Source organism: Ixodes scapularis, unplaced genomic scaffold (assembly GCF_016920785.2).
Source record: "Ixodes scapularis isolate PalLabHiFi unplaced genomic scaffold, ASM1692078v2 PGA_scaffold9__187_contigs__length_104089568, whole genome shotgun sequence".
NCBI classification, from domain to species: Eukaryota; Metazoa; Arthropoda; class Arachnida; order Ixodida; family Ixodidae; genus Ixodes; species Ixodes scapularis.
Window position 1 is genome coordinate 1,240,598 of NW_024609884.1, and position 67,617 is coordinate 1,308,214.

Consider the following 67,617-nt stretch of genomic DNA (forward strand, 5'->3'; position numbering starts at 1 on the left):
TAATCCAAGAGCATCGGCGTACATACACACTGCGTCACCACATCTCAATCAATCCGTGGCCCACCACGGACCGCCAGTAAACTATCCCTTTTTCTGCCAACTTACTCGACAGAGCACTAACTTTGAACTGACCTAATCCAAGAGCATCGGCGTACATACACACTGCGTCACCACATCTCAATCAATCCGTGGCCCACCACGGACCGCCAGTAAACTATCCCTTTTTCTGCCAACTTACTCGACAGAGCACTAACTTTGAACTGACCTAATCCAAGAGCATCGGCGTACATACACACTGCGTCACCACATCTCAATCAATCCGTGGCCCACCACGGACCGCCAGTACACTATCCCTTTTTCTGCCAACTTACTCGACAGAGCACTAACTTTGAACTGACCTAATCCAAGAGCATCGGCGTACATACACACTGCGTCACCACGTCTCAATCAATCCGTGGCCCACCACGGACCGCCAGTAAACTATCCCTTTTTCTGCCAACTTACTCGACAGAGCACTAACTTTGAACTGACCTAATCCAAGAGCATCGGCGTACATACACACTGCGTCACCACATCTCAATCAATCCGTGGCCCACCACGGACCGCCAGTAAACTATCCCTTTTTCTGCCAACTTACTCGACAGAGCACTAACTTTGAACTGACCTAATCCAAGAGCATCGGCGTACATACACACTGCGTCACCACATCTCAATCAATCCGTGGCCCACCACGGACCGCCAGTACACTATCCCTTTTTCTGCCAACTTACTCGACAGAGCACTAACTTTGAACTGACCTAATCCAAGAGCATCGGCGTACATACACACTGCGTCACCACATCTCAATCAATCCGTGGCCCACCACGGACCGCCAGTAAACTATCCCTTTTTCTGCCAACTTACTCGACAGAGCACTAACTTTGAACTGACCTAATCCAAGAGCATCGGCGTACATACACACTGCGTCACCACATCTCAATCAATCCGTGGCCCACCACGGACCGCCAGTACACTATCCCTTTTTCTGCCAACTTACTCGACAGAGCACTAACTTTGAACTGACCTAATCCAAGAGCATCGGCGTACATACACACTGCGTCACCACATCTCAATCAATCCGTGGCCCACCACGGACCGCCAGTACACTATCCCTTTTTCTGCCAACTTACTCGACAGAGCACTAACTTTGAACTGACCTAATCCAAGAGCATCGGCGTACATACACACTGCGTCACCACATCTCAATCAATCCGTGGCCCACCACGGACCGCCAGTACACTATCCCTTTTTCTGCCAACTTACTCGACAGAGCACTAACTTTGAACTGACCTAATCCAAGAGCATCGGCGTACATACACACTGCGTCACCACATCTCAATCAATCCGTGGCCCACCACGGACCGCCAGTACACTATCCCTTTTTCTGCCAACTTACTCGAAGCCACGCTGATACAACACGTGCCGGAACTATCGATGGCGTCCGCCTCAATAACCTCTCGAACAGTCTTATTTTTGTGCCTAGCGAGAACAGTGGAAGAAGCCAATAATGGTTTGCACCCGCAGTCCTGACAGTGACACGAAAGATGGCCATCCCGAACCCCGTTCACTTTCTGGTAGTGTTCTCTTAGCCGTACATTGAAACATCTGCCTATCAGGCCGACCTGTTTCTTGACACATGAAAGTGGAATCTGATATACACTACACCTTCCATGCACTCGACAAACGGACTCCTGTGCTTGATTGGGCAGCCCGCCGGTGCCTTGCGGAATGGATCTGTCAGCTTGCACATTTTAGCGAGGTTTTCGGGTGCAGAGTAAGCAACGTTTACGTTCACAAGTTTTGCTATTTTTCCCAGGCTGCGCGCTGTTCTGTGCACGTAAGGCACGACCGCAACGTTTTGTCTCGCCTGACCTGCCTCTGGGTGCGGGGTAACGTAACGCGATGAAAGTGGTCGTACTTGCCATGCCAGTAAGAAATCGCCACCTGTGCCTATCGCAGCAGCAAGGTTTCATCCACCATGAACAAGCGCCATATCGAAGCGAGCACATACGGCGTGATTCTCGCGAGACACACGGCGCGCTATAATCTTCTTTTGGCGTGTGAAGGACATCTATTGGTTCGCAGTGTTTAGACTCGGGGCCATAAAATTTTCAATAGGCGGGTAAAGAAAATGTATTGGTTCCCAGCCTTTAGACACAGGGCCATAGATTTCTTTTTTACAGCTGGCTGTAGCTGTATTTAATGATTTCTATGGCCGACCACAGAGGGGCCATACGGGGTGATAGCCCGCCGTAGAGGTTTCCATAGACGACCATAGACCGTTTTTGTATGGGCAAATTGGTGCAAGAAGAACGTTCCCAGCACGACCTCCAACTAAAAACCGCGGAGACCCTGTGCAACCTCTGTACATTGAGGCTTGACATAGATGACACTGGTAAAATGTACCAGACTTTAGCGATCAAAAATCAATTGCAGATCCTTGCACGCCGAAACATGGATAAATCCCCTCCCCCTTTAATCCTCCGCTTTTGCCCTCGCCAGGTCCGCTTCGGCACTCCACATTTGTCTAGTGCCTCGGTAGTGCTCGAGTGGCACACCGAGATACTTGGCCCGGCAGGGTTGTCCATTGGACTTTCAGAGAACCACCGGACGTGGCGAACCCGTTTCCGAGCCAAAGGCCTGTACATTTACCCCAATGTATTACCCGCTTGACAAGGAAGCCGCGACTCTGATCACTTTATGCAAGCTCTTCTGGTCAGTATACATAACAGAGCGACGCCATCCGCATAGGAAAGCACTTTAACCCCTAACGAATTGAACCTGAAATTGCGTGTGCATTCATTATAAATAGAGCCATAAATAAAAGGGTTATAAATACATCACTAACAATAACGGGGCAACCTTGACTCACAGAAAAATAAACATTGACACTTTCGCCGACATACTTACGATAACAGCTGTCGAACAATTTGCGTATGCCATTAATAACCCGTTCAAAATAACGGAGCCAACGTTTCCGTGTTGTAAAATACGAAAAAGCACATCGCGACACACCCGATCGAACGTCTTCTCGCGGTCTAGTTGCAACATTGTAACACGACCCGCGAAGGCGTCGCAGCACTCCCAAATGTTGCGAGTAACATGGATGTTTGTGCAGATTGACCGACACTTTATGATGCAGGTTTGATGCGGCCCAACAAGACAGGTTATAACACTTTGCCGACGAGTGGCTAAAACTTTCATATAACTTTTGTACCCGACATTCGTGAGGCTTATTGGTCCATATGATGAAACGAATTGAGGTTTCATTGGGTCGTCGGATTTGGGGATTAGAATGGTGTGCGACTTAAGGAAGGATGGCGGCAGCACACATATTTTATACGCCTCGGACATTAGCTCATAAGGAACCGCAGCGGCTTCTGTCTTAAAGGCTGCATAAAATTCGGCACAGACCCCGTCAAGCCCGAGCGTTTTACCCGTGGCTAACTCTTCGATGGCCGCTTCCAGCTCACTGACGTTTCCAATCTTTCCTGTACGCGCTCGTCGAGCGAAGGAAATAAGCGGCAAGAAATTCCTTACGAAACCAGTATCTTTCTGCGCAGTCAAGCGCCTCCAGCTGATTTTTAATGGGAAAGAATTAACTGGTCCCATGGAGCGAAGCCGGCGTTTTCTGTAGCAGCGAAAAACGGTACCCGAATTCCGACTTTAGCAGCGAAAAACGGCACGTAAATTCCCATTGGCTGAGCGAAACGACACCTTAAAGAGTAACTGCCAAGAAAAAAAAAAAGTGTTTTTTTTTTTAATCAAAATCACAAAATAAATCTTCCTCAAAAAGAAAATATTTTACAGCAATATTTATTGCGCGAGACTGATTTTAGTTTGCGGCTATTTCGTTCGTTTTCAATCGCGCGCCACAAAGTTGGTATTATACGTCACGGAGTGGCTGCTATTCTTCTCATTGGCTAAGAGATTGATTAAGAGCTTAGATCTCAATCCAATTTCCAGAACCCCCATCGACTTACGCAAAAGCAAAGCCCCACCTCACCCCCACCCGCCGATGTCCCCACGCACTTGCTGCTCACTGGCATGAAGAGCCTGAGAAGCGAATGAGAAGGCAATGTGAACGGGGCCCGATAAAGCAATCGCGTTCCACTCTTAAAGGCTAAACTTAAGCGTCCTCCAAGTTTTACTGCCGAATTCAGAAACCTCACTCAAACTACACTCAAACTGAAGGGCCACTCCACTTCCTCGAGGAAGGCGCGAGGGCCGGCGCTGGCCAATCGCGAGGACGGATCCGCCGTCGCGAATGGCCAGCGCCGGCCCTCGCGCCTTCCTCGAGGAAGTGGAGGGGCCCTTCAGTTTGAGTGTAGTTTGAGTGAGATTTCTGAATTCGCCGGTTACTAACCATTTGCAGTCATCTCTCACGCTTAACTGAGGTGGACTGCCAAAGCGGTACACAGTTATTGCACTCAATAACATGCATTGACGATTCTGAGTAGGGCTCATTGATCTTAGCGCAGCGTATATATATTCGTTTAATCGGTCCTTGAGGCAACGCTTGGTTTTCCCTAAGTTGCATGAGCCGCGATCAAAAGGAATTCTGTTCACTACATCCGGCACACAATTGACATCCTTTTGTTTCGGCTATTTTGTACAAGTTATAATTATTTACGAATTATGATAGACTAAATCGATTGACCCAGTTTGTTTCCAAGAAGGCTACTTGTACAAAACAGCACACAGAAAAGAATGACGTGATGATTTTTGCTCGAGACTGGTGCCGAAGGAGGACAATCGCCGGAGAACCACCGAACATCCATGTTTTTCGTGTACCAGAATCGCTTGACGCCGTTTCGTTTATCGAATCGCTTGACGCCGTTTCATCGAATTTCACTTCACCGAATTTTGGAGCATTATAGTGCGATTTAGATTGTTTACTCTCTCTTCTGAGTTGTTTCCAGGCTGCTGTCGCATCACCAGTAATAAAATTACTACCTTGGTCCAGGGTGTCGAAGCGAAACGTTTATTGGTTCGGTTCGGGTTCGGGTTCACGGCTTTCGGTTCAGTTCCGATTCAGTTCCGGGGAGCAGAAATGACGGTTCAAAATTGACAACGTATTCCCGCGTTGTTTTGGCAATAGGCGCTCTTTCCGCAGTGAAACTAGTGACTCTATAGTTTTTTTATCGTTCGTACAATGCATCTTTATTTTCCAATGCCAAAAATAAGAATTTTTTTTTTTTTTTTATTTTCGGCGAATCAGTGAAATAAAATATAGATTAACCTACAAAACGTCGTGTTTATACGACTCAACATCCATTTGTTTACCTCAGTCACACATATTTTACACGAATCGAATGGTTGTCACAATGTGGTAGGTCGCTAAGATATCCGTGATTGGTATAACTTTGCATCGCAGTATTAAAAGCTGAATCGTATTTGTGCTCTTGAAGTAAGGAATTACTTAGGGTGTATAAAATAATGGAATGGGCACCTCGTCGCCATGTACCGTGAAATATAGATTACGATAAAAGTTTCACAATATATATATGATGACGACGCAACTGAGAAAAAAGCAACAATATTTTCAAAATGTCACGGAAGTTTAAGGACAATCCCGTTTAGTCTACATTTTACAGAGAGCGTGAGCGACAATCAACTCTTGTTTCCCTAAGCAACATTGGTTACACTCAGCACCGTGGTGCAGGCGAAGAATCATGCAGTAAGGAGTAATCAAAATTGTTCGCCCTAATTTGCATGAGCCTTCGAACTCAGGTCGAATCTGGCCTAAAATAACGCGTATACAAGTGAACGTGAACATTTTTCTTACACAGTATAAACTGTACTGATGGAAGTGGCATCTGACCTTTTGTAGGCAGGCTCTTGTAGCAGGCAAAATATTGGTTTGGAGCAGCCACTGATGTTTTCGTAGCAGATGCCAACATCTGGTAGCACTTAACTTGAGAATGAAAAAAAGTGATCGCATCTCAATGAGTTCATTTATGATAGTGATCAAAGGTCCCTCTTTGATACTGGAGCATAATATTATGGAGTCGCCAGTGGCGGATCCAGAACTCCGTTTTGGGGGGGGGGGGGGGGGGGGGGGCGGAAAATTTGTAAGGATACTATTCTCCCATTCTTTCTTGTCCACCGGCGGGTCCACCCATGTCAAATTGCCCTCCGAGAAGGGGGGAGGGGGGGGGGGGTCGACTTCGTTTGGGAAGGGGGCGGCCGTCCCCGTGGCCCCCCCCCCTTCCCCCCCCCCTTCCCCCCCCCCCCCCCCCCCCCCCCCCCTTGGATCCGCCACTGGGAGTCGCCGACGCTCGCGAGCTCCCAAGTCCCTGAGAGCGACCGACAAGCGCCGTTCGCGCGGAGCCCTGACACCCGTTCCCCGCTTCGCGCCTAACCTGAACGCCTTGTTCCCGAGGCGCCTTGCTTTCATTTCTGTTCTATCTTTAAGAAACGAGACCTCAGTCTTCAGCCAGACTCCGGCACAAAATGTTGTTTCTGTGTTTCTTTTTTGCCAAAAGAACATAAAACGAAACACATATTACTTATTACCATTTGCGATAAGAATGGATAGGGAATAGAAGGAACATAGTCTCCTTAAATAAGGCTGTAGTCAGAGTAGCTTTCAATTGCAACGGGCATTCAAAAAATGGTCGAAAAGCGAATCATAGCGCAACGCTTCATTGGGAGACATCCTCTCTGCCCTTTCAATTTTAAACTCGGTAGTTTGTTTAGCCCGTAAATATAATTTCCGTAAAATGCCAGGAAAGAACCAGCATATATCCGCTACCGTGCCTAACAACAAAATGCGTCCCGCACGTTTAATGAACCTAAAACACTCGAGACTCTGATATCATACACTGCAAAAGCAACCACGCAAAAATATCGTAAAAGCCTACCCTCGCGCTTTAAAGGTGACACTGCTCTTTAGCGGCGTAGAAACCAGAGTTACGTCAAAGTTGGCCCCTCTTTCGATCGACAGTTGCGCGGGAACTCCCCTGACCACCGTATTTATTCAAATATATGTCGTTTCCTTCTCTCTCTTTCTCTACTGTTATAGAGATTAATTTGCAATTAGGATTAGAAAGGTCGACCCGTACTAATCCTGAGCCTAATTTGCGTCCCTGTCGCGCTAAGCCAGGCCCATGGCAGCCGCTGCTCCTAGCAATCCGGTGAGAAGCGGGGAAGCTCGACGCACTTGTTGAGGCGGTTGACGCGAGCTGCGCAAGTGCCACGGCACTCTGCAGCCACGAAACGAAGGCATGACATGAGAATCACCCGATCTTATCAGAAGTACAAGACCTCGCAGTAGCCGCAATCGGCACTCCTAGTATTCCGCAAAGTTTTCTTGGAACTCTTACTTCCCGACGTGGACGACATGGTCTGAAAATTTGGACCATGTGGGCGATCAAGCAGCCAGCGCATGAACCGGACAGAGAGGTTGACGGGCAGCATCAACGGCTCTGGTTGATGGGCAGCGTCAAAGCGTGTAATCGCGGTATTCGTCCGCTCCTTGTACGAGTTCTTTGATCGGCTCAACCTATAGAGTGCAGCGAATGACCTGCGCTTTTAGTACGGGTGGTCGGGGTTGTATGTGCCTTCGACTGTACTCTGACCTAACAAACTACATGGCGAGTAGAGACGCCGTGAAAGTCATATCTATACCATTTTTCTATCCTTTTATTTTACCGAATATTCGGGTTCAACAATATTAAAACTTTCTTGTTGCTTTCTTTAAGACCATCTCGGGGCAGGTGTGGCGCACCTCTTCGCAGAAATGGCATCTTGGCGCAAGATGCGGCAGAATTTCGTTCATTGCGCAATTTGACGCTAGTGGCGCGGCACTTGCATCACTGGCATAGCCCGTTGAAGTTTGTTCTTGACAAGATGCCGGTCACTTCTATTTAACATGACCCTCGAGGATTTTTTTCTTTATGATAGAGTCGATGCTTTCCTCGAGATGGCAGCTACTTAAGTGGTCCCTTTCTGACGGTCTGCGCGCCTGGTAATCATGTTTACGTCACGTGCCCCTGTGCAAGGCTTTCCGAAGTTACTTCTGCCTACCTTGGATAAAAACGCCGGAAAAGATTTGCGGAGCATCTCTTAGGGGGGGGATATATTTACGGTGATCGGCAATTTATTTCGGTTTGTATTGAGTTAATAATTAAAGATATATTTATTATCACCAATAAATTCGACCGTATGAAGTTCCCATAACCGCTTGATACCGACACGAGAGGACGGTACTCAAAATTGCGCCATCTGTTGAGCCTCCGGAAACGTGCCTTCCTTGTTCGCAGTTTAACAGTGCGAAACACGCGGGGTCGCAAGTTTGCCAAAAAGGACTTTGCGCTCACACATCTGAAGGCAAATACACGAAATGTGCACAAAGAGAAAGAGAGGAAAAAAAATGAATTCTTCGGAGGACTCCCATCATACGGTGCCGCAAAAATGAAATACGCAGAGATGTAATGATATTCCTCATCACACATAAATAGCGCAGAGGACAGACGAAGCTTTTTCCATAGATAACATTCGGGCATCGGTTCGCATGAGCTGCAAACGTCGCGAAATACTTTCTCGGGAGGCTAATGTTCTATTCGGTTTTACGTGCACTTGTTTTGAAGCCTCATCTTATTTCTCACTTATGCGCTCTTACATTTTATTAGGCTGCCGCATATCGTCGCCAGACCGCTATGAACATGGTGTTTATTTTTTTCTTTTTTTTTTTAATTAAAAACAGATTCTTTTAAACAAAGCGGCGAAAGTTGCACAAATGCGGTCTGCGTAATTGAGCTCATACGGCCAGGCGGACATTATGTTCGAGAGAAAATGCAACTGATAGATGACTAACAAACTAACATTCACTAATTACTTTTTAATTTGAAATCTTAGGGCGCATGTTTATATCGAAGAAATGGAGGCGATCAATGTTGAAGGCCAGGTGTTTAAAAAAAAAGATAATCCTGGTTCGAGCAGGCAGTTGGAGTCATTCGTCGCTAAATTGGGTTCTTGAAAACTGTCGATACCGAAACCAAACGCGCAATGCCCGCCGGAGCAAGGACGAACCCTCCTTTGTCCCCGGAGGGTCACGTGGTAATCGCAAAATTTGTCTCATTTCCGCGTCACAGGGAGTGGAAGCACTCACTTTTTTTGGAGTGGTTTATGTTCCGGTTGTTTTTCTCACCTGAGTCGCAGCCACGATTAAAACGTTCTTCAGATGCATGGTCCAGCAATGCGAGGCAACTCGTCGCGGCCAATAACGTGGCTAATCGCTACTTCGTCATCCACAGAACACCGACTGCAACCGGCTCCGGCGGTCTGTGACGCAAACTAAGGACGCGAATTTCGTCATTAACGACCCTCCAGCGTCAAAAGAGGGTTGTCTTTCCGGCGGGCATCGCGCGTTTGTTTGTCGGAATCCACAGATTTCCAAAACCGCTCGATTCAGGATTTAAACTGGCCTTTAGTATTGATTGCCTCCATTTCTTCGATATAAATATGTACGTAAAACGTTGAATTGAAAAAGTAATTAGTCAATTAGCGTTAATTATTTATCCATTAGTTGCATCCTATCTTAAAAGCAATGTCCGCCTGGTCGTGTAACTAACTTGCGCAGACCGCATTTGTGTAGCTTACACTACTTTTTTTTTAAATCTGTATTCGATAAAAAAAAAAAAAAACTGCATGTATATTGCAGAATTTTACAATTTGGACATTTAATATTGCTAGTCGGTTCCGAACATTGCATTTCACCAGGAGCTGAACTGTTTAAAATGTTTTTGCTCGTGACGGTCACCGTACTATGTGCAGGTGGTCATTGCGATTCGTTCTTGGCTGAGAAAATCAAAATCGGTGATGCAAAATGATGCACGCTGCAGAAGGTTCGTGCTCAGTGTGCAAAGCACGTATTTGACAGACAGCAATTCTTCTCGCTTGGTGCAGCGTCCTGAGAAACGACTCGAGCGTCTGGTACCAAGAAGGGCGCTTTCTGGCAAGAGTGTTTTTCCAAACCGAGGGTCAGGTTTTCCTTCTCTGTGCCGAAGATGCGGGGCAGTATTCACACGGGGAAGAAATCTGCGATGTGCGTGACGTCGACAGCGGGCGCCATTTCCTCCTTCGTCATTCAGCTCCGACTCCGGAGAGAGGGACGGCAGCGTTTCAAGTCCAATTGAGCCGTTTCCGCGCTTCACAGGCACTACCGCAGACGAATTTAGCCAGCTCTTCATTGGACAAAAAAAAAAAAAAAAAAGCTTAAACGACAAAGTATTATTGAAAACAAACTGCCGCCAAACCAGCATTGTTTGTGCGTCCCGAGCGTCCCTCTCTCCCTCCGTCCCGTAGCTGACGTCACTGCGCCGCATCGCCTCCCGTTTTCGACGCCTCATTCGCGTGCCCCCAGATTTCTCCCTCATGTGAAGAACGCTTTACAACACAGTGTTTTTAAAGCTACCCCCCCCCCCCCCCCCCCACACACACACACACACACACACACACTTTTTTTTCGTTATTTCTTTAGAGAATATTTCTTATTCCGGAGAAACTTTCTCCTCTGTTTGGGGAAGTTTATTCGGCAATTATGTTTGTGCCACTTGTTAACAGTAATCCTCCATTGGTTTTATTTCGCAGCCGAGAACTTTGAAGTTTAAACGAAATAAGGAGTTCATCGAAGCTTGGGGAATCATTTAAAAACGACGCTCTTGTGAGACTTAGAGCGGCTTCCAACGCCCGGCTGTCCCTCTGAGGCCACTGGGATCTTTCTGTTCAGGTATTCCTCCCGTACACACTTCATTCTCGGGGACAACTTTCTGAGGCAGTTCAACAACAACGAAAACATGTGTGGGTGCCTCAATCTACATGTAACATGGGTCGTGCAACAATTTTTGTACTTTCAGTAAATACCGCTAAGATCTAGTCCCTGGTATTGATAACTTGAAAAAATACCCCGTAGGTTTTCTCTCCGCTCAATGGCAAATTGAGAAAAAATAAAGAAACAGCGTTCCCCTCCCCAACTTGCAATTCGACCAAGCGGCCACGTGATCTGACGGAGAACAGTGTACCCGGTACACTGTTTACGTGGCCACGTGATCACGTGGCCGCTTGAACACTCACGGTACACTATACCGTCAGTGTTCATCATAGTCATCCGCATTCGCGAGGTTTACCACAAGGTTCATGTAACCAGCGACGAATTTGACGAATCTGCAAATCTGCCGAATATTCGTTGCGGGAAGTTCGGAAATTTCCGAACCTGTCCGAATCCGAACCTCCGGTGATTCGTCCCATCACTATTAAAAATTGTGCAAAAAACGGCGGCCGTGCATTTTATATGTTATATACCGGATGTTTGTCGTCTGCACATTGGTGTGCGAGCTTCCTCCCAGGCGGCCATCGTTCATATATTTCGCAAAAAAAATATTACTTATCGCGATTATCCTGCTCGTCGGCAGCCTCTACAAAGCGTTCTCAGCTTTTTATTTTTTTTATTTTTTTTGCGTTTAGCGCGTTATTCGGGAGCGAGCTCGAAAACCAGTGAGCATCCGACAAACAGGGCGGTACAGGACACCTTGTTTGCTTTATTTTTAATATTTCAACCCCTCTGAGTTAAGCTCTAAAAATTGGACATAAAACTGATCGCGAAACGACATTCGCGTGCTCAATCTTCGATATGATACGTTTGGAATGGAAAATATGCGAGACCTGTCAAATGTGCTGGTCCTGGTAGCCTCACCCTGCATCTTCCACCGTGACCGGGGCCGATACACCGAGCAAACTTGCTGCATTTCCCAGCGCGCATTGCTGCCTCGAAACTTGGCATCATCTTGCGTCCTTGGCTTTCCCCGACAGAGCAGAAGACACCGTTCGAGTCGGGGTCGCTCTCCGATGGCTATCGAAAGAGAAGCGCCGATCTGGGAACTGCGCACGGCGAAACAATGCGCCCCACTTGGAGGGCAGCGTCCGAGCCGGGCACAGCGCTTCTTGTTCACGCTCCATCGAGCGAGGCAACAAACCACGGGAACATCCAAAAGGAGACACTTTTTCTTGCTTCACTGGAGGGACGCGACCGAAACGGCGCGCTCGTTGTTCCCCGCCACCTAGCGGTAGTCGGCGCACAATTGCCGGGACGCAGAGCCGACGAGCTACGCTGCGGCCAACGGCTGTGGCCAACGGCTGCCGCCAATGTGACGTTGTTATTATGACCGATTTTAATGCTGTTCATTTCCTGGAGAGCTTATGTCCTGTCACGGATTTGGCGTCCAATTACGCGTAAGCATAAGAAGACCAATATGTTTTATAGCCTTCGAATAGGCAATGTTGACAGTGACATTTTTTGTGCACTGAATAATTTAACAGCAAGAGGACGATTGTTTTGGCCAGTAGTAGTAGTACTATAGTTGTAACGCACGTTTATTAGCCATATTGCTTTCGCCAGATCTGTAGCTAAATCAAAATGCAGGCGAGGAGATACACGTCGGCTGTCGGCTGATGAACAAAAAGTTCGGGCGCAAACGAGCCGGTGAACGTCAAACGTAATTTTAGACAGACCGCCGAGGAAAAGACGAAGGACGTAGGAAGACACAGGACGAAGGTCGGCTATGTTCGCATCGTTGCACTGTGCCACTTTGCACCCAGTGGCGCATCCAGAGGTGAGGCGAAGCGTCCTCCTGGAATTTCTAATGTCCTTAACTGTCCCATGGAGCGAAGCCGACGTTGTCTGTAGCAGCGAAAAACGGCACCTAAAATCCCCTTGGCTGAGTGAAACGGCACCTGAATTCCCATTCCCGATAAAACACAAAGAAAAGCTCAGAAACGCAGAATGCATCGTCACGGAAGCCGGCGGGTGCCCTCAGGGTCAAAGCGGACGTGCCTCAGAAATAAAACGCAAAGAAAAGCAGAGCAACGCAATGCTTCGTCACGGAAGCTGTCGTGAGGCCGGCGGGGTTCGCCGCGCCTGCGCAGTGGGGGAGCGTCATGTCACCACCGGAGCGCCGTGTGCGAAAAGAAGACGTGGCGCGCTGCTTGTAGGAATGCGCTGCGTGTACGAATGCTTTCGTATTCCTACACGTAAACACTCTTAACTGCCACGGCCTGATTTTTTACTGCGTGTTCTGGAAATTCGTCTAGGGAGATCGGCTTCATTTGAAACTAAATCACCGAGGATTGTAATTTAAGCGTGAGGGAGAAATTTGAGGCTTGCAAAACTTTATTACTAACTTACTACTCTGTGTGTATGATGAGAAGGCCGTTTTACGTGGGGTGCAATTTCGTATGCAGAGCATTACATTTTAGGATGAATTCCAAACTCGTCGGAATGTCGAGCGTCTGTAGCCGGCTCTAGCTGGCTGTGTATCCCGATTTCCTGTCCAGCAGGATCTTATGATGTGCGCAGTTTTCTGTTCCATTTCGTACACTTGAAATGGCCAATTTTCTATGGTCTTGCTCAGGACGTTTTATTAATCTATCAAAATGTATCAATACGGTACTTATTTTTCTAGCAGGAACACGGGGAAAGTGAGTCATGCTCGCTTCGGAACGCACTGCAATCTCTCGCACCGCAGGGAAATGATGAAAGAACCCCGAACATGATGAGATTCCGGAGGGATTTCATGTGCGCTGACCAGGAGGCCCAGTTTGGGCCCCGCGAGGGGAGCCCAGTGAGCTGCCCAAGATAGGCCCCGGCCTATCGCCCGGTTTCGCATACTTCTCTATGGAAGATAGGCCCTCTGTGGGGCCAAGTCGGGCCCCACTTGGGTCTGATTTGTGAAAACTACGTTGGACGGACATCGGCCCCCTTTCAGAGCCCACTCTGAACAAGTCCAAAGAGTCAAAGAAAAACCTATCGTGGGCGGGGTTTTTAATTTATTCGAAAATGGATTGATTGCATACAGCGCAAGCAACACCTGGACGTATACGCTCGTTGGCCATTGAGATCATGACGCAAGTCTTTGCTATCAGTGGAGTGCCGCAACTGAACGTGACCATTCCCCAGAAAATTATTTCTGAAGCGTTTAAAATATAGCGTGGGTGTCCAGGTAGAAAAAATCTATTTCTAGCATACCGTACGCCTCCGGCAGTTTAAAGCCGACAAAGTGCAAACGCGACGCTACGCGCAGGTGCACTGTCTCGTAAGGTTTCGCTGCAAAGCCACTTCGCATTGGCTGAGTTGTTATTCGTACTACGGCCTCGAACCACGTATTTCGCTTTTTCTGGAAGTCGTAAAAATCGCGATACAATAATAAGAACGTTTTATTTTTCCATCAACTGATGGAAGTGGACCGAAAAAATAAAGCTGTCAGTAGATATATTTACGCAAAGTTGGTTTAGAGCGCAGCTCTTAGGCGCTCGCTTCCGCATTTCGCGGCGTCGCCGTCGGCGTAACCACCCCGCTAAATTTAGCGGGAAATTGAATTGGTGTTGAGGTTACGTGACGTCAATTTTCCGGCTAAATCTAGCGGGGATACCTAACCCGCTAAATTTAGCGGGAAAATTGATATCACGTGACCTCAAAACCAATTTAGTTTCCCCACTAAATTTAGCGGAGAAAATTTCTCCGCTAACCTTAGCGGGAAAATTTTCCCGCCAAATTTAGAGAGGAAATTTTCCCACTAAATTTAGCGGGGAAAATAACGTCACGTGACCCCGACACCAATTCAGTTTCCCCACTAAATTTAGCGGGGAAAGTGACGTCACATGACTTCGTGTCAGGTCACCCATGACCAAATTCAGCGGGAGGAGGAGAGGAGGAGGAAATAAGGAGGGGAGGGTACGGAGGAGGGGCATACCCTCCTCTCCGTACCCTCCTCCTTATCAAGAGCTGCGCTCTAATTCGGCATAACAGGGAGTTGTAAACGTCTCATTGTTTTACAGCGCAGCTCTTAGGCGCCCGTTTCCAGCTTGAGCAGCGTCGGCGTCGGCGTCGGCGTAACCGCGCGGTGCATAATGGCAAATGTCCCATAATGCACCGCGCGAGCCCCCCCCCCCCCCCCCCGGGGTCACGTGACCTCGGGGGGGGGGGGGGGGGGGGGCACGTGACCCCCCGAGGTCACGTGACCCCCCGAAGGCACGTGACTCCCTTGAGGTCACGTGACCCCCTCCCCAAGGTCACGTGACCCCCGAGGTCACGTGACCCCCGATGACGTCATCGTCACTGATGACGTCACCGGCATCCGCATCGTCATCATCACTGATGACGTCATCGGTGACGTCACTGATGATGGCACCGGCATCCGCATCTTCATCGTCATCATCACTGATGACGTCACCGGCATCCGCATCGTCATCGTCATCATCACTGATGACGTCATGAGTGACGTCACTGATGACGTTACCGACATCCGCATCGTCATCATCACTGATGACGTCATCAGTGACGTCACTGAGGTCGTCACCGGCATCCGCATCGTCATCATCACTGATGACGTCATCAGTGACGTCACTGATGAGGTCACCGACATCCGCATCGTCATCGTCATCATCACTGGTGACGTCATCAGTGACGTCACTAATGACGTCATCGGTATCCGCATCGTCATCGTCACTGATGACGTCATCAGTGACGTCAGTGATGACATAATCGGCATTGTCCCTCGGGGGGGGGGGGGGGGGTCACGTGACCCCCAGGTCACGTGACCCCCCCCCCCAGTACCCTTCCCTCCTCCTCCTCAAGAGCTGCGCTCTAATTCGGCGTTACAGGGAGTTGTAAACTGCTTTCACTTTTTTACATATAAAATTTAGGAATTGTTTTTCTAATGGTGAGTGAATCCAGATGCAAATCGCGGCCATCCAAGTTGTTCAGTAAGTGCGGTAACGCATATTTTAGCGTTTGAAGAAAGTAATTAGTTCTATGAGTGAGTGTACTTCTCTCAGCATTGCACCACGTCGGGTGCAATAGGCTGTAACATAGTAAGTCAGGGGGCCAAGACTTGCCGAAAATTGAAAGTCCTGTTTTGTTCTTTCTTAAAACCAGCCGCAAACCTGTAATAGACCATTTGCTATATTACCCAAGCATCAAGGAGAATGCAGGGATTGGTGATCCACGCGCCACACGCGCACACCTTCCTTGCGTATAAAAGATTCGAAGTAAATAACCAAAATAGAGCGTTGACGAACGCGCGTGCAAGATACATTTTGTATAGGCATTTGCTTTAGAAAATTTACTACTGCTGAGGCCAGCACGTGCGGCGCGTGGAACACCAAATCTGCATTCTCTTTGATGCTCAGGTAATATAGCAATAGGTCTCAGTTATGGATAGCATATTCATTAAAGAAACCAGCAGTATGGGAGTCGTATGGAGCGTCGCAGATAATTCTTATAATTTTTGAAGATCTTTTCAAAGTTTCCAGCCGCTGTCGTATTCAAATTGAGGTGGCGATAACATAAGTAGAGAAATAAAAAAAAAAGTGAAAGCCGTTTACAAATCCCTGTAACGCCGAATTGGAGCGCAGCTCTTGAGGAGGAGGAGTGAAGGGTACTGAGGGGAGGGTAGACCCCTCCCCCTTCTCCTCCTCCTCCCCTCATTCTTTAATATGCTCCGGGGGGGGGTGTCACGTGACTTCGGGGAGGGGGTCACGTGACCTCGGGGAGGCGTGACCTGGGGGTGACCTCAAGGCCACGTGACCCCAAAGGTGACCCCCACGTGACCTTGGGGGTCACGTGACCTGGAGGGGTCACGTGACCTCGGGGGGTCACGTGACCTCAGAGGGGTCACGTGACCTCAGAGGGGTCACGTGACCTTGAGATGACCTTGGAAGGGGTCACGTGACCTTGGGGGTCACGTGACCTCGGGGGTCACGTGACCTTGGGGAGGCGACCACGTGACCTCGGGGGTCACGTGACCTCAGAGGGGTCACGTGACTTGGGGGTCACGTGACCTTCAAAGGGTCACGTGGGGTCATCTTGGGGTCACGTGACCTTGAGATGACCTTGGAAGGGGTCGCGTGACCTCGAGGGGTCACGTGACCTTCAGGGGGTGACGTGGGGTCACGTGACCTTGAGATGACCTTGGGAGGGGTCACGTGACCTTGGGGGTCACGTGACCTTGGGATGACCTTGGTTACGCCGACGCCGACGGCGACGCCAACGGCGACGCCGACGGCGACGCCGCTCAAGCCGGGAACGGGCCCCTAAGAGCTGCGCTCTAAAAAGTCAAATTTGGGGGTTTTACGTGCCAAACCAACGACGGGCATCTGGCACGACCCAGCGGAGGACTGAGGATTAATTTCGACCACCTAGGGATCTTTTGACGTGCAACCCAAATCTCGGTTACACGGTGCCTTCTCCGCAATAAGCCTCCGTCAGATTATGGTGCACCTCGGCAGGGATTCGAACCCGCCACATGGGGATCCGTAGGCCAGCGCTCTCGCCTAGGAGCCACCGAGGCGGCTTCATAAGTATAAAATAAAAATGAAAGCCGTTCACAACTTCCTGTAACGCCGAATTCGAGTGCAGCTCTTAAGGACGAGGGTGGGGGGGTATGCCCCTCCTCCTCATCCGTACCCTCTCCTCCTCCCCTCGTCTTCTTTCACGTGCGAAACGCGCGTCGTCACGCGGCGTTTCGGCACCGTGCCGAAACGTCACTCGCAACGTTTCGGCGCGGTTCATTATGGGACGTTTCCCATAATGCACCACGCGGTTACGCCGACGTCGACGCCGACGATGACGCCGCTCAAGCCGGAAACGGGCGCCTAAGAGCTGCGGTCTAAAAAGAGGGAATTGTAAATAACTTATTCGGCAGAGGTTCGAAGAATAGAGCTGTTTCGGTTTCCTAATCCGATGGCGCCGGACAATTTCGAGATTACGGATTCAACATAATAATCCCAGGACATGTTTTCAGAAGAAAAAAAAATGATTCCTGATTTTTTGAAGGTATTAACAATTTTGATAGGTGTGATGCTTAAGAGAGGGCTGTTTGTAATTATCGCACGTTTTTTTTTTTTTTTTTGACGAAATAGAACAGCCTGGATTTTGTTTGTGTTCATTTTTAAAGAGTTTGCCTGTGCTAAGCTTTCTAGTTTAGATAGGGTTTGATTTGCAACCGCTATTTGTAAGTTTGGCTCGTCAGCAGAAAAAAAAATATACTGGTGTAGTCGGCACAAATAACTAGTTTTGTGTTTTTATTTATGTTTACTGTATCATTGACATACATAGTAAATAGGAAAGTGGCCAGTACGCTTCCTTGCTGGACACCAGACGTAAAACTGAAGAAGAACAGTCGTTTAGTTGTCGGTGTTTTAAGCAAGACTTAAGAAGCGTTAATACGCCGCCGAGAAAACCATAACATAGAAGTTTTTGCAAGAGAGTGTTGTGATTTAAGCTATCAAATGCCTCGCTAAAATCCACAGAAACACCAAGTACTAGTTTTTCATTTTTTATTTTAAAATGGATGCAAGATATATTATTTATTATTTTTTGGGCTAAGAGTGCCGATTCTGTCGAAAGATTTTTTCTGAACCCGAATCGAGCGGCATTGAATAAGCTATGTTTTTTTGTTTTTTTCAGAAAAATGGGTCAAACGGCGAAGTAGACGGCGAAGTAGTACTTTCTCAAGAACGTTTAAAACAACCGTAAGTATCAAAATAGAACGGTAGTTTCTTATATCATCTTTGTCTCAATTTTTATGCAGTAGTTAACACTTTGGCTTTTTGCATTTGTTTAGGAAACACACTGGTCTCAATAGCAACATTCAAAATGTGCTTTAGCGCAGGTGCCAGAAGGTCTATGACATACTTCACCGGGAGGATTTGGATTTTATCTGCTTCAGTGGAACGACGGTTCGTTAATAATGTAATTGTAGAAATCAGTTCCGAAGGAACAGCTGCGACTACATTATTTTTATAAATGTATTTGCATTGTTTAAGACTGCTTTGAATATTTAATAGCTTAACGAAAAAATAATCGAATGAATTGGCCGTTTATATTTAACTCGCCTACGGGCGTTTGACGAGCGGTTTCGATTTAGTATCAACTTTCGGTTTTTCCATATAACATCCGAACGCTCCTCAGATGAGTTGAATATTCCATTGGAATAGCGCGTCCTCGTAATTCTTTCGTCAAATATTTTTGTCAGGTTGTTGCGGTACGCTTTAAACATCTCGAGCATCTGGCTTTTTTAAGAAGAGTTTATTTAATATTTTGTTTCGTGAATTTTGCGTAAGAAATCTATCTCGTTGGGACGCATACGGAATGCGGTGGCTCCTCCCCGAGTCCCGACAAAAGGGATATGTTTGCCACAGGCACACACGAGCTGCAGGGAACTGTGCCGCCCTTGAACACTTTGAGCCAACGGACCATCCGTTGGAGCCATCGAACCAGTGGGGTTCGATGGCTCCATTTTCGACCGAGCTTCGAACAACCTCACGCAGCGAATTCTAACTTGGCAAACAAAATTCTTACTTGGGTCCGAGAAACTCCCCAACACGATACTTAATACATACACTTATGTTTTCTACATCTGACGAAACAAAGATTACTACTTCGTCGTGCGTTTTCTACTTTAGGGTTTCTCTACGCTTGGGCAGCTAGTTGGCAGAAAGAGGCTTTTCCCCAACTCCAATGTGTAGGCAGGTGAGCGTTTCCCCAGGCAGCATCGCACGCTCGGAGCAACCGGAGTTGCCCCTTTGCTACGACAAACGAGTCCACGGAAAGAATGCACCCGCCTTCACCTCAGTTAGGCATGCAGCCGTCTTTGACTTGGACTAGAGGCGTCGACGCGGTTCCCGCCGTGCTCTCCGTTCGTTGCACCCAGAGCTCTGTTTGTACCCACTTTCCCTCTCAGGTAGAAGGGAAAGAGTCTTCTCGCACGCTTCCAATGGGCGCGTTAAGTCCGCGCTCCTCTCCTCCTACTCAGAGTTCCACACTCCGAGCGCAGCAACTAAACGGAGCACAGCCTCTACAGGAGCGCGACACACGGAAACTATCGACGAGCCACACAAGCCACTTCCGACAACACGGTTATGACGAGGATGGCCAGAGGCCGAAATTATTTCCAAGATAACATTAACCTCTGTAAAGCGGCACTGTAAAAAAAAAAAAAAAAAAAAAAAACAAAAACGGTGGCGTTTGAAAATTTCTACGAATGTTTTAATATTCCTGAAAGGTTTCAAGATTCGCTTCGAGCACATATGCGAAAGTTACCTTGCATGCTGTTCAGATACAAATGAAAGACATTCTTGAACTCGCTCGTCGACGCAGAAAGTTGTTCCTCAGATGTTCCGCAGTTCCGTCTAGTAGCGCGAGACGGAACCCGTCCCTGTGCTACGCCGATACCGGCACACCATGCACCGTGTTCAGTTGAGATGCATGAACAAACCTTTCTGCGACGCTAACTGATGTTTCGGCTCTCTAATCCAAGTATCTTTACTCCTTGGGCTGAGCATTCTAAACAGGGCAGCGGTCCGACTGTCTCCTCATCTCGACAAGTTTTCTGTCGCTGTGCCACGTGCTGTGCCTCACGTGATCGTCCTCGCAATTTGTTTAGATACAATAAAAACGAGGCACCTTTGAGTTATTCCAATTTTTCAGGGCGTTTTATTTTGGCGCCCCCCCCCCCCAGCGTGGCCCAGAAAGACACAAAGCCGAATCGTCAACTTGTCCGAAAAGGCTCGGCATGGAAACCAAGGGCAAAAGAATTGGTATAACGGCCGAAAGCCCGAGACCTTTGCAAACCTCATTTTATACCTGATGGTTACCAAAGTGGAAAAACATTGGACTTGCAAGTCATGGTGAAGGGTTGGAAGTTGACCGATCCTTGGACGTCACTTCCAAGCATTGGTGAGCTAGGGGTTGCAAGATCATTGCACTTGAGATCCTTGGACGTTCAGGGGACTTGCAATCATTGGACATCGGCCACTGTCTGCTTGGGTCTGTGCTCCCCGTGGTTATCAGAATGGCACAGGCAAGTTTTACATTTTTTTTATTCAACGAACCCCCTGGATTTTTCACGGATGCTTCAAAATCGGTGAAATACCCACTCAGCAAAATGGAAACACCGAAAATTGCCGAATTTATGAATGAAAATAAATGCTCAAAACCTGCAGCCAATTTGAAAACATAAACGTAGAAAAGTTGGAATTTTCTAAATTGCCCACCCCTTTTTGTTCACTCGCGTTAGCTTTGGCCGCAGGAGTGGGGCCTTCTCCTTGATGGTCAGATGGATTGATAGGCGTCCGACGCCCAAGCTGCCAGTGAGTCTACGAAGCCCGCCGGAAAGCCAGGACAAAAGGGCGGTTCACACGAAACGACTGAACGCTTCAGTGGCCACTGGCCTTGGACTCGAGAGCCTGGGACGAGCGCTTGGAACAAAGGCCACGCTCGTTCCAGCCCACCGCCCGCTCGGGAATGGGGTCTCGGATCCCGCTACGAGACACTTCTGTTCTGTTGAAATATCCAGACGTGCAAAGCTTGCGGGCGAGTGGGTCAACTGGACGCAGAAGGCGAACGTCGAAAGCACACTGCGAGGCTCGGAAGATTGGGGGCCTTCCTATTTGCCGAAGAGCAGCGCGTGCACTCCAGCGCGGTGACTGTGGGCCCAAATATTGGCACAAATATTGAATTGATTCTAATATTAGGTCGTCATGGGGTGAAACCCACTACCACTTTGGGCCGATGAAGATGCCCATCTTTGGACAATGATGATACAGGGCCATTTTTATGCAACATTAATTTGTCCAATAAAACTCTACCACTAACCTCTAGCCCTAACTCATATTACGCCATGATTTCAAACCTGGTACCGAGTAATGCTCCAGCCGGGGCTTAGAGGGAGACGAACAGAGAATTTATGCTCGTCGAAATTTTTATTTGAACAGGAATTATGAGAGCAGAACAACCCAAAACACAATTTGCGGCTCGATTTCTTTTTTTTTTTTTTTTATGGTCACATGCTGTTCCATCTAGCGTACCAATTATATTCAAAGTCGTGGGTTATCTAAGGCATACCTTCATTATTAAAGGGAAGCTGAAGCGGTTCTGTATTTGAGTAAACACACTTAAATCGTCTTCATTCACCCACCAGGGTCAAGAATATCACGATTATTATTATTATTATTTTTTCTTCAATTTGGTGCATGGAGGCTGCAGAGGATAATGTTCCAAGTACCGCTGCAGCCCTTCCTTCCCGGAGCGTGACGTCATATACAGAGTTTTCGGAATCTCCGTTCTCGCGCATCTTCAGCGCCTGTCGAAGCTATGCACGCGCACTATTCCTATTTCCAAAAGGTCAGAAAGAGACGTCACGACTGGTGTCGGTGCTTGCAACTGCACGCTCTGCCCACACGAGCGACACGCGCTTGGCGGCCCCAAGATCCGAGTATGACGTCACGACTGATCGGAAGTTTTTCGTGCTTTCTCGCGTTTAGTTACATCTTCGAGGAAAACAAACGTGATATTCAGATTCACAGGATAAAAATACTCTAGAATTCACTTCTAACTCGTTTTTTTTTTTCTTTTCAAGATATATATATATATGACATCTTGGGGCTAAGTAGGCTGTTGGCGTATTTTTATGTATATATGAAAGCCGTTTCTTGTGGCTCCCAAGAATATCAGGTTTATTGCGAGAAAAAATCTTTATTGAGTTGAATAAGAAACGAAGGAAAGGGAGAGAGATCTCCAGCGGCCTTGGACTTCAATCGACGGACTCGTTGCCAGCAGTAGCTGTGGGCTTATGTCCTCGCTGCGGCCTCCCCATCGCGGCGTCGTCGGGTTCGTGAACGGCACTGGTCCCGGGATGTTGTGGCGTCGCTCGCAGCCGCAGTGCGCACATGCGGGACACGGCTGGGACGACGGTTCGTTGGGTCGGTCCAGCGTTGGTAGAATCAGACCGGCTGGACTCTTCGTGTCAGGTTCTCTCGAGGGGGTCTTGTGCAGCAGAGGGAATCGCCGCCTGGCGAGTCGAATGCCATTCAGTCGTACGGAGTAGCTTTTTTTAATTTTTAGAAACCTTTTTTTTTTTATTTGAGTTAAAGTTTTCCGCTCTTGTTTTTGGTGAAAAAAAAAAAAAAACGTCAACAAATTAGGATAAATCCTTTACATAAATGAGTAACGTTGCAATTACTCCCGAAAATATGCGAAGATTCCGTTACAAAAGTACCGATAAATGTAGGCGCTCGTTCGATCAAGTTTCTCGCTTCATCCGTGTCCCGTTGAGCTGTATGAATAAGATAGCACTACCTGTCTGGGCCCCAAGAAAAAGCCCGAAGAGACATTCTTTCCTTCCAGGCTCTGCTTCCTGACCAATGAGAAATAATCTACTTCGAGAATCCCTACACGCAACACTGCGCGTGTTGCATTATGGTACTTATTTAGCCACGGAGAGGAGGAAGGCCCCGTTGACGAAGTCCGAGCACTGCGTGAAAATTCAGTCAGCGCTCGCTTGCATTGCAACCATTGGAAACACAGACCTGCAGCAGGGGCCGTAGGAACCTGCCTCGACTCGGCGAGGTGGAGGAGTACCACCGGTCGTGTCTATTTTCTGGCGGCCTAGGTACCACTCCCGGCCCATGAATCATTTAAGAAGGGGCATTGAGGAGACCATGGAACAAGATGAGCGTCCCAGTATACTTCATCTTCCATGCGCTATGGTAGTCCTGTCTTTATCCTCGCACAAACACTGGCGCGTCGGAAACCCCAAGAACGTTCCCCGGCATTCTATTCGTGTTGGTAGGCCACACCTACAGTAATGTCACATATTCGAAAATGCAAACACTGTATTTGGTCGTGACGGTATGTCGTGGAGCGATGTTGGCAAAGCGAAACCTCGTGCGAAGGTGGTTTGGTCGCCATCTTCAATATTGCGAGTGGTCTATCCAAGGCCATTGAACGGGGGAGGTGTATGAGGCAGTTGTCACGAGCGAGTGCTCCGCCGCCATGCGCTTCCAATGGGATCGAGACGAGGCCTCGCGCTTTGTCAGACGCTACTTGGAAATACATATCAAGGGACCTTCCTTCCTTCCATGTTCCTCGATCAAATTCACGCCTTTCTTCCCAGTACCGACAATCATTGTTGTGAAAACGGGCGAAACAGGCGCTTGGAGCTATGCCGCCATTTGTTTCTAAAAGCCGCACGAGCCCTCGTGCATTGGCGACGTCGACAAACAAGACCCATCCAGGGACTTTCCTTGCAGGTGCCAAGAACCATGAGGTGGCAGCCCCTGCCGGTGCTCGTCCTAGCTGCTCTACTCGTGCACGTGAGTCGGCAGAAACTTCTCCCTTCAAAGGGTACAGTGGAATTTATTTACCCTTAATGCACGAAGGGAGGTAAGATGGCAATGAAATCAACTAAGGGTGCACTTAGTAAAAGTTCCTTCGAAAAAAAAAAAACATCACAAATGGCAGCCATTGAAGAGGGAAGATGGTTCCAGTCATGTGGTCTTTGAGGTATAAATGAGACGTCGAATCTGTGAGTGTGAACGCTTGGTATACCAAGCTTATAGACCTTCTACTGGTTGGAGCTGAGCTAGTTGGTTTACATTCTTGGGTGGTGCCAGCTGAACACTATTAGAAACAGGAATTTACAACCAGGGTTTGTAAATTCCTGTGTCTGATAGTCCTCAGCTGGCACCACCCAAGATTATAGACCTTTTCACCTCAGTATTTACTTGACCGGTTGACAGAGGGCGCTGAAATACCCGGCGCCATAAGGTCTGAAGTACGCAGCTGTAGCCTTGGTTATTGTAAGGCACTTTCCACGTCTGAGCGAGAGAAGAGGTGAAAGGGAGATGAAAAATAATGGACGGGAAGAAGAGAAACCAGAAGAAGGAGAGGGTGCGAAGGGATGTCGCACGCTATCTTCCGCTGATATATGTGCCAACGGACGGAGTCTTGCCGGCCTAAAACGTTGGGTATTCTGAATGATCGAAGTACCGTCATCGCTTGATCATGCCGCGGGCGCTCCTATTGGATGCCGGCGATGCGTCGCCAATTTTAGCTCATGGCGCATCCCACATCCAAACGGGCACGCTTCTATTGGTCTGCTGTGGCTGCCGGTTAGTGTAGATGCCGGCGCCGCGCCGCCGCGCCAAACTAGATTGGCGGCAACGCTCCGCCATTTTTGGCTCAAGTGCGTCCCAGCAAGCACCCGCTTGGCGGTACTTGTTTGTAAAATTGATCCAGCGCTTTATGCGGCCAATTAGCCGCCTGGGTTGCCGTCTACATAGCCTGCTCGTTGCCGCTTGCATTGCCTGCTTCGCAGCCCGGTATCTCCCCCCCACCCCTTTCCTCCCTCCCGACCCGCTTCTCGCCCTTCCCCCGAGCATTCGCACCGCTTTCGCGATTTTCGCCCAGCTTGTTCTGCAGTGGGCGAGAGGCGAGGATCGATGCAAGTTCTTTTTATTCACAGTTTATTACGGGCGCAAATGCAGGAAACAAAATTACTATTATGTACACAACCTTTTGTAGAATACAGAGAAGTCAAATAGATAGCATGTAAAACAAAAAAAGTCACAGGACAACATGGGAGAAACCAACAAAGAAAGGCACAACACCAGTTATAAGACACATATGTAAAAAAAGACATTCCAGTGAACATTTTTCAGTAGTTATGCATATCATCCTCTGAATGCTTTGCTGTGAAAACGCCAAATATAGACATAATATGTATATATATATATATATATATATAAAAGAGGGAAAAATTGCGCGGGCGCCATACCACAGCCGCTAGCCTTGTGTTTCTTACTCTGTCCTCGTCTTTTGTGCGCTTTTAAAACCAAGATGAATAACTACCAACTAGCCCAACTTTCCACCCTACTCCACCCTACTGCTAGCCTTGTACCTGCTCCACGAGTGGTAACTTTAGTGCACTACAAAGCTTCTCACGCGCTCAAAGTCTTTATGAAAATCACTGATTTAGGGGTTTGGGATGTTGCTCAGCAAGTTTCTAATTGGAACCATATGTCCATTTCCACCAATTAAAAACAGTTAATTAACGAATTTTAATTAATTACCCGACTTGTCCCAAAGATTAGCCACCCACATAATGTCTGCCTGGCCGTATAACCCACCTGCAAAAGCCGCATTAGTGTGGCTGTTACACATTTTTGAAAACCGGAGACGACGGACGAAGAAGGGGACAACACACAAAACGTCTCAATCGGGTCTTCAAACTCTGAGATTGCTAAACACGTACAGGAGTGCAATAATTGTCTGCCGGAGTGGGGGTCTACTGTTGTTTTGAGCAAAGAAAAAGATTGCGCAAAAAGAGTTTTGAAAGAGACAATTAGAATCACGACTGTAGGAAACTGTATCAGTCAGCCATCAATCGCATTAGACGAAGCGACCCGAAAATTTTTGCTGTTGTAAATTTTTTTTTTTTTTATTTTTTTTTGTATGTTTTAATGCGGCGTGCTTGTGCGTGGTACGAGATGCGAGTTAGGCCTTGCAGCTTGTGTGAAGGTGTGTGCGTTGGGTCCGACCTTCGGGGGTTGCGACAATGAAGGGAGTTCGGAGATTTGAATTGTTATCAGACTAGTCGAAGCGACCCAAAAAGTTTTGTGTTGTTAACAATTTTTTTTTTTTTTGCCAGTTAGGTTACGTGGGGTGTGAAGGTGTGGTTCCTTGGGTCCGACTTTAGCGGGTGTGATGATGGTGCTTGTATTGCAATGCTTTGTACAAACTAAGTGAGGTGATAAGAGAGAGAGAGAAAAAAAAAAAAAAAAAAGGTCAAGACGAGATGTACCCTGGCTAAAAGTTGGTGTGACGTGGGAAGTTCCGGAAGACGTGTGGGAGAGATGCTATATAAACGACTGTTCAAATAAAATTTAGTAGCTGCGTTTGAGACGTTTTGTGTGTTGTCCCCTTCTTCGTCCGTCGTCTCCGGTTTTCAAAAATGTGTAACATCAACCAGCTCGCCTGCCTACTTACTTTATCTTTAGTGTGGCTGTCACGTTTTTTTTTAAACAAATGTGTCAGAATAAAAAAAAGACCCTATATATATATATATATATATATATATATATATATATATATATATATATATATTCTTGTAAACATGCACTCGTATCATATAAGCACGAACTTCACGCTTTTTGTGCCTTCCTCGCAGCAGCAGATCTTTTGAGGTTCTTTTTGGAGACCCGTTCACTAGGCGCAGATGCCATTGGAAACGTGTATGGCATTCGAAGACTCATTCTGACAGTCTGGTGAATACAGAACGCCTTCCGAATGCTCTGCCATGAAAGCACAGACATTCTGCAGCACATCTTCTCTGAAGGCTCCAATACATAGCAGAAAGTTCTCCTCCAGTTATTCGACCAGTTCAAGGCAGGTGGCTGCCGGCACAGAGATGGCGCCGAGAGTTGTACCTGCCATGTCCCCTTGTGCACGTGCCAAAAACTGCTGCTCTGAGCGAAGCCATTCATCCCTTCAAGAAGTCAGGGCAGGTGGCACAGGGGTCAGGGGTCCCCGGCATATCATTCCAAACCTTCACCGAAGAAGTTTTCGAAAGCAAATTTTCTCTCCTAATACAACCATGCGCGTTGCCGGTATTATAGGGACTTTAGCAAACCGTTTTACCGTACATCCCGCGTACCACACTATACCGGACCCTTTGAAGCATGCCTTCAAGCGCGCGCCCGGGTGATGCCGTGACCTCGGGGCACCCGCTTAAAAGCATGCTTCAAAGGGGCCGGCAGTGCTGTACGCGGAACACGGTAACGGTTTGGTAAAAATCCCAATTTATTGAATCGTTACTCAATTACTGTTACTCTTATTTAAACTTATTTAACGGTACAAGAGGCCGCAGCTAAGGGTTCGTGACGTGGACAGAAGGCACAGCGCTATTTTTCGGGCGATTTTTCTTCCGAGATGTTGCATTCGAAAATGGGTCCTTTTAAAAGTGATTCTAGCAGAGATCCCCGTTCTTGTGGGCGTGATCGTTTGCCAGGTTAGCGTAAGAGGCCCACTTGTTATGCCTGATATAAAACAGTTGATCACTTTCGGATATGTTTTGAACGAACGTAACCGAAACGAAACTGCCTCTCGCACTGGAAATCCTTTGGGAAATGGAAGCACGACAAGTCCTTTGTCCTTTGACCAGCCGGAGTTCTTGCACAATTTCGCCGCGCAACATCGCTAACGCATCCTTTTGTGAGAACACCCGAGCGCACGACGTCAAATTTCTGCTCGCCAATCAGACACCACTTTCCGCAGATCGATCTCTTCGAGCAGACGACCGGCGCCCGGAACCACTGTGCGGTACCAGTTTACGTTACTACCAGCCAGGGATGGGCAAAATACATGCAAATATGTATCGAAATACAAATACAAAATACTTCGTCAAAAATGTATTTAATTACAAATCTAATTACATTTCCAAAAAAAGCATTTAAATACAAGATACAAATACAACCAAATGTATTTGGTCTACTCCAAATACTTTTCCAAATACATTCCTCAAAATTTCCGTCAGCGACTTCAAGGCACCTGCAACTGGTTTCTGGGTATCTCATTTTAATTTTGCATCGCACACTCGGGAGTTAGTGTGCGAGGCTCTAGTAACGTAATAGAAATATAATCACAAAAAAATGTACTCACCTTGGACGTATAATAATAGGTAAAAAAAGTACAGAGCTTCAAGCAGCTTTTTTTGCCGATTACATTTTGGTATAGACCAACAGAGAACCGAGACGACCAAGACGCGCAGCACTAGCTAGAAATTTTTTTATTTGTTGCAACTCGCACTAATTACGAAAATCTGGACGATCCGGGAATTTAGAATGTTCCAGGCAAAAATATGGATGGAAATCAGGCTGGAAAGCATCACAAGTTGTCACAGGCACTTATTTAACCTGCAGTCTGCCTGTGAACGTCGATTTCGTCACTATTCTTGCCCTGGACTGGCACCGTAATTGCGTGGACTAGCACCGAAAAAAAGCCCGTGCGTCCACTTCCCCGCACAACACTCGGAGAGCCAATCACCGCAACTTACGGAGGCAGCTCAGCGAATGACGATGCCGAAACATATGTTTAGACCGAAAAACGCAGTCTGAGTTGTGACATTAAGGCAACGCAAAACGTCACGCTTGCATTCTTTATGTCACAACGCAGACTGCGTTTTTTTTGGTCTAACTTAGTACTAAAAAATATTTCTGAAAATATTTAAAAAATACCTTTACTTAAACTACATTTGAAGTTCCCTTCATGCGTTCTGACATATGTAAATACTAAATTAGTAGGCCCAAAATACCTTTCACAGAGATTTCTTTAAAACATGTATTTATTTCATGCAAAATATACTCCAACCCTAATAAAGATGCAGCGATAAAAAATATGTGCAGAATACTCTTAAAATACCTGGAAATCCTAAATACTGTATTGAAAAGCTCGCCTACCAGAAGTTCATTTCAAGCAGATACGGAGTACACTGAAGTGCCTAAATACAACATTTGATTTGTTTGTCAATTGAGTTGTGCAGCATCGCACTGGTAAATCAGTCCAGTTTATGTTATTGTTTCCTTTCTTCTACCAAGAACAGACCTGATGAGTTCCTTGCGCACCAATCACAAACGGGGTTCGGGAACTACAACCACAACACTTGCTGATACTGGAAAGTTTCAGCAAGTGCTGTGAGCAGATATTCTTGGCGTGTAATTCTGTTAGCACAATGTTAGTGCACTGAATGCGTATACTCACCATTGTACGTGATGTGAGCAGTGACTTTAATATAGTGACGTTAATGACCATATTAAATAGTCAACTAGTAAAGAAAAGCAAAATAACTATTTTAAAGTGAAGAAACTAGCTTCACTCGCTTCATCCTGGGTGGTGCTACGCAGAGAAACAATAAAATTTTTTCTAGGAGCCGTTTTTAGGGATATTGTTTTAGCGACTGCGCCCAATTATTATTAGCTGTATTAATGCTTGCAGTAAGAGAAATCGTCCATGAACTTCAAAACACTGTTTCCCCTTTGACAGACTCCCGAGGAGAATATCGAATACTTGGAACCTTAATAAGTGCAGGGCTGGTCACCGGCCAAATGATTACCTTAAATATGTAGGCTATATAAGGCTCTAGAGCAGTCGACGGAACTGTCAATCAAGTGTTCAGTGCGTCATGGTGTTTGTGCTCGTTTCTAATGGTTAGTTGTGGGATGTATTTAGTAGTACCTTCAGATACCGCAAGGACACAGTTACTAACAAAATCCCCCCAAAAATGAGTAGCTGGTGTAGCTGTGTAGCTATAGAATATCCATTTTGTATTCATTCTGTATTATTTTGTCCCCATTCGAAATACGTGAGAAAGGTATTCAAAATATATCATAAATATTCATAAAAAAAATTAGATATACAAAAAATATAATTCCTTTCCCCTCTCAATACATTTGTGCACTAAAAATGCACAAACGGCATCTTGAGGGGCAAGGAATTATATTTTTGGTATATCTAAATTTTTTTTCTGAATAATATGTATGATATATTTTGAATACCTTTCGCACGTATTTCGAATGCGGATAAAATAATACAGAATGAATACAAAATGAATATTCGTATTCAATATATTTCAAGTTCGTTTCAAGTACGGCCTCTTTTTGCTAAGGAGGGGCTTACCTACAATTTTCCTATTTGAGATTAGAATTCATTACTAAACACGTTTGCTGGTCTTATCATCCATGCTCAAAGAAGGGTCTTCTTCCATATGATTCATCGCACTCTAAGCTGGTCAAGAGAAGCATTGCCTCGTCTTGCCTACAAGCTGCACTCGAGAAGTCATGTCATCATGTCGTTAACGATAGTTTTTCCCGGCAGGTTGAGAGACCTGACCGTGGCAGGCTTCCCAACTTCGGTTTTATTGAGCGTTGCGGAGGGTTTGCTAAAGAAACTCAAGGGGGAACCCCGTCCCCAGAGGGAAAGGCCAAATAAGAGACCGCTCGTAATACCGAATCTCCATAAAATTTCACACAACTTGAAAAAAGTTGCCTTGAGATACGATGTGCCATTGGTGTTTTCTGCTCCGTGTAAGCTGGCGCAACTATGTGCAAGAGTTGCCGATAAGAAGGACAAAGGCCCCGCTTGCTCGGTGAAGCGTAAGAATCAATATGTTGTTTGCAAAATGGGAGTTGTTTACACGATTCCACTAACGTGTGGGGAAGCCTACGTCGGTCAGACGGGCAGATGTGTTGATCACAGACTGCGGGAGCATGACTTGTCGGTTCGACCTGTGGTGGGAGCTGTAGGGGGGCATTTGCCATTGCACTGTCATGGATGTGGGTGCAAACCTATCTTCAGTAAGACTGGTATCATTGGCAAATGAAGGGACAGAATGGTTAGAGAAATTTTAGAGGCGCATGCAATTATCAAAGCAGGCGCGAACTGCGTAAGTCAAACGTCACTGGGCCTGAGTAGCAAAGAGATTGTTTTTTTGGACACGTGGTGAATGTATCATGTGACGTGGGCGGAGTTGCTGTTTTCTTTGTTTTGTTTTCATGTGATTAAATTTCAGTTGAGAGTCCGCGCTTGTCCTGTTTGCACTTCCTTTAGTCCCCGTTTACTGTGCGCTGCAGGCACGTAGCCAGGATTTTGTTTCAGGGCGGGGGGGGGGGGGGGGGGGGGGGGCCGCCCATGACAAAATGCTGTATGAGGGGGAGGGGGGGCCCGGGCCCCATGGGCCGCCCCCCTGGCTACGTGCCTGGTGCGCTGTTTGCCTTTTCGTCAGTATGAACCAATTAACCCACATCGACACCCTGGCAACAGCTCTCGCTCTCCCCTCAATGGATTTCAACAATTGAAATCTTCATCTTTTTACGTGCTCGCGCGATCGAACACATCATTTCTGCCTGCCTGTATCGTAAGGTGCGTGTTTTGTTTTTGTTATTGTTTGTCATGTCCCTACTTCAAACCAAACGAAAAAAAAAAAAAAAAACAATAAACATAAACGTTCGTTTCGTACGGCGCGCCCCAAAAAATAATATCCTTGAAAAGGCAAAGAAACAAAGGCTCGTGTTCACTCGTGCTTCTCACCAGCATTTCTATACGACCAACCGCCAGGATCGCGACATGCAACAGCACGACACTCCGGCTTCTGTGACGTCATTTGTTGCCACTTGGGGACCACATTTGTGTATGGGCGGGATAGGACGCTAAACACACCAGTCGGAGACGCGCATGCACCATAATACCATAATGCGGGCACGTCTGCGTCCGCGCGCGCGTTCGTCGTGCGTCGGGTTATCGCGCTCAGAAAAACGCTCCAGGCGGGTCACGCTTAACCCTAACTTAATAACATTTCAGCTCAGGTAAGTGCAACTTAATTACTTTTCATGAGTAACTTGTACAGCTCTGGCCCGCAGTCATCGGATCGTTGTTTCCTGTGCATCGCGTGTTACATCTATGCTCGCGACTGAGCGGCACTATGATAATAGCATGATGCAACCGCAAACGTTTCAACTCGTGTAGCCAGGAACAAATGCTTGTCTTTCACAACCAAGGAGCAAGGTCCAGAGAACTCACGCCCTTTCGTTCTTTTCTTAATTTTTAATCATGGTATTATTTATAGTCGCTGACAGGTTAAAAGTTTAGGGTTCGATTCCCCACCGCCCCCGCCCGTTTCGATCTGGATGAGTTTCGTACCGGCACTCGTTCGTGTAATCACTACTGCGTGATGCACGTTAAAAACCCCAGGTTAGCGGTTGTACTGCACTGGCTTAATTTCTCATCTACAGCTAAGAGACCGATTACCCGTTGTGGTGCATCTCCATCAAAGCTGTATAAACATAGAGAAAAACCAAGTTTCGTTTTTATTATTATTTAAAGTTCAGGGGACACTCCTTGCACCTCTTTCCAGGCTTTAGCAGAGCGAACACTGGACAGGAGGCGACCTCCCTTCCAGCATTCACTCGGCTGTGCTGCAGTGGAAAGGGGTGAGCTTCCCCTGAGAATGTTGGCCCCGCATAGCGAAAACGACCTTCAGCCCAGGCACCGGCGGGCTGATGCAACCGGACACGCCAGCGGGGGAGAGCGAGCCACGGAGAAGAACGTGACACCTGGAACAGAACAGACGGGGCGCGGTCGCAGACCAAACAAGACGCTTCTCAACCGATTGTATCCTAAAAGTTCAATACTTACATCCTGCATTATCCCAAATTAACCGGTACATCACAGTCGCTCGTTCTTATCTCGGGATAAAGGGCATGACATAAACCCCGAGACTGCAGGCAAAAAACGACACGAACACTAAAAGGTCTCGATTGATCGTGCCGTTCTTTGCCTGCAGTGTCGGGGTTCATGTCATGTTCAGTCTAAACCAGCTCCTTTGCGCCCTTCCATTCACTTCATAGAGGGCAGTTGTATTTCACCCACCAGCTCCTCAGCCTAACACGAAACTTGGGGGCGTCGTAAACAAACCTCGAACATCCTTCAAGATGACATCCGCTGCCCAGTGTGCCACGCAGATCGGGCTCTTTGATGCGATAGCATTCTTTAGCACCCCCCTTCGATTTCGTGGACTTTTCCGGCCCCCTAATGCGCAGTATATAGGTTTCCCCGCTAACTTTAGCAGAGAAATTCACGTTATGGGTGACCTGCACCAGTTCACCCTCCCTGCTAAATATAGCGGAAAAGTTTTCGTCGCGTGACCTATTCACCAATTTAGTTTCCCCGCTAAATTTAACGGAAAAGTTTGCGTCACGCGACCTATGCACAAATTCAGTTCCCCTTCTAACTTTGGTGGGAAAACGTTTACCGGTCCTAGACGCCGGCCTTGACGTCGTCCATGGGCTTGTAAGAAAAGATGGGCACGACGAATGCTCTGGCAATTCAGAGACAACCAACAATAATGAATTCTGCAGTTTTTTTTTTTTTTTTTTCTCTTTCGAAAGGAGTCTTAGCACAGCGCAAGGTCTTTCTAAAATCTCCAACGTGGTGGTTTCTTTTTGTGCTACCACATGAGCATCGTATGCAACTGTGGCATAAGGAAGGGACCGGAAGTCTCTTGAGAGAGGCTGCTTCCAAAGACGATAGCCCCCGTGGAATGGCTCGCGCAGGCGGCAAGCCGGAGGGCGGTGAGCCGGAGGGCGGCGAGCCAGTCTGCGCATGAGCCCGTGGACGACGCCTTCCTGCCCCGGCTGCCGGCCGACATGGCCAAGCTGGTCAAGGTGGCCGTCCGCTGCACCCGGGCCGCCCTCAACGTCCGCCTCGAGTTCGACCACCCGTTCCGGGGCCTCGTCTACTCGAAGGTCAGTGGCCCTCCTGCGAACCCTCACCTGAACGAGCCAAGCTCACAAATTCGCCCGCTTTTCGGCACACTGCAGGAAAACTCATATCCGAGATGCAATCCATGGAACAATTGCCGAGAAGGGATGCGTCGAAACGTGTGTTTAAAAATTTGGCCCCTAATATCTCACGTTTCATTTACGAATTACGATTAGAGAATGCTCCCAGCTAAGAATATTAATCAGTTTTTAAGATGCGTTCCCATGAAGGCCTGCAGTGGGGACAGGTTATTTATAACGTGACCTTCAGGCTCGCTAACCAAGTTTTGGTCTTGAAACTTGAATACGCTCCAGATGAAGAGTGACCCAAGTTCCTTGTAATTATGGGCCCCCGTTCAAGCTGATGTGATTCGTGCAATCCGAGAAGTAGCTGTCCATCATCCTGGCGGATGTTCCTTGGGCCTGCACTCTGTCCCGTCTTGTCCGTGGCCTGTAGTCCCCTTGACATTTCAGCTATTGTTCTGGGGTCATTTGACGCTTTACTGACGCACTGTGCAGGTGAAGTCCTCAGCTGCTAACGGCACTACCGAACGTCGGGCACACGTATACGTGCCATTGGACTGATATGCTCGCTTTCGAGATCCTGGTTGCGCATTTATTACAGTTGTCCACAGGTCGGAGCTTCTATGGGGGTCAAGAGCGAGCTATGTGAGGACATTCCCAATGGGCAGTCACGGCGCTAGCAGCGAAATGTCACGATTCTATCGCATATTTGTAGTTGAGCATTCTCTGCAACCTACCCGGTGAACCTTTCTGAATTAGCTTTTCTTCGTCGTCTAGACATGCAAATGTGTTATGCGGGCTTCCCCTTTGAAGGGTACAACGTAGAAACACAGTTGGTCTGTGGGTTCATAGAATGACTTGTTTTATTGGCATTTTGCCATCACACTTTGCCCGTCGGCCAAACAAAGAAAAGACTAAAAGGCTCAGCGCAGTCGTATCAGACAGATTCACCTGGAGGGGCCCCCGCTACCGTACTAGGCATATTCGTGGGAAGTGGGGAGCTGCAAAATGGAAGAGGCTCCGAGGACCAGAGCCTCCGCCAACGAGAGAGTCTCCGGCACCCCCCCTCTACCCCCCCCCCCCCCCCCCCAAACGAGAGAGTCTCCAGCTCCCCCCCTTCCCTCCCCCCTCTCTCGGGGGTTTCGGGCCGGCTTATAGAGCCAGCGGGAAGTGGACGTGCACGGGGTAGGTGGCGTGGCTTAGCACGCAGATGGGTCGCGTCCAAGATCACTCCCAAGGGTGTGCCAGTGGCAGATTCACCCAGAAGGGCGAGGGAGACACCGCCCTCTTTGAAGAATGCTGCCTCGCCTCGTGTCAGGGAGCCACCACCGTGGCGGTCCCCGCAGCCTGCATGTCCTAGGCCTAGATAGGGAGGCGGGGAACACGTGGTTCCCACAACGGGTCGGCTTTCTGAAAAGAACGAGTCAAAATATCAGAAACCATTGCCAAGTCCAGGTATTCACGTGCACTAGCTTAACTCAGCTTTCCGTGAAATTGCTTCCATTGATGTTTCCAAATCTCGTTTCGCGTGAGTCGATCCAGGGTCACAATACTTAGGTCTACTACGTGTAGAAAAGTAAATGCGGAAGCTAGCGTTTTCGCCGTCCATCAATGGTACGGGGAGTGCCTGCTCTTCCCCGAGGGGTCGTCCACAATTTCCGAGCCAATCGCACGTCTCGGCGATTCTCCCAAGGGCCACTTCGGCGATCCAGAGTGCCGCCACGTTCACGGGGACAGCACTCCGGGAGCGGCCGAGTCGAGGCGAACGTTCGAGTTCGCGGTTCGGGCGGACCGCTGCGGGTCGACCAAGGTGGAGCGGAAGCCCAGGGAAGGAGATTCCTACCTCGAGAACACCATCGTGGTGCAGAGCGAACTGGGCATTCAGGTGAGCCATTCCTCACGAAATCGGCTGCAACAAGCAGCTGCCGTCCTCGTCCGAGGTGGTTTGTACACACGAGGACTAAGGAGAGGTACGGGGTGCGGCCCAGGACTGGTCTGACTCGGCGCGGCGCCTCCGCTGTTCGTGGGACAGCAACACGGAGCGCACGGTGAGCTCGTCCATCAGCGTGGACCAGCTGGACGTGATAGCGGCCCGGTACGCGGGCTCCTCGGCCGCCGACTCCTACATGGACGTCCAGCACGGCCGCGGACCCTTCTCGGCGCCGGTCACGGGCCTCGTGAAGATCGGCGAGACGCTCACGCTGGTCGTGTACGCGCTCGGCTCCGACGTGCACGTCAAGGACTGTCTGGCTCACGACGGTGACCTGGGCCACACCGTGCAGCTAACCGACGCCCACGGCTGCGTGGCCAAGCCCAAGCTGCTGGGGCCCTGGCAGAAAACGACCAAGACCGGCGCCACGGGGGCCAGCACCATCGCGTTCGCCTACCTGAAGGCCTTCAAATTCCCGGACAAGGTATCGTGACCCTGATCGCGCACTCTCTGCTTCGACTTGCCTCCGGGCAGCGGATAAAGCGGGAGATACACGCTCTCAACCAGGGTCCAAATGCTCTCGGAGGCTTCGTGAATTAGCACAGAACGTCGTTCGTCCATGCACTATTGCTCAGAGGATCGGAAAATGATAATTAATACAACGTTTTAGGATTATGTTACGGTAATACCGACGTCACAACGGGGCGGGGAACAACCAGATTTGTGCGGTATCCGTTACAAGTAAGGAAGCGTGTTTTCGGAATTAATTTTTCTTTGAATTCGTGTTTTTTCGGGATTTGATTTTCCCACAGATTCGGTGCTTTTCGGTGTCGGAAAAACTTGGGTGTTTATCAGGGCTTACGTTGAAAAAAACAAGAACCGTGATTCTCCTCTGAAGGGACCGTGACACGAATACTTGAAAAAACGTCCCGGTAGCGATAAGAAAAAGAAACATGGGGTTCCGAAGATTGCCTCGCGGACAGTTGAGTTCCCCGTCAAACTTGGTTTTTCCTTATCAAGGACAGCTCTAATTCCCGCTTCTTACGTTTCCCCCGATTTGAATAAAACCGGCTCGGGGGTTAACTTTCAGGGTTTATCGGTATTTACCGAAAACACGGAGCGAACGCAGGAGTGGAGGTCGTCTCCTCTCCAGAGTTCGCTTTGCCCAAGTGGAAAGAGCTGGGAGGGACTTCCTGGCCATGACGTCACGAAAGGAAACCATAAGAGGGCGCCACTGACACATATCAGTCCAGAGAACACAGGTATTCCAAGCGGAGTGGGGAGTCAGAAACGGAAGTAAAAAGAAAATGGGACACTTTTATAACATGTCGCCGAGAGGCATCCAGTTTGATCAATGCGAAAATTCAGAAAAAGGGTGAGGAATGGATGAGTAATGGTAAGTAAGAAAGATAGAAACGCAGCCAAGAAGTTTTGGGAGTACTTGAACTCACTCGGTGAAAGGACGCAAGCTAGACAGAGGTTCATACTCTCGCATCAGGGAGATCAATTAGAGGGAGATGATGCGATGCGATATATACGAGCAGTCACGTGACGCATATTTTCCCGCTATTTAACGGGGAAACTGAGTGGTTGTATGTGTCACCTGACGTCAGCCCACGTGACGTCGATTTCCCCCGCTAAATGTAGCGGGGAAAGTGGATTAGTGTCTATAGGCCGTTGTATAGGGAGTAGCGCCATTTTGAATACTGTAGCGCCATCTAGCGAGCGTCAGGTTCCGTGGCCATGCTGAGTGGTTAGAATCGTTGGGGAAAGTGCTCTTTGGGGCGCCGCTCTCCCGTTGGGTGCTCCAAGTACTGGTATCTCACTTGGGGCGCGTCTTGTGTTCTTGACTTCGTGAGTTCCGCGGATGATATTTTACAATTCATTGGGAACGTTTTTTGCCCCCCATTATGGCATCAGCCAGTGCGGCGATGCCAAGAAGAGCGACACTGAACGCGCGACCGATAGAAATCGGAGGCGACTGCTCAAAATATTGTATCAGCTTACAGCGATTAAATTTCCCTTCAGGTTTTTTTGTCGTTTTAGATGTATTTGGCGTTTTGCGTCGTCCACAACAATTAATAATAAGGACGCGCGAAATGAGAGCCTAGCAGGGAACGTTCGAAGGCAGTTCCCTCCGGCTTGCAGATGTTTCTAAAAGTTTCGATTGAGGATCCCGTGTCGACGAGCGTTTCCTTTGTCTGGAACTGAAAACAGCCAACTCGAGATGGGTTCCATTGCCGGAGCGAGTCGATCAATGATTCAACAATTCGAAATCGATGAATGAGCATGTTTCAGCTATGGAGATTGAAGTTTTAAGGCGAAAGCCGTATAATGTCTCATCGTTCCGTCAACCTTCAAAGACCTTGAGCGAAAACACGTTGGCGACACGGAAAGTACCATAACGAAAGGTAGCAATGAAACGTCCCAAAAAGTGCGTCGTCAGAGGGTGCGCTGTCTTCGGAGGTTCGCTATCAGGTTTACATCGGTGCTTGGGCCTCAAGTCGTTTTAGGGATAACATAAGAGTTCCTGTGAATTTTTCTTTCCAGCTAGGTTATGTACTAATTTGCAAAAAAGAACGACCCAGTCGCGTTGTGACGAACAACGTAAGTTCACGGCTCTCTGCTATCGCGCAAGAGAACGCTATTAAGAAAAAACGATAGAACTAACTTTTTGACAATTTCCAGCTGCACCCGGCGGCGGAAATGAGCCTTCAACTAAGCGCCGTATCACGATAAAATCGAGTCAGTGTGTCCACTGCAAGATATCAGCATTAGGATCAATTAAGCTAGGCAAAGTTACAAGGTGCAACAGCTATTCTCACGATAAAACTTGAACCTACCTTGCGAGCGTATAGCCCACGTTCATCGACCGTGTACCGCGGTAAGTTCGGTCCGCGCTCTATTCATGAAATGTTCCGAGCACACGCTCGAGAGGATGGCGTCGGGGAAAAGTCTCCTCTGTTTGCGGATGCAACCCACTGCCGCAGGAGGTTTCGCTCATTTGGAAAGCGATGGAGTTTGAAAACATATGTGAGCCGCAGGTACGTGCCTTGTCGGATCCCGTGCGCAACACAGATGTCCTCCGCGATAATATTCTTCGCTTTGGATTGTTATTCGTGCAGCCCGAAGAATGATGTCCCGATGACCAGGGGATTGTCATCATTGACTCCGCTGCAGTTTCATTTGGAAGTAAAATCAAATAGAGAGAACCGCGAAGAAAACCATCCATCTTGGAGAAACAGACGCTTCCAAGGCGTTCATCCGGGTCTTTGTCTCGTTCCTAACCATTCGCTGCTCGACGAGAGTGGCCGTAAAGCGGCACACGCGTCCATCTTGACGTCACCAGGTGATAGCATCGCGTTCCTTGCAAGACTCTGCAAGACGCTCTAGCGTCGACTCTGACCTGATTGGGTGAGGCATGCCTACGTGCGCTCTTGCTATTTTTCAGTAAAATGCGCTAGAGTCGGTGACAGGTAAGAGGTAAGGGAAACTCCTCTTGAGCAGAGCGAACGCTGGAGAGGAGGCGACCTCCTCTCCGCCGTTCGATCTGCTCAAGTGGAAAGAGGTGGAAGGGGCTTTCACTTTACTCTTAACCTGTCACTAACTATAGGTCATACGGCGTGCATTTTCCCGCTATGTTTAGCGGGGAAACTGAGTTTACGTATAGCTCACGTACCGTCGCGTTCCCCAAGGTGTACGTAACTTCACGTGACGCCAATTTTCCCGCTAAATTTAACGGAAAATGCCCGAACGGACGGACGGACAAATGTTTGGGATTGGGGGGCAACGTTAAAAAGCATTTGATGCTTTAAAACGCCGACTCAACCCCCTTTTCCTCCCGACGAGAGAGTCATTCCTCTGGTCAAACATTGACCGCGCTACCCCTCCACAATACCAGCTGAGAGACATGGTTGAGATTTTGGGCTAGAGTCAGGCGGGGGAGTCCCCAATTTCCTCTTTCCCTTCTGGCAGCCAGCCGTGCTAGTTCGTTCGAATTTCCCTACAAAATTTCCGTCAATCTTCTAACCGTTTCTTTGTGGCTCCTTTTCTACCCCAAACCCTCCATCTTCGCCAGCAAAACCCAGCGCTTCAGCCAAATCCGTGACTCAAACATGCTCACTAGAAAAAATGGATGACTTACTCAGCGGTGAGTGAGTGATTCATTTTTACTGGTGTGCGTGTTCGAGTGTGAATGGGTCTTGTGCCCTGTATATTACAAGTATTACAAATGTTCATCGCTCGCTCTGTGGCATACAGCACATAATCCGTCAATCTTTTAAAATGTAGCAGTCTTTGTCCCCAGACCCGTTCTCGTCAAAACAGCAAAGGACTTCCTCATGAATGATCAAACCCCTTTTCCTTTTTCATGTCTTGTTTTCAGTGTTGGGAAACGCTGAGTATACTCACTATTTTACTCGACTTCAAGTACTGCTTGGTTTTGTGAGCATTGCGGTGAAGTGCGCTTTGAACATGTCGGGCCAGGGTGAGCGCTGCTTGTCGACCTGCAGGTGGAAGTCTACCTGGAGTGCAACATCGAGATGTGCAAGCGTCAGTGCTCCGAGCTGTGCAGCGGCGCCAGGCGGAGCAAGCGGCAGGGCCTCAACGAGTCGTCGGGGCTGGCGGAGCCCGCGAGGGTGACCCGGGGCATTCGGGTGGTGGCCCCCGACGACGCCCCGGAGCACGACGACTGGCGCTCGGGTCGGCTGGCCACGGGCGACGTGTGCATGTCGCTGCCGGGCTTCGTCACTTCCCTGTCGGCCATCCTGGCGCTCTTGCTGGGCTCCTGTCTGGCGTCCGTCTCCTTGTTAGTCAGGGTCCGCCAGCTGGCTGCTTTGCCCACTTCTCCGGCCGCGACCAAGAGCCTGATGGACAGCGACACTGGGCGCAAATGCCGCCATCTTTGAAGGGCTAGAGCACATTCCTCCGCGCTGAGAGACGCAACATCATGCTTTGCTCCCCACCCTGCCACCTTTGCAAGCGGCCTCGCGAATAACGCAGCCCGACACAGAAATCCGCAAGTTGCAGGTATATGGTGTCGCTGCCCACACACCGAAGGAGGCTCCCGAACACCAGCAATCGACGCGGCGCTAGAACGATAGACGGAGTTCAAACACCACCGCGGCAATCAAGACACAGCCTGCAACCTCTCGACTCCGCCGCACCACAGTGCGCTGCACGATCAGAGGAGTGCAACTTCCTATTCCGCCCGTGGAACGTGAATTGGTAAACCCTGGGAGTCCGCAGCGCCATTTGAATCTCCTGGTATCCGGAGGGGCTGTACGAAAATCAACATGGCGGCACAGCGAAACCAAAACCGCACGACAGCGCCATTGTGCTTGGACGAATGAGTGGTAGCTTACGCCACCTAGAGTGAAAAAAAAAAGTATATATATATATATATATATATATATATATATATATATATATATATATATATATATATATATATATATATATATATATATATATATATATTGTAGTTTTTTGGGTTTTTTTTTGCGCGCGGTTTTTGTGTTGCTCTGCTAGGCTTCTGCTGCTTTGCGGCTGGTTTTCGTGTTTCAATGCTAGTTAATGTGCGTTAAAACGCACACAAGCCAGCACTGAAAAGCGAGACCAGCAGCAAAGCAGCAGAAACCTAGCAAAGCAACAAAAGTGACACATACATAAAAAAAATATGCAATACTTGTTCTTTTGCGTTCATTTTAATTCAACAGGCAGTAGAAAAGTTTTCACTAATTTGCACACAAGAATCAAGGAAATGAACAACAAAACAGGATAAAACGTTAAGGTTACGTGCGACGAAGGTGGTGATATGCGTCCTTGCAAAAACACTTCGCTAAATTTACATAAACTCTCTGTAGGTTCGTGATCCTTTTTCGAGCTTCTTGGCGTACACTCACCAGCCTTGCGCCGCTCAGCCACAGGAGTGGAGCCTAGAAGAAAAAAAAAAGTTGAATTACTTGCTTGATTGGCCTTTACGTGCCTGACATGGTGATATGAAAACAGCGAGCATATTCTGTAGCTCCTTTCAAAAAACGGTACTTCAAAAAGTTCAACACAGCGGCACTAAATACTCGTGTCTCCTCCGTTTTTCTTCTCCTTGAGTTAAATGCCTCCACGTTAAATTGACAATCATTTCGAGTTTGATTATATAGGTAAGCGTAAGTAAAGACTGACGACGGTGTCTTGCAACTAAAGGAAACTAAGCAATGAGGTTTAGAAAAACAAGCTCAGCTCTTGGGTATCGAGTCTTAATCGATAACCTGTATTAGTTTTTAATATTATCACTTAAATTTAGGAGTGTGTCACTGCTAAACGAAACGGGAAACCAGTACGGATCGCTCCATCGCTCATCCTCAGTTAATCGAAAAGGCTCATTTTCACACCTCGCGAACAGTCCCGTGAATCACTGACAATTAACAATCCCAAATAAACAGCTCACTGCAAAAAGTTTACCATCCTTTGAAATGAGCATATGTGCTCGATCTTGATATTACATAATAGTCGCCAGTTATTTGACAACGACACATTTCTTGCGGCGAGTGAACAAGAGGAATTCTAAACAATGATAGGATTGGGTTTTGTGATTTGAAACCATCGCAGCTATTGCCGAAATCAAACAATTAATACACACTACACAGCGACAGTTAGGTTCTGCTGCAAACATTTAATCAGAAATTGAAGCAAGTGGAGAAGACCAAAAGAGCGCACCTCACGTCCATTGGAACTCGAAACCATTGGCGTCCCGGCTTTCGGCAATGATTGTTTCCCCACTTCGCGCAGCAGGTGGTGTGGTGATGACGAAAATCCATGCTTGACCACATTACAAAAACCACGAGTTTCCACGAAAAAAGAGAAGAAAGCCGCACGAACGCGGCACGAATCTCGCGCCGCGACCTCCTCCCAGAAGCGAAACAGCTCGCGGGCTCGCGCAAGCTCGCGTCTCGCGGCGGCCAGCGCATCTCGAGGCGCGAGGCGCGGGTTTGGAGAGAGAGAAAACTCGCCCAGGACACGTTGAAAGAGTGAAAGAGAAAGTTACGATAACAAGCTTTAAAGCCAGTCATACCTTCAAAACAACTTCATCATTATTTAACGTATAAATTATGTGAATCATATTTACTTAGAACAAAATAACGTCTGCCCATACCTGCCGGGAGCGCGGCAATCGGAAGAAGTTCGCCCGACCGGACGTACGTCATAAATATACGCGGCCGGACGGAAGTTGCCAATAGCTTCATCCCCCTGGCACGACGCTGCTCGTTCGACACACTGCCGCCATCTATTGGGGAGCAGTGCAAACTTGGCGGTCCGGCGTACTTTCTTTCTCTCGCGCATTATCCTTTTTTTTCCTGGCTCGAAAAACTTTTGTCAACGTCATAAAGAGCTTTTCTTATAGGTATTACGTACATTTTGACCTCGGAAATCCCTCAAAGACTTCGCTCTTGCGAAATGCAGTTCCAGGGTCACCGCATAGATGGCGCCAGAGTTCCAGAGTGTTCTCTCGGTCGTACTCTGTTGCAAGCAAGGAGGTTAGAAGTACTAGGAGGGGGCACGTAGCAATATTGGTGAAGCCTAGTCATAAAAAGTTTAAACGATTTTGTGCCCAGCGTGACCGCAGATCTCTCTGGCGATTGGTGCGCGTGACATGTCACGTGTGAGATGGATGGTTGATTGTAGAAGGACTCTTTGCAGGCTTGCGCGCGCTCCGTCCGGTAGGTTTTATCAGATCGAAGGCTAGACTGTGGTGTATTCTAGTACCCCATAGCAAGACGAAGGCTAGTTGCGGTCACATGATGTGGTCACGTTGGCATGGTAAGTGAGGAAAGTAAGGAGGAAAATGAGAAAGAAGCGAGGCGTCAAGGGAGCATGGCTTGTGGAGGCTACGCGGCCGACGTCATGCCCTCTCCTACCCTTCTATCCTCTTTGGTTGCAAGCGTGGAGAATAGAAGGGTAGGAGGGGGCATGACGTCAGCCGCGTAGCCCCCACAAGCCATGCTCCCTTGACGCCTCGCCTTTTTCGCATTTTCCTCCTTACTCTCACCACATCACGTGACCGTAGCTAGCCTTCGTCTAGCTATGGTGTACTAGAATACACCACAGCCTAGCCTTCGATCTGACAAAAACCTACCGGACGGAGCGCGCGCAAGCCTGCAAGGAATCTTCCTACAATCAACCATCCATCTCGCACGTGACATGTCACGCGCACCAATCGCCAGACAGATCTGCGGTCACGCTGGGCACAAAATCGTTTAAACTTTTTATGACTAGGCTTCACCAATATTGCAACGTGCCCCCTCCTAGTGCTTCTAACCTCCTTGGTTGCAAGAGTGTAAACGGACCTCTTCGTCCGGCGGAGGAAGCAAATGCTTCTCGCGGAGGACAGCTCTTGGCGATTGTTGCCCCAAACGCCGGCAGGCTTGCGGAAAAAATAAGCATACGGTTCCTTCCCCCTCTAATTTGAGTCGTCCACCTCCCAGATGCATTCTTGCGGGCTCTCGACTTTAGGCCCATTTGCTCTCCCCTTTTTGTGCGACCCAATTACCGGCTTTGCTCAACACCCCCTAGAAATAAGGCCGTAGCGCTCTTGTTGTGACGTCTCAAAGGAAGGCCATCGGGGGCGCGCGTCGAAGCGAAGGCAACGCGCGTGAATCGACCGTCGTAACGCGCTTTTAGTCACATACGAGTGTCTTATTAGCTAAAATGAAAACAGCACATAGCAACGGCTCTAGAAAACATCTCATTACACGGACAAAATATTACACCGCTAAATAGACGGTACGAAATGGCACGAGGTATGCGTAGAAGACGTCTATAGAAAAATGTGATGGTTTTAAGCCGAAAACATCACGCAATTATTGCTGTAGAAATGCATATTTTATACACAAATACTTCGACAAAATGGCGAGAGACGCAGTGATTGGACACAGCAAAACAGATCACAGTTAAAAATCAGGTAGACGTAGTCAACGCGGACCCGGCTAGACAAATGTCACTTACGATGTTATCGCGTGCAGTCGCTGAATTCTTGCATTATACCGCGGCCACATGGCAAAATTAATGTAATTTCGATCGAATGACATTATGGGGTCGACAAATTAGCTTGCGGCGCTCGTATAATCACACAACACCACGAGCTGATTAAATCCCATATCATTTAAGGAAAACATATGAACTTTTCTATGTGGCAGGGGTACTAAACTTACTATTTATGGTCAACTAATCTACTTCTCCCAAAGGGCTCGAGCTGCCTTAGAACAAAATATAACTTATTTTGTATACAATCTTACTATTACCTTAATAGAGTTAAGATTCTAGTATAAACGCGGTAAAGGCAATAACTTTAGTATAAATAAACACACAAGCACAAACAACACACTTTCAATAATCACACAAACTTGTTATTCACCTTCCAGTAAAAACTAGAATATTACCACGCATATTTATAAATGTCGACGCATCTGCACAAGGATAACGTCGAAAAACAAGTTTCCCTCCATCACGATTTGAAAAAAGAAGAAAAAAAGATGCAGCATTTAACTTGCGTCTAACATGACCAAGAAAGCTCGTAAATACGTTGTTTCTCACCTGTCGATCGTATCCATACGTCCCACAATATCCGCCAAGAAAACATTCGAACACGAACTCCAAGAAGACTCCCTTTGTCGAGAGAGAGGTCTGTCCATAATCGACCAGTGTCATCGTTGACTAGTTGTCACACATGTCGCTCAAACCGAAGCAGGACTTGCTCCGCTAATTAACGTAAATGCCGTAGTATCAAGTGAACACAGCCAAAAACTGCCCGGGACTGCGGTGACGACAGGAGAACGACGAAGAAAGAAGCAAAAGAGGTCTCAAAAGAACCACACGAGAGCAGCGGCAGCATTGTGAGACGAGAGGCTTCACGTTGTCGAACCATCTCTTGCTCGTGTGCGCTCCTTCAGGAGATGACTGGGTTTTTCTTCAGTTCCCTTCCCTTCTAAAATGTATCAGCGTTCCTTTTCAAACAGTCAGCAGCTCACACACAACGTAAATTTACCAGAATCGGAGCCCGTATGAGGGAAGAAAAAGTCACATCGGAGACGGTTCATTCGAAAAGTGTGGGTTGCTGCGGGACTGCATGTAGTCCCGCGGTTACGGGAATACTTAGAAATATAAAAATTTAGTATTTTCAACCTTGGTAACGCATTGTATGTTACGTTTATATTATACATATAATAAATTATACGAGACAGCGCTTTTAAGGCGTAGATTAACGTTGGATAAGCGCGCACGAATACCACCGCGCCGCTTGATAAGAACATTTTTCTCACGTCGGTACCAATTATAGTTTTTCACGTAGTTGCGCCATGGCCTTCCTTCGCCGACATTGTGACGTAACCGCTCGGAGCGCTACGGCTTTGTTTCTAGGAGGTGTTGCTTTGCTTCGCGTCTCACACTTGTACCCCCATTGCTCTGCTTCTCGGGTTCTGTGACTTCTGTCACCTGAAAAAAAGTATTCGCTCGGACCGTCTCTGGCGTTCTACTAGTTTGCGTGTTTTCTTGAAATTGAAAGACTGCCCTGACCGCTCCTTCACACTGGAAGCGGATCCGCGTTCGCTAAGTGGTTGCGAACGCGGTTGTATAAAGATCCAGTACAATTGCACGCGCACCTGATGACATCAAGTGCGCGTGCAATTGTACTGGTTCTTTATACAACCGTGTTCGCAACCGCTTTGCGAACGCGGATCCGCTTCCAGTGTGAAGGAGCGGTTAGCGGGGACCAGAGGCATGATTCATCGCTTGATTTGTGGATATTCACGTCGTGGGCTTTCCGGGTGGTCTCTTCTAGTTGGGGTGGTGAGATGGAGCAGCACAAACTTGGAGAAAAGATCGCAAAAGCCGTCTGAAATTCTACACGCAGTGGCAGTTTGTACCTCGGTCAGCGCTTCTTTTGTACCGCTGCCGTGTTTAGTGGGTTCGACGAAGGGATGTTGCCGCTGCATTGCTCTCCATGTTTTCAAGAGAAGCTTCGTGTTTCATGAAAGGTTGTGCGCACGCAGTACAAAACGATTCGATTGACGAGTGGATTGGAGTGGCATATTTACAAAGCTGATTGCAAGGCGGTAAGTTGGGCTATTTACAAAGCTGACTGCAAGGTATGACTTACATTATTATTGACCATTTGCTCGATGTTTATTTGCTTCTGTCCCATTTCGCCTCACGAAAAAAATCCGAAATCCGAATTGACCGATTGTATAAATTGGTATACGATGATTGGATGTACCCGAGATCTAGACGCGTGCCGGGCGTGCTGTTGTATTCGTGTACACCTTATGGTAGTCGCGCTTAATTTTGAAGTACTTTATGGATCATCAGCAGGTATCTGTTAACATTTTGAAAAACTAAAGCCGCCTGTTATTTGGGGCCAAATAACCATAAATTATTTATCATATAGCGGATTTACCCGCTCAGGGAACAATTCATGGTAAAAATTTTATTAGGAAGTCTCACACATGTTAATATTTGTTTATTAGGAAAATGTTTCTAGAAAAATCAACAACACAATGTCTTACGAAAAATCTTAGTTAAATGAAATGCATATTAAGTTCCTTTTGAATGTTTTTAATAGTTTTTTTTTGTAATATAACGACAAAGAAACGGCGTTACTTTAGCGAAGAAGCTGTAATTGTAACAAGTAACTCTTTAAGCTTTGTAACTGTAGCAGGGTTAGTTTTTCCTCTGAGTAATTGTAACTGTAACACTGTTACATTTTAGCAGTAACGTGCCCATGACTGGTTTTACCTTCTTTTCGAAGACGACCATAAAAAGAGGAAACATGCTGAAATACAAAAGGGCATCGCCATCGAAGGTTTACCACCGAAGGACGACCGCGTCCACCGATCGTAAACGTTTTTTTGAAATTTTCAAGAATGCATTGTTATAACTTTCTACAGGAACGAAGCTGCGCTGAGAAATTTCCCAGGAATGCGTGCACGCTTTGTTGAAAATGTGAGCTCTCTACCTGCAGGCCCCCGATTTTCCAGAGAATTTTACATGGACACCGTAGGTCGATGCCGTCGGATAGCTCCTACTATTGGATACGATTGTGTCAACATCTCATTGCTCCGTGACAGGAATATTGGATGAATGTATGGACACATGGTATAGATAGTAATAATAAACATTCTATAAACAGTAAAAGCTTAGTAATGTTTTTTTAATTTTTTAATTCCCCCCCCTTCCTTTTATTTCAACCGCTAGCCACCCCCCCCCCCCCCCCTCTTCACCTCCCCCCCCCCCCCCGCCTAAAATAGACTTCCGGGGTCGCTGGGCACGAGCACCGGCATTTTGGGAAGCACTCTCGAAGCACGTGCGAATTTGGCGGGAAACTAAAGCAGCCATAGTATAGTAAGGGTGCAGGCGAGCTGGTGAGTGTTAACCATAATGAATAACCTGAGACTGGGGCAGAAGTGAACAAATAAGTCGAAGGAACAAAAAAGGACTGGACGACGTCTTTGAGACGTCTTCCTGTCCTTCTCTGTTTCTTCGACTTATTTGCTCACTTCTGCCCTAATCTCAGGTTATTCAACATGGTTAGAGCAGCCAGCCTCGTGGGCCTCGTAATCCAGAACGCAATCTCTCGGCGACTAGCGGCGAACGCCCGGAACTTCCAGTTCCAACACAAGGTCAGAAATGCAAGGGGAAGGTGAGAAAATCGTTGTTTCTTCAATGTTGTGGGGATGTACGGAACGACAATAGTTTTGACGTAATAAAGAAACATTTTAAAATAATTTGCGCTAAGTTGTGTGCCACGAAAAATTGGTTTGCTCTGTATGTTTATACAGCCTTGATGGAGATACGCCACGACGGGTAATCGGTGTCTTAGCTGTACATGAGAAAAATTTAGCCAGTGCAGTACAACCGCTAATCTGGGAGGTTTAACGCGCATCACGCAGTAGTGATTACACGAGCGCGTGTCGGTACGAAACTCATCCAGATCGAAACGGGCGGGGGCGGTGGGGAATCGAACCCAGGAGGTTTCCAGGGCAAGCTTTCGCTCCACGCTCCGAGCAGGACGTAGTTTGTTTTAAACAATTGCCTGAGCGACACCATGCAGCAGACGACGTGGCAACGTCACAGCGTTCACGTGACCCGCTCCGGCCAACCCAAATAGTAGTTCGCAGACAACTCCCCAGAGGGCGCTCGTTACTCGAAAAAAGGACGTGTCTGAGAATGTGCATGTGGTTGTGTGCTAGTGATGCAAAACTATCGATAAATTGACTATCGATACTATCGATAGTTTTTCCAAAACTATCGATAGTGTCCAAGAACTATCGATAGTCGACTATCGATAGTACTATCGATAGTTTTTTGATAGTCGACTATCGATAGTACTATCGATAGTTTTTCGATAGTCGACTATCGATAGTACTATCGATAGTTTTTCGATAGTCGACTATCGATGGTTTTTTACTATACTGGCGACTAACGATACTATCGCTAGTGCTATCGATAGTCTTGCACCACTATAGTCCGTTACAACTCAAGAAGGCAGGTCGGGAGTAAGATGGGCCGGGGAGGAGGAAGCAGACGGAACGCTAAAGAGAGAAGGAGGTTTCCCCCTCTCTTCTCCAGCGGTTCGTCTGCTTCCTCCTCCCCGGCCCGTCTTGCCCTCGCCCTACCGTTCGCCTCCCCATTCTTCTTTTTTCGCCCTAACCCCCATCTTCGCCATCACTGAAACACTGAAAGCTGAACCAAAGTTGGGATGGTAAGTGCCTGGGCTAGTTGGTGCCCCGTTCGAAAAAAAAATTAAAGCGATAAATAGACAAGAGGGAGCGACGCAAACTACTAGTGTCGCAAAACTATCCATAGTAAACTGTCGACAGTACTATTGATAGGTTTACGACAGTCGACTATCGATAGTTTTCCGATAGTCGATTAACGATAGTTTTCTGATAGTCGACTATCGATAGTTTTTCGATAGTCGACTATCAGTACTATCGATTGTTTTTCGATAGTTGACTATCGATTGTTTTTCGATAGTCGACTATCGATAGTACTATCGATAGTTTTTCGATAGTCGACTATCGATAGTACAATCGATTGTTTTTCGATAGTCGACTATCGATAGTACTATCGATAGTTTTTCGATAGTCGACTATCGATAGTACTATCGATTGTTTTTCGATAGTCGACTATCGATTGTTTTTCGATAGTCGACTATCGATAGTACTATCGATAGTTTTTCGATAGTCGACTATCAATAGTACTATCGATTGTTTTTCGATAGTCGACTATCGATAGTACTATCGATAGTTTTTCGATAGTCGACTATCGATAGTACAATCGATTGTTTTTCGATAGTCGACTATCGATAGTACTATCGATAGTTTTTCGATAGTCGACTATCGATAGTACTATCGATTGTTTTTCGATAGTCGACTATCGATAGTACTATCGATAGTTTTTCGATAGTCGACTATCGATAGTACAATCGATTGTTTTTCGATAGTCGACTATCGATAGTACTATCGATAGTTTTTCGATAGTCGACTATCGATAGTACTATCGATTGTTTTTCGATAGTCGACTATCGATTGTTTTTCGATAGTCGACTATCGATAGTACTATCGATTGTTTTTCGATAGTCGACTATCGATAGTACTATCGATAGTTTTTCGATAGTCGACTATCGATAGTACTATCGATTGTTTTTCGATAGTCGACTATCGATAGTACTATCGATAGTTTTTCGATAGTCGACTATCGATAGTACAATCGATTGTTTTTCGATAGTCGACTATCGATAGTACTATCGATAGTTTTTCGATAGTCGACTATCGATAGTACTATCGATTGTTTTTCGATAGTCGACTATCGATTGTTTTTCGATAGTCGACTATCGATAGTACTATCGATAGTTTTTCGATAGTCGACTATCAATAGTACTATCGATTGTTTTTCGATAGTCGACTATCGATAGTACTATCGATAGTTTTTCGATAGTCGACTATCGATAGTACAATCGATTGTTTTTCGATAGTCGACTATCGATAGTACTATCGATAGTTTTTCGATAGTCGACTATCGATAGTACTATCGATTGTTTTTCGATAGTCGACTATCGATTGTTTTTCGATAGTCGACTATCGATAGTACTATCGATAGTTTTTCGATAGTCGACTATCAATAGTACTATCGATTGTTTTTCGATAGTCGACTATCGATAGTACTATCGATAGTTTTTCGATAGTCGACTATCGATAGTACTATCGATAGTTTTTTTCACTATCGATAGTCAGATTTCTGGCGACTATCGATACTATCGATAGTACATCGATAGTTTTGTACCACTATTGTGTGCACCATTCCAGAAGTTCGGGGGCAGTCCGGGTTAACGGAGAGGAGGGTTGTCGAAGCCAACGGAGTAATTAAGGGTATGAGTCGACAGCTTCGGTACGACGTAATGGAAGTAAACAGAGAAGTGTACGAGGCTGGCTCCCGCCCTTTTGCAGATGGCATTCACTACAGTGAGGCCACGGGTTACAGGGTGGGGGATAGGATGGGCCGCACGGTGACTGCTTTTTGGGGGGGACCGAGGGCCCTGGGGGCACTGAAGTAACTGAAAACCCAACAAAGTCAGGAGAGGCACCCAGGGTTAAAAAGAGGAGAAAACGTAAGAACAGGTATAAAAAAACAGCACAATCAGGTATTGGATATATTAACATGCAGGGTGGTAGAAATAGGTTAAAATGGGAAGAGGTAGAGGAGCAACTAAGAAAAGAGGATTTAATGGTGTATGGGTTTGTGGAAACACATCTCAGAGACATGGAGCAGCCACCTTGCAACCCTGACTATGTGTGGGAAGAATGCAACAGAATGGAGGGAATGAGGAAGGGAGGTGGAATTGGAGCATTTATTAAGAAGAATATGAACTTTCAAAGGATCAGAAAGGAGTGCGCCGAACATTTGTGGCTGAAAGGAAAAGTCGCTGGGGAATCAACAGTCCTTGGAGTTGTTTACTTATGGACAGGGACAGGTGCTAAAGAGGAAAACAGAAAAATGATTGATTGCATATCAAGAGACATTAGTGAACTAGGGGAAGGCTCCGAAGTAATTATTATGGGAGACATGAATGCCCATATTGAGGGTCTGGATGGGTATACGGACTCAACTGGAAGCATATTACTAGAACTGGTGGAAAAGCATGACTTAGTTTTATGTAATACCAGTCAGAAGTGTGACGGGCACATAACTTGGGAAACTGGCAATCTACATTCAACTATAGATTACATACTCATGTCACACAAAATATATGGTAAGTTACAAGTAATGAAAATAGATGAAAAAGGTTCCAAAAGTCTTGGTAGTGATCACAAACGTATTAAGCTGAATTTTGCCAGAGAAGTAAATGCTGAAACTAGACAACATAATTCAAAGCAAACTTTCTGCAGCGACAAAGAGTTGGAAATAGTTGTTGAAAGAATAGAGGCAGCAGTTTCAGGGAAACGGCATACAGATTGGACCTATGAGAGCCTAACTAGGCTTTTTGCTCTAGAACTAGACAAAGTTAAGAGTAAACGAAAGGGGAAGCAAGGGCATACACCAAAAAGTTGGTGGGACAAAGAAGTGAAGCAAGCGATACAAAAACGTCAGGAAGCCTCTAGAGAACACAGGTATTCCAAGCGTAGTGGGGAGTCCGAAACGGAAGTAAAAAGAAAATGGGACAATTTCATAACATGTCGCCGAGAGGCATCCAGTTTGATCAATGCGAAAATTCAGAGAAAGGGTGAGGAATGGATGAGTAATGTAAGTAAGAAAGATAGAAACGCTGCCAAGAAGTTTTGGGAGCACTTGAACTCACTCGGTGAAACAACGCAAGCTAGACAGAGGTTCATACTCTCGCATCAGGGAGATCAATTAGAGGGAGATGATGCGATACAATATATAGGAGCAGTGATGGAGGAGAAATTTCGGGAACGGGTACATTTGGAAGATAGGAGAACCGAAGGAAGTAGCAGTCCAGTTTGTGACATCGCGGATTTTGGACAAAGAGAATGGGAAAAGGCGGAACGAAGAGTCCCTAGTGGCATGTCGACAGGCACAGATGGTATCCCTATCAAGCTGGTGAAGAATTTGGGTCCTAAATCTAAGGCAAAACTAAGGGAGGTAGTGAGTACCATGATAACAAAAGGAAATATTCCAGATGAATGGAGGCTTAGTAGGATGAGTATGATATATAAGGGAAAGGGAGATAAGTCTGATATTAGGAATTATCGTCCTATAACCGTGACACCGGTTATTTACAGGTTGGTAATGCAGATTATAAAGAACAGACTGGAGGAATGGGTAGATTGCGAGGGCATACTGGGCGAGTTACAGAACGGGTTTCGAAAACAAAGAAGGTTGGAGGACAATTTATTTTCTCTAACACAGTGTATAGAAATAGCGCAAAAAGAAAACAGACAGCTCTGGCTGGCATTTCTGGATATCAAGGGTGCCTATGACAATGTGAACCAAAGAAACCTGTGGGACATAATGGAGAACTTAAACCTAGATGAAGGACTAACAGCACTATTAAGGAACATTTACAAAGATAACAAGGTGATTATAACATGGGAAGGAAAGGCGACAGGGAAAATAGAGATAAGACGAGGCCTTAGGCAGGGGTGCCCGTTATCGCCTTTGCTGTTTATGTTGTATCTGAGAGGATTGGAGGATAGACTAGAAAAGAGTGGGCTTGGGTTCAACCTTTCTTACAGTAAGCTAGGCCAAAAAATTCAGCAATCCTTACCGGGATTGATGTATGCGGATGATATTGTACTAATGGCTAACAACAGGACAGAGTTGCAGGAATTAATGAGCATCTGTGGTAGGGAAGGAGAGGAATTAGGTTTAGAATTCAGTAGCGAAAAATCGGCAGTCATGATTTTTAACGAGGATGAAGTTGAGAGGCTGAAGATACAGAATATTACAGTTGAGAGAGCTAGTAAATACAAGTATCTAGGAGTATGGATATGCGATGGTGCAGAATATCTCAGAGACCATGAAAAGTATATAATAGGTAAGGGCAACAGAAATGCAGCTGTAATGAAAAATAGAGCACTTTGGAATTACAACAGGTATGAGGTGGTGAGAGAGATTTGGAAAGGGGTGATGGTGCCTGGCTTGACCTTTGGAAACGCAGTGCTATGCATGAAATCCGAAGTGCATGCGAAACTAGAAGTAAAACAGCGCGGAGTAGGTAGACTGGCTTTGGGGGCACATTGCAAAACGCCAAACCAGGGAGTACAAGGAGACATGGGATGGGCATCATTTGAGAGCAGGGAAGCGGTGAGCAAGGTAGAATTTGAGGATAGGTTGAGGCTAATGGACGGGGAGCAATTGGCACGAAAGGTTTTCAGCTATTTATACATGAGGAGTGTAGACACAAAGTGGAGACAGCGCACTAGGAAATTAAGAGGAAAGTTTGTGGGCTATAGCGAAGATACGGAAGAGCAAGTCTCAGTTAAGAAGAAAGTTAAGGCCACAGAAAGAGATCGGTGGCTAGAGGGAATGCAGACAAAGACTGCTCTGGAAAGCTATAGATTAAACAAAAGAGTTATTGCCAAAGAAAGCATTTATGACAATTCTAGGGGAAGCTCATTGCTGTTTGAGGCAAGAACGGGTGTTCTGCGAACCAGAACATACAGAGTGAAGTACCAGGAAATGGATACAGTGTGCACTGCTTGTGGAGAGGAGGACGAGACGGCTGAGCACTTGATACTCTACTGTAAAGGGCTTCACCCTATGCCTACCGAAGACAACATAGATTTAATAAAGTCATTGGGTTTTAGAGACGGCAAAGGGAGAGTGGATTTCAAGACTGTAGAGATTACCAAGCAAAGATTAAGTGAATGGTGGCAGAAATCGAGAGAAAACTAGGTATTTTCTTATTCACTGATGGCAAGGGGGTTTCATAGCCTCACTTTCTTTGCACTGCGGAGTGAATATAGATTTCACATTTAAATATTCTAAGCTTAGATGGTAAAACAAAATGGCTAGGTGGCGTAAGCTACCGCCCGATCCAAAGGGCTCAGCCGTATTCATCCATCCATCCATCCATCCATCCAAGGTCCATTCTTTTAATTCTTCGGATGTCTACAGGGTTAGTCAATAAGCACGAAAAGAGCTAAAAAAAAAAAATAGAAACTGGCAGTTTTTTTTTTGTGTGGGTTTTGCGGCTGTTTTTTCGGGCGACTTTGTGACGGATTTCGGAGTTTCTTTCAAGAAAATATTAGGGTCAATGGTGCTGAGCCGCTGAGCTGCTGGTTCCGTTTCTTTTTTCTTTTTATTTTTACAAACGCGCCAAGTCCAGTCTCAATGACTCGTGTTCCTTGGCAGGACCACTAGCCCGAAGTATCTAAACCACCTGTACCGTTACGGATTCTTCCAGAGAAAAAAGCCTGGACGAACCGCTCGTTGCAAGAAATCACAGCAGAATTCAATGAAGGTTAGTATCTATTTCTGAACTGGAAATTTCATAAAAAAAGCTGTTGGTGATATATATATATATATATATATATATATATATATATATATATATATATATATATATATATATATATATATATATATATATATATATATATATATATATATATATATATATATATCACCAACAGCTTTTCTGATTTTTGTTTTAAATTTTGTTGCTCTCAGAGTGCTGAATTCAGCTGTACTACAGAATTATTGAAGCAAGTTTCCAACTATATATGGAGGCTGAGAATGGCTTATAAAATTTAAAAGCGTCAACAAAGACGAGGACAAAAAAGGAAGGCGAACAGGACGAGCGCTTGTCCTGGGGTGCTATGTTGCGCTTTTTGCACTCCCAGGAGACTTGGAAGAGGGAAGTGACGTCAACGACTAGAGCAAATGCAGATTGGATGTTGACAGAAGAAAACAAAATCAACATCCAATCTGCATTTGCTGCGTTGTTGACGTCACTTCCCCCTCCCTAGTCTCCTGGGAGTCCAAAAAGCGCAACATAGCCCCCCTGTTCGCCTTCCTTCTTTGTCCTCGTCTTTGTTGACGCTTTTAAATTTTATAGTTCATGAACCAACTCTCCCGCTTCGCCACTTTAGCTGAGAATGGCACTGTGAAGTGACGGAATTAACTTATTTTGCTTAAAGGTTTGATCAGCGAGTGGACAAGACATTATACGTACCAATAGATAAGAAAAAAAAAAAAAAGGAGCAGCGACATTGATAAACATACATACACGACAAAAAAAAAAAAAAAAACGCATTTCGCTTCTATATAATCTGGCATGATGCCTCTCGTTACGGTACGTGTACGTTGTAGCGCAACATTAGAGAGTTTTAGTAGATCGTTCCCATGACTCCGATAACGATACCCGATACTTCGCCGCCGCCTCCCTTGTGCATGCATAGTATCGTTATCGGGGCTATCGGAGGTATCGGAACGATCTACTAAAACTCCCTATTAGGAAGTTTTCGTACATCGTTTTCGCCGTCCCGCAAGGCCCTCCGCAACCCGCTACGGTAGCGGGAATTCCACAGTCAACGCTATCGCGCGCAGGCGCAGTAGCAACTTCTTCGTTGCGGAACGCTTAGCGGAGGGGGCAACGCGGTCTAGGAAAACTCCCTATTTACCCCGTCAGACCTAGTGGCCCTGAATAAAAAAGGTAGCGACATCTTCTCCCTCCTCCACTGACGCGCAAACCCTTTCTCTTTATGTTTTGTTTTCTTACACCCGCGCGTTGACGGCGCCGCCTGGTTTGGCCCAAGATAGCAGGCGGCATTCTTCAAAGGATCTCGCTACTTTTCTGTATAAAGGGGCCTTAGTCAGACCTACTACTTAGAAGCTGTGAACGACGAACGCAGCAAAAACAACGACTAATGAGATATCTCGGTCCCCGGACATTTAATCGAACACAGCTTCCTCGAGCTGCTGACCGCCGTTCCATCGAATGTTTTATAATCGCTATATTTTTTATGGCGCATTATAAAAAAAACAGGGTACCTTCCAACCACAGATTGGTTTTTTCGGTCATCTACACATAAGTGAACATCTTCGGCTGTTCTTTTTGTGTTTTTTAAGGTACACGTGCACGTGCGTCCTCCGGTGCTACAGCTTAGCTGGAGTCATGCAGTCCAAGGTAGCGTATTTAGAAAATTTAACACGGCGGCCATCATTTAAAAAAATCAGATCATGCTGATTTCGATGAAAGCATATGATCGACAAATAGTTATCTAAATGATTTGCAACGATCGGCCGGCTTTTTTATACAAAGAATCATCGCAGTAGGTAAAGGAGCGTCATTAAACCAGGAAAATCATTTTCGGGAGGAGGTGGGGGTGCTTTAAAGTAGTGATGGACCGAATCTGCTGAACTTCAGATTCGGCAAAGTTCGGCAAATGCCGAACTTTTGAAGGAAAATTCGGCAACGATTCGGCAAAAATTCGACCAACGTCTGCTCGCGCGAGAACGCGACGGGGCCAAGGATTGCAAATGCCCGCCGTGTGGTTACCATGGTACAGTGTTGTACTACCAGCGGATAGGGCGAGGTACGGAGTAGGCGGCGTGGTAACTGTGTGTTTGTCAGCCTTTGTGAGTGTGGTTCTCTTCACTATTTTCTGCCTCAAGAACAAAATATGGACCAGAAATGGACGCAAAAATGCCGTAGTCCACTGCGCCAGTGACAAATGATGCGGTGCATTTGAGATAACCTGATTTACATTTGATCTTTCCAGTGATGCAGCGAGGTTGTTGCAAAATTGACTGACAAGTACTTTAAGGAACTCCTCGCCATTCTAGCAATCCTGTTTTCGGCTCACAAGTAGTTTGTGACAGAACAAAATAATATACGCCTCGCTCATTTTCGTCTTCTGCGCATGAGAAAGGAAGTAGCGGTGACGTCAGAACGCCGGGCCCTGATTGGCTGATCGCGACCCCCTAGCGTCGTCTGCTCCTTTGTAGCGTCGTCTGCTCGCAACGTCGGCTGCGTCTGTCTTACCTCTCCCGCGACTTTCGGAAGCGCAGGTCTTTACGAGCGAGCTCGATTTCTGCTTTCAGAGAGGGCAGACGAAATAACTCAAGCGGTACGTTGTTTTTGTCTAACAACTAGCAGACGCGCATCAAGGAGGGAAGTCAAAGGACTCACTGGCGAGGTGTCCCGAGGCGCCGAGGTTTGTTCGCTAAGAACCGAGAGTGAGGGTGGCTAGTGTCCGCAAGTTTCCCTCCCAAATACTTTTTCCCTCCTTTCGTGTGCGGCGAGACCACATCGGCGGGGCGCAGTTAACGTCGTCTGCTTTACGTCTGCTAGTCAAAGCGATGGCTGCTTTACCTTTCCTGCGTCTGTCGGAGATTCACCGCTTTTTCACCAGAGAGAGTCACCGTTGCCTCGGGAAACAAGGAGATAACAAGAGGAAGAAATCGACCTCTTAGTCTAAAATTGAGGTCAGCAATCAAAGTATAATACGGAAAGGGTTCACAAGGGTCGCGCGGGCATATTCCATTCAGCACGCCAGCCGGTCGTGGGCAGACGGTCGCCGAGTCGCGGAGTGCCTGCTAGGCCTAACTGCCGAGCTCGCTTAATTGGTCGCGTTCGGTGGAATCGTGGTCATTGGAGCTTTTACCGGGTGTTTGTGGATCCAGCGTTTTTGTTCGTCGTGGTCTTTTCAAGTAATTTTTACTGTTCTCTTGCTGCTTAAAGTCGGGACGCGTGAGAAGCGCACGTAGAAAAATAAACGTCCGTGGGTCGTCGCGACCGCGACGCTGTCGGCCATGCTGATCTGATCGTAAGAAGTGCGTAAGATAGCTTCGGAGCTGTCGTAGGATTTCGTCGTAACCTGCGCAAAACTTACGAAAATTTCGTTTCGTGAATACGGATTTGTTCTTAAGTTTTGTCTTACGGACATTTTTGGCTTAAGATCGTTTCGTGAATCTGGCCTCTGCACTTCCGAAAGTCGCAGGAAAGGTAAGACAGACGCAGACGACGTTGCGAGCAGACGACGTTACAAAGCAGCAGACGAACTTGCCCTCCGCATTGCTTTCAATTAGCGTTATTTCGCGGTTTTCATCTTTCCGCATAAGACGAAACACAGAACTATCACGCTCGACGTTGCACATCCGACGTTCCTAACCCTTCCCATCTTCCTAAACGCCCGTGTTTGTCCTAACAGCGGAAACCGGCATTTTAAAAGTTAAAAACGAGACGTTGCGAATATGGGACGCACACTTTCATGCAAAGCTGGCGTCAAGTGACATAAATCGAAGAACATGCATATTTACAATAATATTGTTTTCTCTTCTGGTGAAGGCTCAACAGCCGTTGCATTCATTTGCGCGCACGAAACAGTGACTTGCAGAGGAAATATCGAATACACTGTTACTGCCTTTTTTTCAATAACACACACTTGCAGGTTTGTGCTGATCGATGAGGCCTCAAAACCGAATTTCGCGTATCGTGACTGCGCTAATCGCGCCCGCTACTGCCCAGCCCCGTTGTCACCCATCCTCTGCACAAAGTCATTTTAAAATTACCAGCAAATATACAAAAATGACACGGATACTATAATCTTGTAAAATATCACCTTATCTCGTAATGACTGCGTCAATATGCATTTTAACAAAAAACCTAGACACTTTTTTCGGACGATAAAATGATATATAAACTTTTAGGTCGGTATCAATGTATTTTTGCCGAATCTTTAGAAAAGCTCGAAAAATATTCGGCTCTGCCGAATCTCTAGATTCGGCAGTGCCGAATTTTTGATTTGGCAGAAGTTGGGCCCATCACTACTTTAAAGCTGTGTACGGCTCTGAGTGATTGTTACGTAACAGGAGGTGCGGCACGTCTTTCGTTGTGATATTCGAATTTTTTTGCTACAAGAGCCCAATGAAAAACTAATGTATGATTCCGGAGATGAAATATTTCAAAGGAAAGTATGAATTAGTTTTCGTATTTGATTTGCCAGAAATTATTGGAACTATGAAGAAAATTAGGTTCTGCTGCAACTAGGAGTTCAAAGAAACTGTCACGCGTGATTATTTTTACGTAGTTGAAGTGGCGGTGCTGGCTAGTGCCTGGCAACCGCTTGGTCACGTAATCAAAACAAAGACAAAACATTTCGATTGAGCCAGCTGTTTCATTTCCAACCATGAAAAGACATCGCTGGTAACAATGAACAATCTAACTCTGCTTCAAACTGCATTCGGTAACACTTGAGTTCGATGAAACGGATTCGATGAAGAGTTCCATGAAACGGCGCTTGATGGAATATCTCGTCCCCATATATCTTAGCCAGTGAACGCTCATTCTGTGACACAAGGTATACAAAAAGTTTGTTTTTATTGTCCTTCCACCATAGAAGTTGTGAACCGCAGTTCCGTTGACGTCACGTTTACTGGATTAAAAAAAAAAGAATTAATTTGCGGGATTAAAATTTTCTTTGAGTTTTGTCTGTTTTTGAAAATAACACCGATTGCAGATCTCTAACAATCGACAGACAGGCGGCATAATTAAGTTTTCATTCCATTTGGTTTTTGATTGTACCCAGGTTGAAAGAAGGACAATGGAAAGCTCCGAATGCATGTGTACTTCACACATCATTGACCGAGGCCGCGTGAGAATGGGTAAAGGCCAGCGACCTTCCGAAAAAAATTCCTGGAGTCCGGAAGAGTTATTACCGGAAGTTTTGGAGGTGTCTGGCGGATTTAGGCGTCTGGAGCCGCCCAGATTACCTGCAAAAGAAGAGGAAGTGCGGCCAAATGAACATGATCACAAACGTTTAAGCTTTCCATCTTTTGTTGCGAGTCGTCAATTGTCCACAACAGCATGGTGCGTCAAAGCCAGGTTTTGCCGGATCACGGGTTGTAAACGGCATTCGGAATTTCGAATGCCCTCGTGGGGATCATCTAGATGTTCGGCCACATTAAACTAATTGCAACCTTATTTCAAGAGAGCCAAGGTGTGCTCCGGAAGAATTGTTACCTTAATGTCCCCAGTGTCATAAAAGTAGTCCAAAATATTCGCACAATTTTTAACGCGTTGCGCGAAGGCACGTGTTTGCCCAATACATTCATTAGAAATAATAAGAATTTTGAGAATGGACAGTTTTTAGCCCGATGACAAAGAAGGTCGAGAAACCCACGGCGGGACAAGTGTGGAGAGATGATTACGGGAGGTCACTTTCACAGCAGCATTTTAAAGTGAAATAAACGTTCCCACTACAACCGCATGTCCCGTCGCGTTTATTATATTTTTCGTTCTAATAAGACCTACAAAAAACAAAAATGAACGACGTTTACAACTCTCTGAAGTGCCGAATTAGAGCGCAGCTCTTGAGGAGGAGGAGGGGAGGGAAAGGTATGCCCTCCTCCTCTCCTGCTTCCCTCCCATTTACCGGGAAATTTTCGCTACATTTCCCACTAAAATCAGTTCAAACAATTTCCCGCTAAATTTAGCGGGGTCATTTTTTCGCTAAATGTAGCAGAGAATTTTTTCCCCTAAATTTAGTGCGAAAAATTTTCCGCTAAATTTAGTGGTGAAGTTTTTCTGCTAAATTTAGCGGGAACATTTTTCCCACTAACTTTAGCAGGGAATTTTTTCTGCTAAACTTAGAGGGGAAAATTTTCCGTTAAATCTAGCGGGAAAGTTTTTCCGCTAAATTTAGCCGAAAACATTCTTTTCGTTTCCCTCGTGACCCTCGCGACGTCACTTGTGACCTTCGCAATGTCACACGTGACGTCACATGTGACGTCATTATGGGAAACGCCCCATAATGTAACGCGCGGTTACGCCGACGGCGACGGCGACGCGACTCAAGCCGGAAACGGGCGCCTAAGAGCTGCGCTCTAAAATTGAGTGTGCAGGCGAGCTGGTGAATGTTGCTCATGTTAAAAAAAACAAAAAAAAAAAACCGAGACTGGGGTGGTGCATTGTAAACATATAAATAAAACAGCGCAAACGAACACAAGGACAAATAAAAGAAGGGTAGAGTAAGGACGAGTGGGACCACCGGACGGCTATTTCTGCACTTCCGTATGTGAAAAAAAAACGGGTAATCCAAACCACTTCGCACGTAGCGCCCGAGAGGGCGCTATATACGAGGAAAGTGGTTTCAATTGGCCGTTTTTTTTTGTTTTTTTTTTTTATGAAAAACGCGTTGCGTTTCAACGTTAAGCTCGACCGGCCCACTGGTCAAGGTCAACAAAAATAGCCATATTTTTTATACAACCTAGACGTCATACGTTACGTCAACACCCTGACTTTAAGTCACAATGCAATGCGACATCCCGACGACGCCTTGACGTCAACGTCGTCATCGACGTTGACAAGGCGCGTTACATGGCATCGACTCTCTTCTGACATCATACTTCGTTGACAACGACGTCGATGTCATCGTTGACGTTGACGACGACGACAACGACGTCACGCGACGTCAAGGTGACGGCGTCCTTGTCAATGCGACGCTAGAAAGACGCTTGGTGTCAGGTCATCGACATCGTTGTCGACATGGCGCAACTCGACGTCACGACGACGTCCCGACAACTTCACGACGTCGACGTCACCGTCGACGACGGCGACGTTACATGACATCAAGTCTTCGTCGTGACGGCGCGTCGACGTTGATGTTGGCGAATGCGACGACGTTACACGCCGTCAAGGCTGCGTCGTGACGTCGTCGTGATGTTGACGTTGACGACGACGTTATACGCCGTCAAGGCTGCGTCGTGACGTCGTCGTGATGTTGACGTTGACGACGACGTCAGAACGACGGTTAACGTGGCATCATAGCGATATTTGACGTTGCATGGGGCGTCGACGTCAACGTTGACGTCGACGACCACGTCCACGTCGTCCTCAACGCGGCGCGGCATCATGACCGCGTTACAACGGCGACTTGATGCTTATCTGCTTACCGGTAGCTCTTCTTTGAGTAGTTTCTTCTTACCTCCTTGCCTGTCCGGGTGCTGGCAGTATTCATGCGGTAAACCGACATGTGCTTTCGTCCGACGAGTTCGTTCCAGTCAAGAACCACGAGACATTGCCTCGAGTCGTAGCTTTCACTTTTATAGCGGAGCTGGGACTAGTTTTCCCAGGATCGTGTCCGGTACCAAACAAATGTCGACACCCGTGGTCGACCCAACACTCTGGTTGCCGTCGTCGCTCGTTCATAGATGGCGTTAGGTGTCCAGAGTGTCGTGTTTGCCGGTTGTCTGCTTGCCGCCGTCGCTCATAGATGGCGGCAACATTTCTTCGGAGGAACAAGAGCAGGAGCGGAAGGAGCGGCGACGAGCACAGCAGCGTGAATGGATCCGCAACCGCCGCGAAGCCGCTAGCGCCTGAAGTTCCACTGCGTCCAGCGCTTCAGATTCCCTTGCGAAAGAAGAGCAGATCACTCTCCTGGAAAGCCACCGCCGAGAACAGAAGCCTACAGCTTCGCTGCTCTTCCCTCTTCACCAGAGTGGAAAGGCTGAGAGTTTTTGTAGTGAACTCGCTTATTCAGGTATATCAAAACCGTCTTGTGGAATGACTCAACAAAAAAAGGTGTCCTTGGAGCTCACAAAATCTTGGACGAACTTGTAGACCGTTGTTGATTTTATGAATATCGCGAGATCTACAGCGATGGGACTCCCGATCAGAAGGGTGCTTGGGACGTAGCCAACGCTTTTGCATTGCGAATCGGAAGCACACTCTTGATGATTGCCTGAGAAATGTTCAACGCAGTTGAGCAACGTCGCTTGTAGTCTGTCAGCATCGCCGCCACAGCTGGCCATCACAAAGTAAACGTGGCTGCGCACCACCTGGCATTTGTCGGAGAGCTCTTAAAGGGCAACTCCGCTTAATTTCAAAAATTTTGAGATAGTGGCCGATTTTGCTTTTTGAAGCACTCAAAAACAATCCCCGATCCTTTGTTTCGCGAAAAATAAAATATTTTTCGTGTAATTTTACTCTAGCCATGATCACAAACCGAAACCGAAACGGTGGCAAAGCCGGACAACATTTTATATTCGGCATCACTAAGCATGTACACCCACGTGATATACAAGGGGAAGAAGGAGCTCCCCTCTTATCAGGATCCTCCTTTGTGCCTCCTGGATTAGCACAGGCGTCGCTATTCTCCTCCCACAAGATTATAGAAGATTAACCTGCCACTCAAAATTCTTACAAAAGCAGCTTCCCTCTCCTCCTTTTACTTGGTATTCAAAAGTATGCGATGTAACACAAGCCGCGCTCAACGAGGCGATCGGCTTATCAGTAGTATCAATAGTCGAGCGCCGGGCCGGCCGAGCGCGTCACTCACGTCTTTCACGGCGCTGGCGCCACCCGTGCTCTCCCCGGGAAAGAAAACAAAATTGAAAAAAAAAAAAAAAAAAAAAAAAGAAGCTGTACATGTTTGATGACGTCGCGGACGTGCCGGGAGAAGGAATTTGGAGGAAGCGGAAATGCAGCCGGGCAGTGTTGTCTGGCCCGCACGTCTCATCCAAAACCAGCGGATTCGTGCTTGTCAAACTTTGACAGCGATTTTAATGAACTTCTAGGCGGAATTCCGTCGTAATATTTGCCATGGGGGTTTTGTAGATGATAACAACGAGAACTGTATAGTTTTGCACTACTGGAAAAGAAGCGGAGTTGCCCTTTAATGCCACGTCTTTCCCAAATTTTCTTCGGTCCCGAAGATATATGCTCATCATACCCTTCTTGACACTTTTTGCTTCGTGCCACCGGTCGATCGTGTTTTATTGTGTTTGTGTTCCTCTCCCGGATAATCTTGTTGACAGAAGTGTTTCTGTCATGGGGGTGGTCATTCAAACGATTGCGGAGCGCAAGTTCGTCTGCTTCTTTTGCAAGGGTTGTGGTGACGTCAGAACGACGAGCTCTAATGGACCTTTTCCAAATACCGACGGCACCAGGCGGTGGCTGCACGAACTAAAAATCAAGGAAGTGACCTACCTGCGCTACCATCGATAATGGGAGCTACGTTACCAGTTGCTTCGCTCTCTGAGCAGCGTCGCGTGCCCAACGCAACGAGGTAGGCCTAGCGCGACTTTAAAGAAGGAAATCCGTAGCGTCCACCCAAACGTCGTGTTTTTCTTTCCGTCCACTTTCTTTTTTTGTGTAACACAATTATATTTATGCTGCAATTACGTGTTCTACTCGTCGATTTACAGCCTCATTCCGAATTTCCTCGATTTTTTCGTGCCGACTTCCACCGCTTGGCATCGGGCGCTCGCGCGTGCGCAGAACGCTTCTCGGAAAAGGTCCATTGGCTCTGGTTGACGGATAGTGGGTAGACCTCAAGGCAGGTTACTTTGACGTCTACGCACTATCTTTCATTAAGAGCAAATAAGGACTCGGCGTCGTTCTGACGTCACCGCAACTCCTGGGCAAGAAGCAGACGACTTGCTTTCCGCATTCGCTTGCCGTTGTAATAGTCATACAACTTCCTTGGGTTGTTCCCATGCCCATTGAACGTTTGAACGGTCGGTCGGGTCCTTTCAACTTGTGGAACTGCTGACGCCGCTGATGACGTCAGTCGCCTGTCGTACCAAGGGGGCAGGATGGCAACCAACACCGAAAATAGTTGAGGTGTTGAACCGCTGAAATCGGCGATGACTGGCACTTTCTCTGCTACCTCTAGCGCAGGCTGTGTGAATGAATCCACGATGCCCCGATGGAGCGACACACGTGCTGATCAACTTCAGGCAGAGCGAGTCGAACATCTTAGCCGTTTGCATCCTTGGATGGACTCCACGTCCATTCACTGGGAATGGGAACCAGCCAAGGATGCAGGTTGGCGGCGAATGGAAAAGGCATGTGATACTCTGGCTATGCAAGCAGAGCCTATACAGTTACTTTATAGAGTAACTGTATATAGACTGTATAGACTGTAGTATACTCCGAACAAACGTCAACAAACGTCTGAACCCACCGAACTGGCCAAGGGGACCCCTTCGGGTCAGCTGCTTCTTCTAGAAGTAAAGCCAGTGGACAACCGTGAAGCTTTCCGCACTTGTGCAGCTGCGAACTGGTGAAACTTGACGTGAGAGTGCCGTCGCAAAGCAGGCTTCAGAGAGCGGAGCGACTGCTTTAACCATTAGGGGCTCTGCCAAACCCCTATGCCTACCCTACACTACCATGGATGGCATACTATTTTAATCTCCTGCCATCCAAGAGTTTGTGCTTCATGAGCGGAGCAGATTTCTCGACTTTCAAATAAAAATATGCTAAATTTCCAGGCAGTCGTGCGGGATATGTGAAACGTTCTTGCATCACAGGTGTTTAGAGATACTCCGAGTTTCCAGACGCCTACGTTCACGGCTCTCTTCGTCAGATAATGTAGCGCGTAGCATGTGTACACTTGATAGTGGTTCTTAGAATGAAGCGATACTACCGCTAATTGGGCTGATAAACATGGCGATCTACCAGAGCCTTTCATACTTTCGAGCTCCTCTCCATCCGTGCGCATAGGTGGCCGAGCTCCTCCACGCCTACCTCACTCGTCCTCGCCAACCCCTTTGGTCACATGACCTCCCCGTTAACCAATCAGCGTCGAGCAGCTCACTCCTCCTCTTCCACCCAATAACGATGCTAATCAGTGTCGAGCCTTGCGGCCACGCTTTTATCCAGCATTCGCTTTTATCTGGGCTTCGCGAAATGCCGAACATTTGGCCAAAGAACGCTTCACGTTAAAACGTGCGAAGGTGTATGCCAAACTGGCGGCGTAGTCCGCGAACGGTTCACCGCTCCGTCAAAAAAGCTGGACAGGACAGCGAGTCGTTGCTAGCCGTGGAGAGTCGGAGAGGGGGAAAGCGATGTGAGTGGCCCACCCTCCGTCCACGTGCTCGATGCGTTTCCCTGCATCCGGGAATCGGGCCGGTCGCCCCGCCGCGACGCTCGAGTTCACGCACGCCCTGCCGAACGAAGCCTTGACCTCCTCTTCACCACGCTCGTGAACATGATTGGCAGCATCCAGTGGTTTCGTCATGGAACACGTCACGGGGCGGGACGCCGTAGCTTGCCGCGGGACGTGTGGCGATGACTGATGTCTCCCCGGCTTCGCAGTGAACCAACGTTAATAAAACAGTCGTCAATAGGGAGTTTTCGTAGATCGTTTCCGCTGTTCCGCAACGCTATCCGCAGCTCGCTACGATGCCCGGAACTCTACAGTCAAGGCCATCGGCGCGCAGGCGCAGTAGCGGCTTCTTTGTTGCGGAGGGCTAGCGGAGGGGGAAACGCGGTCTACGAAAACTCCCTAATTAGGAAACTCGCTCTCCAAACCGGGGCCGTTAGCGTTTACCGAGATCGAGCTAAATACGATAACAGCTCCACCTTTTAGCGACGAGTTGAAACATGAAAGCTGTAGTCTTCTGCGAATAGTGGATTTTAAGTTCGAAGCGAATTCGAAGCGAATAGGGGTTTGGGCCGAACATTTTCGATTCGAATATCGAATAGTTTTCCCACGCCTTTCACTACCATTAAG

The 67,617-nt window shown here is 47.2% G+C and overlaps 1 protein-coding gene across 1 annotated transcript; it reads left to right on the forward strand.

The window, feature by feature from the left end:
- The first annotated feature begins 24,167 nt into the window (after window positions 1-24,167).
- On the forward strand, window positions 24,168-41,528 carry LOC115313153. Its single transcript, XM_029972072.3, has 5 exons — window positions 24,168-24,192; window positions 33,982-34,173; window positions 35,906-36,097; window positions 36,201-36,626; window positions 40,654-41,528. Exons 2-5 carry the CDS (start codon window positions 34,075-34,077, stop codon window positions 41,047-41,049), a joined length of 1,113 nt encoding a protein of 370 aa, XP_029827932.2. The 5' UTR covers window positions 24,168-24,192; window positions 33,982-34,074; the 3' UTR covers window positions 41,050-41,528.
- The last annotated feature ends 26,089 nt before the right edge of the window (window positions 41,529-67,617 follow it).

Bases quoted from the DNA above. Each gene is read 5' to 3' on its own strand.
- LOC115313153 (XM_029972072.3), top strand. From the start codon at position 34,075: ATGGCCAAGCTGGTCAAGGTGGCCGTCCGCTGCACCCGGGCCGCCCTC. The intron at 34,174-35,905 runs GTCAGTGGCCCT...GATTCTCCCAAG, and splicing joins GGGGCCTCGTCTACTCGAAG to GGCCACTTCGGCGATCCAGA. The intron at 36,098-36,200 runs GTGAGCCATTCC...GGTGCGGCCCAG, and splicing joins AGAGCGAACTGGGCATTCAG to GACTGGTCTGACTCGGCGCG.